Source organism: Boleophthalmus pectinirostris, unplaced genomic scaffold (genome assembly GCF_026225935.1).
Source record: "Boleophthalmus pectinirostris isolate CB_2022bp ecotype Guang Dong unplaced genomic scaffold, ASM2622593v1 HiC_scaffold_14, whole genome shotgun sequence".
Taxonomy (NCBI): domain Eukaryota; kingdom Metazoa; phylum Chordata; class Actinopteri; order Gobiiformes; family Gobiidae; genus Boleophthalmus; species Boleophthalmus pectinirostris.
Genome location: NW_026571047.1, coordinates 30,386,214 through 30,441,213, shown reverse-complemented (window position 1 = coordinate 30,441,213; position 55,000 = coordinate 30,386,214). Strand labels below are relative to the sequence as shown.

General features: G+C 40.7%; 1 protein-coding gene across 1 annotated transcript; it reads left to right on the top strand.

The window, feature by feature from the left end:
• The first annotated feature begins 6,586 nt into the window (after nt 1–6,586).
• On the top strand, nt 6,587–46,885 carry tbata (thymus, brain and testes associated). Its single transcript, XM_055149923.1, has 8 exons — nt 6,587–6,749; nt 23,273–23,431; nt 23,505–23,605; nt 32,748–32,894; nt 36,708–36,789; nt 41,015–41,156; nt 41,256–41,305; nt 46,815–46,885. Exons 1-8 carry the CDS (start codon nt 6,587–6,589, stop codon nt 46,883–46,885), a joined length of 915 nt encoding a protein of 304 aa, XP_055005898.1.
• The last annotated feature ends 8,115 nt before the right edge of the window (nt 46,886–55,000 follow it).

Below are 55,000 nucleotides of genomic sequence, written 5' to 3'. Positions count from 1 at the left end.
TTAATAATATTTATTTATTTAAAGGCAAAAGGACCTGGACACCTGAGGGATTGTGCACACGTCTCTTTTTTAAAGTTAGAATCATATTTATGTAAATAACTTAAGTAAAATGATATTGTCATGATTAAAGTAGGGAGGGCATCTGAGGTAAAACTTTTGCTTACATCATCACACTCTGCTGCTCGTCGACTCAGTTCATGAGAGCATCAGCGTCGATGAACCAGAGCGTCAGATAATGTGAGCGATAAACTCTGATTCTATATTGAACTTTTGAAGGATTTAAAGAGGAAATGACTCCTCCAGACGTGAGTCCACATCAATCATTTTGAGATACGCGTCAAATGGTGGTATTTTCATTTCAGCCTGACATTTTTAATTAAATGTTATCATAAAATCTACTGTACAGTGTGAGTTTAAAGATGGAGGAGGACAGATACGGTGGTTATCCTGGGGAAGGGTCGAGGGAGACGAGCCGCGGATCAGACGTGTTAAAGTGGTTGTTTTAATTGTCGCTTTCTGAGGGTCAGTGGAGATGAAAAAGGTTCATAATGACTCTAACTGTGACCTAAATGTTATTTCAAAGAGACAAGAATAATAATGCGTTGGATTTACTGTATTTAATGCCTTTCATGATCTTACGGTGCATTATTCTTTCACTCAGTGCTAAGTTACCGTAATTTCTAGACTATTGAGTGCACCTGAATATAAGCCACATCAGCTAAACTTTAAAAGAAACAAAAATTGTACATTTATAGGCCGCACTTGTCTATAAGCCGCAGGTCTCGAGGGTTTCAAGAACGTTTTCAAGTTCGGGCCACTGATGCCGAGTTCACTTCCAGCAGCTCGATTTCCTTCTTCGACAGTCTTTGCCATTAATTTAAAAACTGCATCATCTACATTTCTTCATGTTTTCCATGAGGAGGGTGTGTGTATGAAGTGCAAAATAACTCTTCAAATATATATGAAAGGACAATGTGCCAAACAAAGAATCTGTCCATATATTCGCCGCATCATTGTATAAGCCGTAAAGTTCAAAGTGTGAGAAAAAAGTAGCGCCTTACACTTCAGAAATTACGGTACTGTTGTAGCCCTATCTGCCCTGGGAGACTTATCTGCTCCATGGGCCCCTCCCACCTCCACCAACACACCACATTCATACAATGTGGGTGTAGTGTCTTGCCAAAGGACATAACAACCGTTTTGTTTTTTGTTTTTTTTTGCCACTGCTGCCGCACTGTGACCCCTGGTCTGGTCTCCCATCCAAGTCATGGATCTATAATAAAAAAACGGCTCCCAGCTCCAGACGGACTAGTGGCCGCTCCAGGTACTGCAGCTGCTGGAGCTTGGGCTCAGAAAGAAATCTCATATAGAGAGAAATTTTCTTGCAAGAAACCTGGAAGTGCGAGTTTGGACATCAGCCAATCAGTGAAGAGACATAGGCTACGTTCAGACTGCAGGGCTCAACGCTCTATTCCGATTTTTTTGTGAAATCCGATGTTTTTGCGAGGTCGTTCACATTTACAATTAAATGTGACTTGTATTGCGATCCCCTGTGTGAACAGTAAACAGCCCGAAAGTGTCCCACATGTGACACTGGAGACACGACGACGTCAACCGCAGCGAGCGTCTCTGTGTTTACAGAAGTTGTCCAAACATGGACGCAGCATCGAGCACCTGGAGATTTTAAAGTTCCTTACTTACTTGTTTTAAGGAGGAGATTGAGAAGGACGAGGTTTTTGGTCGTGGTGTTTTGTGGGGCAGCGGCAGCGACGTCCGTTGAAAGGAACGTGTGGATGTGGAGACGGAGCCAAGAGTGGTGAGTGGTGATGTGAGTTCATTAACAATTTTCGCCTACTTCAGTGCAGAATAGTGACGTTTGTGTCTTGTTAATAACGTGTAGGTGGATGAATGCACTTTGGCCGTTCACACTGAAGTCACATGTCAAAAGATCAGATATGTATCGGTTTCAGGAGCACATATCCAAGTGTCCTGGGTCGCATTTGAAAAAATCGAATCTGTGTCGTTCAGACTGTCATTAAAAGATCAGATACAGGAACATAGAAGCCCAAAAAATCGGATTTGGGTCACTTCAGGCTGCAGTCTGAACGCAGCCATACATTCTGTGTTGGCGACGATTCCCGATATCGAGGATTTAAAGTCAGAACAAAGAGAATGTTTGGTGAATTTGAACAAGGGGAAAGACGTTATTGTCCTTCTTCCTACAGGATTTGGGAAAAGCTTAATACACCAGTTTGCCCTGTTAACGATGCATTACATACATCATGACTAAATAACAGTGATTTGTTAAATAAAAAAGTACTCACCTACCGTCGAGCGAACGAATCCTAATGCTGCGAGGTCAGACGGTTTCCACGAAGTGAAACTGTCTGATGAATCAGTCTAACCGACAACTTTCAGTAAGGTCGGATTTTGTAGGGATTCTATTCTATTTTTACAGCATAAACTTTTCCAAATTTTTAAATCCTCAAAACGTCTAAAAATTAACTTTGTAAGAGTTAGCCTCACCCCGCGCTAGATCCTCTCGCTCTGAGGCTTCGTTTACATGATGACGGTCTGAACAGAAAACGCAAAAGTGGCGTCGCGTCTTCACTTTTTACTCCGAGTTTAGACGAGTGTTTTTGGAAGGAAATCTGCGTGCATACGGTGACGCAAAAGTGTGTGGAATTCGATTGGGTTTGCATGCCAGGCGACTCGGTGGTGACGAACTGGTGCAAGCAGAATTTGACAGAGTTGATTGCAGATCCTTCTCTGTTCACTAATAGCGTCTCTGCAGATTCTGTACATTTGTTGGGAGCCTCCTGTAAGTTTATTAGAGCTGCCGACGCATGAAAACGATCCAACATGTTTGTTTCTGTGTACTGTATGTTTGTGACGTAAACGTGTACGCGACGTGAGCAGATCTGACCAGAGTTTTGCGTCTTGGGCAGTGTAAACGGAAACGCTACGGCGGAGCGTATTCAACTTTTCAACTCTGGAGGTGGTTTCAGATTTTTGCGTTTTTAAGCCCCAAAAACGCCGTCACCGTGTAAACGAAAGGCACTTCCGATAAAATATTTTGTTGTTTTTTCCCGCAAGCGTTCTCGTGTAAACAGACTCTGATTGGTCCAAACATTACCGACATCACGCGGGTGAGGAAGTAAATGCGGAAGTGACATTTTTTTTTGGGCCCATGCGCCACTGAAAACAACACGGCGCCATCTTGGATTCCAGATTTGATTATAGTTCTTTGACCAGGGCCCGTCCCGCTCCAGCTTCAGGGATTTGACGAAGACGTTGACAAAGACCATAAACGCACAGATCATCTCACCCGTCGAGTTCTTTGAGGTCAGACCGCATTTAAGTGCAGCTCAGGTTACAGCCTCAGTACTCCTCAGCGGGTAAAAGTACACAGTAATGTAAAGCGTCGGTACAGAGCGGGTACACTGCCAGTCCGTGCCATGGGCCTATTGTTCCGTCTCCAGGCAACACAGAAAAAAACACAGACTTTATGTTCACGTAAATGCCACTGGAGCAGCTGTGTGGACTGAGCTCTGCTGTTTCCCTTCGACATTCAAGGTAAACGTACTTATATTTTCTCTCAATTCTCTTTATTTTGCACCAATATTTATGCATTTTGAGTATTAGTATTTTTTTCGTTTAGTATTTTAGTGTCGTTGGTACATTAGACCGGCTTTTCCTTACATCATTGTCTTGCAAAAAATGTTGTTTCTGCTCAAATGTTTGGTATTTTTTGAGGTTTTACTATGTACTGACTGAAAAAAAATGTAATTATGAATAAATGTAGTGTTAATTTACTGTTCAAATGTTCAAAATAACATGATTTAAGTGGAGTAAACAGAACTGCCTGGAAACAAAATTTGTTGTGACCTGTTCAAGGACACGCAGCCACAGGTGGAACACTGGAAAAACTAAAAAAACAAAAACAAAAAAAACTATGTCTATGTAAGTTAAAATGACTTAAATTAATCATATTTTACTTTATTTGAGTCGATTCAACTTGACAAGTAAAATGATCTACCAATGGAATAAGACTTTTTGTACTTAAAATATGAAAATACATCTTACTACACTTAAAATAAAATTAAAATAAAAAAATTTCACAAATATAATCAAATTTTTCTTGAATTAAGAAAAAGACACTTACCCCATTGGTAGATCATTTTACTTGTCAAGTTGTGTGTGTAGTAAGATGTATTTTCATATTTTAAGCACAAAAAGTCCTGTTCCATTGGCAGATCATTTTACTTGTCAAGTGAAATTTATACAAATTTTTATAACATTTTCTTAATTCAAGTCGTCTTAACTTAACTAGATTTTGTTTTTTGCAGTGTTATAGTTCTGATACTTGAAGTAAAAAGTAGCGGCCTGAATAATTACAGTAAAAATTACAGTAAAAGTAAAAAAAAATAAATAAATTGTAAGTTTGGGGAAAATATAAATCTAGGGGCCAGATTTAGAGTTAAGATAATTGGATGGACGTTTGGATGTATTATACAAAATTGGCTTTTTTGAGCTTTCAACCAAAACAACAAAAACAATATCTAGGTAACTTAAAATGACTTAAATTAAGAATATTTTACTGTATTTGAGTAGATTTAACTTGACACATAAAATTATCTGCCAATGGAATAAGTGTGTTTTTCTTAATTCAAGCAACATCCAATTTTGTTCCTTATTTTAAGTGCAAAAAGGTGTTGTTTTTCTTATTTCAAGTGCAGCAAGATGTATTTTCATATTTTAAATACAAAAAGTTTTATTCCACTGGCAGATGATTTTACTTGTCAAGTGAAATTTACTCAAATCGTGATAAAACTTTCTTAATTCAAGTCATCTTAACTTGGCCAATGTTTTTTTTTTTTTTTTTTTTAGTAGTGATACTTTGAAATAGTATTACTCAACTTGAAGTAAAAAGTAGTGACCTGAAGTAAAAAATATTGTAAGTTTGGGGGAAAATATAACTGTAGCAAGGGGCCAAACGTCTGATTTAGAGTTAAAATAATTTTATAGACATATTACACAAAATTGGCTTTTTTGAGCTTTCACCCAAAACAACAAAAACAATATCTAAGTACGTTTAAATTAAGAATATTTTACTTTATTTGAGTTGATTCAACTTGACAAGTAAAATGATCCACCAATGGAATAAGTGTGTTTTTCTTATTTCAAGCAACATTCAATTTTGTTTCATATTTTACGTACAAAAAGTCTCATTCCATTGGCAGATAATTTTATTTGTTAAGTGAAATGATAAAACTTTCTTAATTCAAGTCATCTTAACTCGACTAGATTTAGTTTTTTGCAGTGTTGTTGCGTACTCAAGTAAAAGTACTGATACTTTGAAATAGTTTTACTCAGAGGTGGGACCAAGTTGTCGTTTTGCGAGTCTCAAGTCTTTGACCTCAAGTCCGAGTCAAGTCCCAAGTCAAATACAGTCAAGTCCAAGTCGAGTCTCGAGTCACTGGCCCATAAGTCCAAGTCAAGTCCAAGTCGTCTGCTTTGAGCTTCAAGTCATTTCAAGTCTTTAAACCAAATTTAGCAATATATATGAATTCTAAGATAAATTGTACTTTTAAAAAATCATAGTATATTTATATATGAGAATTTATACAGTTGTAGAAATGTTATTTCTTCCATTTAAATGTCTGACAAGATCTTAAAGTGAATCATTTTGTAAGTAACGATTCGTTTTTTCAGTTTTCGATTTTGTGTTTAAATGAAAAATGGAAAAAACGGATAACAGCCCGTTTCATCAGATTTTGAACCTTACGGACTGAACCAGGACTAAACCAGAACTAAACCAGGTCTAAACTGAATCAGGACTGAACCAGGACTAAACCAGGACTAAACCAGGACTAAACCAGGCCTAAACCAGGACCTAAACCAGGACTAAACCAGGTCTAAAACCAGGACTAAACCAAGACTAAACCAAGACTAAACCAGGAATAAACCAGACCTAAACCAGGACTAAACCAGGACTAAACCAAGACTAAACCAGGAATAAAACCAGGACTAAACCAGGTCCTAACCAAGTCTAAACCAGGTCTAAACCAGCAATAAAACCAGGACTAAACCAGGTCTAAACCAGGACTAAAACAGCAATAAAACCAGGACTAAACCAGGACTAAACCAGGACTAAACCAGGTACTAAACCAGCAATAAAACCAGGACTAAACCAGGTCTAAACCAGGACTAAAACAGCAATAAAACCAGGACTAAACCAGGACTAAACCAGAAATAAAACCAGGACTAAACCAGGATTAAACCAGGTCTAAATATTTCAGGCAAAGCAGTAATTTCTCCACGGATGCAAGCAGACGACCTTCTACCCAAAAAGTTACACAGTTAACACATTTAAATTACGATTACGACCAGTGAAAGAAAACTGACGTGATTTATGTTTTTACCAACACACATTTTAGGACTTTAATTAAACAGTTGTCCTGAAAAACCTTGTGAGTAATCTCTTGTTTTGTTTTTTGTTTTTGTTTTTTTTGTCTGCAGTTTGGCTCCAGACTTTTTCATCTCCACATTTCTGATGCGTCCAAATTGAATTCTCCGCTGGAGCATGTCGTCGTTGCACAGCCCGGACCCCAGGGGGAGCAGTCGAGCGCTGAGCCTGGATCTGCCGCCGCTCGTGTCTCGGAGCAGCGTGCGCTTCGGTGCTCTGAGCCACCACTCCTTCTTCTCCAGACACAACCCCCACCCCAACCGAGTCCGACACATACAAGGTACAGAAATACTTCCACGCTACATAACTTTTTGGTTGGGGGTCCGTCACCTGCTTGTTTCTGTGGACATGTCATTTCTTTGCCTAGAATATTCCACAGTGTGACATTAAACTGCTCTGTTTTACTTTGATACAGGTGGTTTTACAGTTTTACAGCTCAAAAATAAAAGCAAAGAGAAAGAAAAGACAAACTGGCATTCTGACTGAGCGGGGTCGCCTCTCCACAAATCTGACCTGTAATTTGATCTTGTTTGGTCTCCATGAAGACAGAAATGTTTAATGCACAACCAAAGTTCACGTAAAAGAAAATCTAATTAAAATTAATAAATAAATAATTCAAAAATATATATATTAGGGGTGTCAAATTATCGTGTTAATTGTGATTAATTAATTACAGTCATATTTAGCGCGTTATGTTTTTTAATCGCGTTAATCTCATTTTTAATCTCTAACTTTACCGTTTCTGTATGCGAGTTGCTTTATTATAAAACCTGTTTTTATGTGTTGTTGGGACAACAACAACACACACACACAAAACACATTTATAATTTTTTTATTTCGGTAATTCCACTCATTGCCGGAAACCCACACAAAACGCACGCAGTAAGAGCGATGTAAATGTCATGTTTACGTTGGCGGCGTCAGTCGCACAATGGACGAGGTGGAAGAGCCAGTAGAACAGAGCAGCAGTGCACAAGTAAAAACACATTCGTGTCTTGGAAATTCTTCTCCCGACGTGAAATATAAAAGAAAATAACAAATATAAAATCGCCTACAACTTAAATGTCACTGGTGAAAACAACCTGCATAGGCTCATGATGTCTGCACAGTCCTATACACAACACACACAAACACACACAAACACACACACACAAACACAAACAAACACAAACCTTCATCATCGTCATTAACCTGAGAACGCGCGGACCGTAGTTACTGCGTGGACACCGACGTGCTCCCGTGAGCCGCGTGTGGATCGTGTTTTCTCGCGTACGCGGCGTAAACTGCGCTTCCTCCTGTGCGCCTCTAAACCAGAACTAACACCAAGACTAAAACCGGGACTAACCCAGTCCAGGACTAAACCAGGATTAAAACAGGACTAAAACCAGGTCTAAACCAGGACTAAGCCAGGACTAAACCAGAACTAACACCAGGACTAAAACCAGGATTAATCCATTCCAGGACTAAACTAGGACTAAAGTAGGACTAAACCAGGACTAAACCAGGACTAAAACCAGTGATCTCATATATAAAGCATTTCTCTATCAATAATATTTTTAATATGGTTAAGGAAAGACTGGACTTTTTATTGTCTTTAAGTCGACAAAAGTTATTATGTTCAGATTTCCTCGTCTTTGCTACTTTACAGCAAACAGTTTCTTATTCATGGAACTTGGCTCAACAGTCAATTTGGAAGATTTGTTAAACAATAAATGACTTTATAAAGTCACCTATATCAGTCTTTTGATCTGCCACAATAATGTAATAATGAATTTAAATGAAAATACCTCAAATTGAAGGCTTTTCTCAGCAATTTTTAGGTGAGATTAAAATGAGATTAATTAGATTAATTAATTACAGATCATAATTAATTAATCTCTCAATTTTTTTTATCGCATGACAGCACTAATATATATATACATTAAATTATTCAAAAATGTCTCAAAACAGTGAAGTTTGTAGATTTCGTTTTGCTTGTTGGTGATGAGTATCCAGACTGGGGCTTGATGTTTGAATGTTTATACTTTGTTGACCTTGTTAGATGAAGATTTGTTGATGGGGCAGATTTATGAAGACATTTCCACAGATACTTTGCCACAGAAAAGCATTAACCGGGAGTTTTCCCTACATCCCGATGTGAAAAACGTCTGTTCCAGTCGCCTCCATTCACAGAAGGAATGATTGTATGTACATTTTATTTTAATGAATAAATACTTAGATGGGTATGTTTTAAGTTACATCATGGAACATTCTAGACCAGGGGTGGGCAAACTACGGCCCGGGGGCTGTATGCGGCCCTTTAAACCTTTTAGTCCGGCCAGCTGAACTGGAATAAATTACAATAATAAACCTTGTTGATGTTTTATTTGTCATGCCTTTCTGGCGTTTCCCAGTAGATGGCGCACTATACATATACATATATATATATATATATATATATATATACATTGAGGTGCGGCGTGTTATGTTGGCTGCAATGATTTATGGGAAAGTGTTCTTACAGGAGTTATTCAGACAATGAGTGAAGTAGAAGTGTTCAAGATATAAGGCTGCACTTCTTCCATTTTTTTGATAAAAATTCAAACATGGAAAATGTATAGACACTGTGTAGTAATTCTTCATGCATGTAACGTCTTAGAGTCTGGTTTTACTGCCCGTGCAGATGTGTACGTGTGGCGTGAGATCTGTTTTCAAGCTGTTTCTCAGTTAGACTCGGGAATGGTTAGCTCACGATACACATACGCCTGTGGTGTGCAGTGGAACAGATCTATACACTGTAGAACAACTTATTTGTTGTGAATCTTTTGCGGCGATGTTGTAGCGTGTAGTGCGCATCCTACATAAGCGTAAATATAAATGTAATGAAGCCGAGCTGTTAACACGTGATGTCCTGTCTTCTGTCCGGCCCTTCAGTCAAATTTTAGGACCCTATGTGGCCCGCGAGCCAAAAAGTCTGCCCTCCCCTGTTCTAGACAAAGCAACAACATCACCACACAGATCAAAAAGTTAACTGAGCTCAACATGTCCCCTTTAACACAAGTGTAAAATTGTATCTCAAAATCTCGCCTAGTTTCTTTTGCTTTGACAGTTTTGGTGAAGTTCGTGGCAGCAGGTGTGATGCACATACAATAGAAATATTCCATAACTGTTCCCTAGCAACCAACGCTCATCCAATTTACCCCATAGTTATTGATTTATAAATAAAGATTTTGTTAAGTGAATCGTTAAACTGTCAGGATAATGTGTTTCTTGTGTGGAAATGGTCGCTGCATATTGGATATAATTATGTATTGATCAGGCTCTACAGAGAGATCGGCATCGGGACCTGTTGATTATTTGTGTAAACGTGTTGTGAATGCAATTTGAGCACTGTGTTTTAAAGCTGCATTGTGTAACTTTTATGGTGGAGGGTCCATCTAATGCTTTTCTCCATGGAGATGTTAAGATGTTTGGTCACATTTTTATATCGAGCTTTTCCAACTTTAAAGGTTGTATAGAGGATTTTCCAAGGAAGGAGAAATCCAGCGACTGTTTGTCCTTTTTCAAATGTTGCGCATGCGTGAAACCCCCCCCCCCCTCCCCTACAGCTCCTACGTAGAAACACCTCCTCCCTCCTCCTCCTTACGCCAGAAACAGGTTTGTTTACAGCCGGTGCTGCACATGACTTGTAAACAACTAACTACAGTGTTGGTTAGACAAGACGGAGAAGTGAGGAACGGGGGGAGCGGGACGCGGAGATTTGGTGCGCGGACGAGAAGTGAGGAGCAGGGAGAAGAGCGGAACGGGGAGAGGAGAGAGGAGCAGGAAAGGGGTGCAGAGAAGGTTGCGCGGAGATTCAGTGCGAATGAACTAGCTACAACACACAGCAGCAAGCGGACTCTTTCTTTGCCTTGAAAATTACGTTTTCAGACATAGGATATCGCTTTCGTGTCCAGAAAAACGTTTGTCTCGCTCTTGGAAATAAAGTACGTTTTCATAATAAGCAGAAGTTTGCTGTCCAGGAGTAATTTGTGGACCAGTGTGTCAGTCTTTAGACCCTGCGTCTGCTTCAGTCGTGCCATCGCTGGAATGAATCTACAAGAATCACCTTAGTTTGGCTTCGCTGCTTTTCCCCTTGTCTTCTTCTTTCATCGACCTCAAAAACTGACTTTCTTTTGCGGCTAACTGCTCCTGGATTCTTGTCGCCATTGCAACAAACTCTGTGCGAACTGCGAGGAAGATATAGGTCAAAAAAGCCGCTAAGAACTGTTGCGTTGGTGGAGTAAACAGCGTCTTGCGTCTGTGGACTGTGTGACAGTCGTACGTAAACCACGTACCGGCGGCGCGCAGGCAAGTCAGTTACGCTAGAAACGTTCACCGGCTGTAAACAAACCTGTTTCTGATTAGGAGGAGGCCTGTAGGAGGCGTTTCTACAGATAGGAGCTGTAGGGCAGTGTCGTTTCATCTATTTGGACAAAATGCTTTAGCCCCAACCTTTAAAGCCGGAACAAAGAGAATGTTTGGTGAATTTTATCAAGGGGAAAGACGTTATTGTCCTTCTTCCTATGAGATTTGGGAAAAGCGTAATACCGGTTAGTCCTTTTAGCGTCACATTACATATGTCACGACCAAATAGCTGCGATTCGCTAAATAAAATAAGTACCCGCCTACTGTCAAGCGAACGGATTTTAATGCTGCGAGGTCAGACTGTTTCTACAAAGTGAAACCGTCTGATGAATCAGGCTAGAAAACTGGCAGTTCCAGGGCTGAACTTATTCTAATGATTCTCGTGAAGGTGTGTGGAGTATAAAAACACAGTGGAGCACTTCCTGTATCACCACATGACATCACAAGGTGGAACAGAGTGTTTTCAGTTGGAGAGGAGAACTCAGGCTAAATGTGCAGGGTTTTTGTGTTAATAATAATAATAAAAAATGAAATAAAACCGCATCATATTTTCCACATTTGCAGATCCTCGTGTCTTGTATTGTACGAACTCCTCTGCACTTAGTAGTTTTGAGTTGTTGTTGTGCGTTGCCGTGGTAACCAGGTGCCAGTAAAAACACTAAAACAAAGAAAACGGCGAAACGGCTCCCACTCACAGCAACCTACTCACCGCTTTAACGGAGGAGAAATGTTACTTCGAGTTGACTTTAATTTGCCGCGTAGGGGTGAAAGACAGACATCGCTGCTCTCTTTCTCGCTTTTATTGTCTGAAAAACGTGAAAAACAGAACTTTCAAACGGGCTGCAGTGCTCCAGAGTTATTCCTCACTGACTTTATGCGTTCAGAGCAAACAGCAAAAATGAAAAACTAAAAAGTTGAGTTGACTTGAATTCAGAAAGTTTTATCATGATTTGAGTAAATTTCACAGACTTTTTGTACTTAAAATATGAAAAAAAACATCTTGCTACAATTAAAGATTCACTGAGTGTGTTTACATGCACATCAATAACCCAGTTATGATCGGGTTTTTTGAGTATCCCGGTTTCTTCATGGTGCATGTAAACGCAGTATCCCGGTTATGGCAGTATCCCGGTTATTAGAAACCGAGTTACTGTAGCTGGTTTATTCCGATAGTAACCGGGATACTTGTGGCATGTAAACGCAGTATCCCGGTTAGTGCAACATAAAGTTGAGTGCGCGTGCGTCCAAAAGACACTTTCCAGCCTTTCACCACAACAGTCGTGACATAAATAAATTGACCAACATAAATAAAGTGACCAAACGAGTGAAATGACTGTAAAATAAAGAGCTGCGCTAAACCTGCACACGTACAATCTGCACTCGTGTGACCTGCACTCGTGTGACGCTGAAAAGCTAAAACATGAACTCTCCTATACAACACACACACGGAACACACTTACCATCATCAGCACCTCTTCTGTCACAGAAATAACACACATAATCCACAGAGTCGTGTCATTTAGTCCAAAAGAAACTGATCGCATCAGCGGCGCAAGGAGCGAGTTGTTTTTATCGCCGCTAACAGTTTATGCTAATTAGCCTACGGTCTTAAGTTTCGTTTCTGTAAAACGTAAACAAATGTGATCACAGCTGAATTATCTGATCAAACGGGCTGATGTGTCTACAGTGTTTATGGTTTATATGTTGTAAAGTTGAGTTTATTTATGCAGAAGATTTTAATGAAGAATCTGCACAGTGGATTGTGGGAGATCTCGTAGCTCCTTAGCTTCTTATGCTAAAGGAGCTCACGGTTTGTATTTTTCCTGGTTTATGAAATTGATTTAAGTTAATTTTTGCGCCTGCGCATTTGTAAGATTATGTCAAAGAAACCGGGAACTCCATTTGATCATGTATACGCGGATATGAGTGTCCCGGTTTCTCAGTGCGCATGTAAACGCAGTAACCCGAATACTGACATAACCGGGATATGGCTAATAACCGGGTTATTGATGTGCATGTATACCCACTCTGTGTAACTTTTTGGTTGGCAGTCTGTCACCTGGATACATCATTGCTCTGCCTGAAATGTTCCACTGTATGGCATTATTACACACATCTACACGGAGACACGCAGCAGCAGCGACAACACCAACGCAAATTATAAACCAGATCTTTGACGAAACAAACCCATCCTCGTATCCCTCCTCTCATTTTTTTTTTTTCAATTTTTATCAACAAAATCAACCTATAATAGAATAACTGTGGGACATTCAAAGCAACGCAATCACGTCTCCATGGCGATAAGACAAACTCTGTAGTTGACTTTGGCGGGAAAGATAATTCGCTTCGTTTCTTATGTATAGGTTAAATTATAGTTCAACCAAATAGGACCTGTCAATCATTGTATTGTTAATGAAATGGCAATGTTCACACTTTATAATTTCTCTCACAGGACAAAAAAAAGAGTCCATTAAAAAGACACAGTAATTCTTGTCGTTTAATCATAAGTGAAAACGTGCGGAACTGAATGAAAAGGTCCGGTGTCTTTATAGACCCACGTCGCCTTTTCTGAACCCGATTTCAAAAGGTAGAAGTTTGAGAACAACCGAAAATACGAGGACAAAAATAAGATCTCGGTGGATCATTCGTTCATTTGTTTTTCAAAATAAAACCAAAAATAAGAAAATGAAAAAAATATATGTTTTTTTCTTCATTATTTGTCTCCAAAACCAAAATGTAAAAACGGATAAAGATTTGTTTTTTTTTTCAGTTTTGGATTTTGTGTTTGGTCGTCTGGTCCCGGTCTCGGTCTCGTTCCCGGTCTCAGTCCCAGTCTGGTCCCAGACTCGGTCCCGGTCTCCTTCCCGGCCTCAGTCCAGGCTTGGTCCCGGTCTTAGTCCTGGTTTCAGTCCTGGTCTGGTCCCAGTCTGGTCCCGGTCTCGTTCCTGGCCTCAGTCCTGGTCTGGTCCCAGTCTCGGTCCTAGTTTCAGTCCTGGTCTGGTCCCTGTCTTGGTCCCAGTCTGGTTCCCGGCCTCAGTCCTGGTCTGTTCCCGGTCTGGTCCTGGTCTCGGTCTGATCCCGGTCTGGTCCCTGTCTCGGTCCAGTCCTGGTCCTGTTCCCAGCCTCAGTCCTGGTTTCAATCCTGGTCTGGTCCCAGACTCAGTCCTTGTCTGGTCCCGGTCTGGTCCCGGACCTGGTTCAGTTCTGGTTTAGTCCTGGTTTAGTCCGGCATCGCAGTCATGGACGTCACAGGTTTTGTCCATTCTTCATTTAAACACAAAATCAAAAACTGAAAAAACAAATCGTAGCTGTTTTTTCATTTTGGTTTTGGAAACAAATAATAAAAAAAGTATTTGTTGTTTTTTTTCATTTTCTTATCTTTGGTTTTATTTTGAAAAACAAATGGACACAGGGTTTTCCATCTCTCATTATTATTGTACACACAGTGACATTGTCCAGCCCAGGGACACTTGGACCATTAAAAACAAGTCTGGACGTGTTTCTCTGGGACGGATAAACCTGAAATGTGTCCGTCTGAAGAACAGGAACAGACTGTGCGGGCGCTGCTGGCATCTCAACACGGCGAGCGGACACCAGGGAGTCACGGGGCGTCATCTGTCCAAAGAAAACTCCAAAAAGTTGAACAAGTTATTTAAGTAGAGAATGCAGTTATAAGAACTACATTACTGTACTGATTAAAAAGTTTGAATTGTATTTTTTTGGAGGATAAGCCCTTTGAAACGTCTCGCCATCGCGTTTTCGATGGGTCCTGATCGTCACAGCAGAAGACAGATACAGTAGATCAGACAGGACGATAAGTAAATTCAAATAAACACAGAAAATACAAAACTATAGCATCAAAATAGTCCCATAATACACACGCACAATAAAACTTGCATTCGGGTGTATTGGATTATTTCACATTCGCCCACTGATCTGAAGGTTGGCGGTTCAATTCCAGCTCTCGACATAAAAAAAAACATCACAGGTTGAGCGTCAGATCCACTGACCCACAGGTTGGCTGGTGTGATTCCAGCTCCCACAGATGAATGCTGCCGTTGTGTCCTTGGGCAAGACACTTAACCCACCTTGCCCACAGTGTCTGCGTACACTGGTGTGTGACTGGGTGAGTGGTTCCTTGTTGTAAAGTGCTTTGAGCACCTTGAAGGTGGAAAAGCCCTATAGAAAAATGTGACCATTTACCATGTGTAGCTTTTTGCTGTAGTGAGTAACAGTTACAAAGCATTTAACCTGGATTGAAGTGGTGGGTTTTTCATTTTTCTTCACACAATTTCGCTAAAATCACTGCGATATCAGCACATTTTAGAGCACAGGTGTCAAACATGCGGCCCGGGGGCCAGATCCGACCCTCCAAGACCTTTAATCTGGCCCTCGGCTGATTTTCTACTAAAATATTTTTATTCCATTTTTTTATTAAAATATTAATTTTCTGTGGTGTTTATCACAGCAGCGTCTCCAGTGTCTCTGTACGTGGCCCCTCCCACCAGAGCAGCACAAATGAAGACTTGTCTCTTTCCAAACGCTCTTAAAGGACGATCGTTTTGACTGTTGACCGTGACACCCTCATCAGAAAAATGTCCAACATGAGAAAAGTGGAGCCGAGTGCAGGATTTTCCAAGAAAAATTTACTTATTTCTATTTATACAAGTTAATGTTAAACAAGTTCATGTTAAAACATTGTATTGAAATTACATTTTTCTTAAAGTTTCAGGTTGTTCATAATATTATAATATTTTGTAAAAGAAAGAGTTCATCAATTAAAAAAAAGATTTCTGTAATAGATTTGTGTTTCTCTGCACAAATATTTGAACTTGTTATTTTTGGGGTTTATATGACATGAGTTTTCTGATCCGGCCCCTTTGGGATCAAAGTAGGTTGGATACGACCCCTGGACCAAAATGAGTTTGACACCCCTGTTTTAGAGTAACAAAACTTAAAACCACATTTGCATAAACTATAAATAAAAACAACTCGCTCCTTGTGCGCTGATGCGGGTCGGCTTCTGTAGGACTAAAGGACACGACTCAGGCCCCGTCCACACTAGTGCGTATTCGAATTGTTTTTGTTGTGGATACAGTGTTCGTTCACACTAATCCTACTGAACACGGCTCCAGAGACGGAACGATCTGGTGCCGTCAGCTCCCACGAATTCATCTGAGTACAGATCTGATCCGGCACCGTGTGGACGCCTGAAAACACTGATACTCTGATGTAGGTCTGTGCGCCGCGAAGTAATTCACCGCCAAAACGCTAAGAGGCTAGAATATTCAGATTCAGAAAACTTTATTGATCCCATAAGGCAATTCATTTGCAGCATCTCCGAGCAAACACAAACACACAGTGTGTCAGTCCAATTGTCGTCCACCAGTGGAACTCAAAATAAGTAACAAATTGCAGTGTAAAACTTTCATAAAACTGTACCCTTAGAATTTAATCATTTAATAGCACAGGGCACGAAAGAATTAGAAAACCGGTTGGAATATTTGTCCATTCATATAAACATGTGTGAGTGTGTATACATGCACATCAATAACCCGGTTATGATCGGGTTTTTTGAGTATCCAGGTTTCTTCATGGTGCATGTAAACACAGTAACCCGGTTTCAGTAACCCGGTTATGGCAGTATCCCGGTTATTAGAAACCGGGTTACTGTAGCTGGTTTATTCCGATAGTAACCGGGTTACTTGTGGCATGTAAACGCAGTATCCCGATTACTGCAACATAAAGTTGAGTGCACATGTGTCCAAAAGACACTTTCCAGCCTTTCACCACAACAGTAGTGACATAAATAAATTGACCAACATAAATAAAGTGACCAAACGAGTGAAATGACTGTAAAATAAAGAGCTGCGCTAAACCTGCACACGTACAATCTGCACTCGTACGACCTGCACTCGTGTGACGCTGAAAAACTAAAACATGAACTATCTCCTATACAACACACACACAGAACACACTTACCATCATTAACACCTCTTCTGTCACAGAAATAACACACATAATCCACAGAGTCGTGTCATTTAGTCCAAAAGAAACTGATCGCATCAGCGGCACAAGGAGCGAGTTGTTTTTATCGCCGCTAACAGTTTATGCTAATTAGCCAATCGGTCTTAAGTTTCGTTTCTGTAAAACGTAAACAAATGTGATCAGAGCTGAATTATCTGATCAAACGGGCTGATGTGTCTATAGTGTTTATGGTTTATATGTTGTAAAGTTGAGTTTATTTATGCAGAAGATTTTAATGAAGAATCTGCACAGTGGATTGTGGGAGATCTCGTAGCTCCTTAGCTTCTTATGCTAAAGGAGCTCACGGTTTGTATTTTTCCTGGTTTATGAAATTGATTTAAGTTAATTTTTGCGCCTGCGCATTTGTAAGATTATGTCAAGAAACCGGGATACTCCATTTGATCATGTATACGTGGATATGAGTGTCCCGGTTTCTCAGTGCGCATGTAAACGCAGTAACCCGAATACTGACATAACCGGGATATGGCTAATAACCGGGTTATTGATGTACATGTATACGCACTCTGTGTGTACGACCTGCAGATGTATAATCTCTGAAAAGTTTAACATGAACCATCTCCAACACGACAGAAACACAGAACAGACTCACCATCAGCAGAACACCCCTCTGTCACAGAAACAACACTCATATTCCACTGAGTCGTGTCCTTTAGTCCGACAAAATCTGAACCGCATCAGAGCACAATAACGAGCTGTTTTTTGAGCGCTCAGTTTATGCAAATGAGCCATGCAGTTTTAAGTTTTGTTTCTGTAAAACGTCAACAAATATGCTCAAAGCTGTGTGGGTAGGGAAGACTTGCAGACACAGAAACGACGTGTCTGGACGCAGATCGTTTCCGATACGGTGATACACGGATTCGTTCCAGTGTAAACGGGGTCTCAGTGGAATATGAGACAGAGTATGGAATTTAGTCACAAAATACAACAAAATGATCAAAAACAATGACACGAGTTTTGTAAATACTGAACCAGAGTATTTTTAAATGAAGGGACAGAATCAATCAGAGGGAGATTTATATTTAAATGAGTGTTTTCCTGTTTGTTTTTTGTCTCTTGGGACAACAAAAAATATCTGATGTGCGTGACGTGAACTGTAAGAGGATCTGAATGGAATGAAATACAGTTTGAGATATTCAGGATAAGTGAGATGAAGCATTTAAAGGTGAATAATAAGCAGTGAAGTTGACGTGGGGAGGACAGAGTGAGCAGGACAGACAGAGGAGAATAAATCTGCACACACTGTTCCAGATAAAACTGAGCGGCTGGAGGACAGAATGATACAGTTTTCTAAAATGGGAAGAATTAATTGTGAGATCATCTTTTTCCTGACAGAAAAGTCAAAACAACTGATGGTAATAAAGTAATTTATTATATAAATACAAACAAAAGAAAAACAAAGAAAAACAAAACAAAAAACAAAAATAAAACCAAAAAAAAGCAAATAAAAACAGAAAACAAAAAAAAACTAAAAACAAAAACAAAAAAACAAAAATAAACCAAAGACAAACAAACAAAAAACAAGAAAAAACAAAGAAACAAACCAAAAAGAAACAAAAAACAAAAAGAAATCAAAAACAAAAAACAAACCAAAAATAAATAAAAATGAAAAACAAAAATAAACCAAAAAAAAAAAAAAAAACAAGCCAAAAAACAAAAAACTATTAACAAAATAAAAAAAAAAACAAAACAAAAACAACCTAAATAAAAATAAAAATAAAAAACACCAAAAACAAATAAACAAAAAACAAACCAAAGACAAACAAACAAACAAAAAACCTAAAACAAAGAAAAAACAAAAAGAAACAAAAAAACAAGAAATCAAAACAAAAAACAAACCAAAAACAAATTAAAATGAAAACAAACAAAAAATAAACCAAAAAAAAAAAAGCCAAAAAACAAACAAAAATAAAAACTAAAACTAAAAACTAAAAACAAACCAAAAACAAACAAAAAACTATTAAAAAAGAACAAAATAAAAACAAAAACAAAAAAAACAAAAAACAACCTAAAAAAATAAAAAATAAATAAAAACAAACACACCAAAAACAAATAAACAAAAAACAAACAAACCAAAGACAAACAAACAAAAAACAAATAAAACCAAAAACTAAACTAAAACAAACAAATAAAACAAATAAGCAAAAAAACTAATTAAATTAAATTTCATTTCATTTCATTTCATTAGTGATGTAAATTTCCCAGGTCTTTTCACTTGCCTCCAGCTCAGGCTTCAAAGCAAAACGTTAAGATTTACAGTTTAAAAACAGAGCGGGGAAAAACAGGGATATTTATTATTTTCTTTCTTTCTCTCATTAAGACTCTTTCTTCACATTCTTAAGAGACCAGAGACAATAAAAAACAATTTGGGAGATAAAGCGTCTCCCTCGGGTGCTCACGGGCGCCCTCCTCTTATCTGCCCCGTCCCTAATGACTCTGGGTCCACCGGGCTCTAAATGTCTCCTCTCCTCTCCCAGAATAAAAGCACCCGAGGGAGACGACAGGTTCAGGACACCGTGGGAAATTTCGCTTTTGGCAAAACTGTCAGATTTAATTGACAGCTGGAGTCTGGAGTCTGCAGACGCCAGAGATTTAAAGTTATGAACAAGTTATGCACGCTTTTATTTCATCACGCCTGGACGACTGTAATGCGCTTTATTCCGGCATTTCGCAAAACGCACTTTACCGACTACAGTTAATCCAAAACTCTGCAGCGCGACTTTTAACAGGAACAAAAAGGAGAGAAGAGCATATAACTCCAATCCTTGCATCTTTGCACTGGCTCCCTGTTAATTTAGAATTGATTTTAAGATTTTATTGTTTGTTTTTAAAGCTTTGAATGGACCAGCTCCACAGTACATCTCAGACCTCATCCAAATTTATACCCCTGCACACGCTCTGAGGTCCAGGTCCAGCTCAGGGCCTAAGACGAGACTTAAAACCAGGAGGACAGGAGCTTCTCTGTGGTCGGGCCTAAACTCTGGAACGATCTGCCGCTTCACGTTCGAGCAGCTCCACAGTGCAGAGTTTTAAATCTCGTCTGAAGACCCACTTTTATCCTCTGGCTTTTAACACCGTGTGAGTTCGTGTGCTCCTCTGTGTCTTTTATTTATTTTTATGTGTTTTTATTGGTTTTACTGATCTAATTTATTTATTGGTTTATTTATTTCTATTCTATGATATAGTTTTATTTTTATTTTACTGGTTTTATATTATTTTACTAGTTTTATTACTCTAAGACTAGTATTATTTTAGTACACAGGTGTCAAACATAAGGCCCGGGGGCCAGATCCGGCCCACCAAGACCTTTAATGTGGCCCTTGGGTGATTTTCTACTAAAATATTTTAATTATATTTTCTATTAAAATCTTGTTAATTTTCTGTGGTGTTATCACAGCAGCGTCTCCAGCGTCTCTGTACGTGGCCCCTCCCACCAGAGCAGCACAAATGAAGACTTGTCTCTTTCCAAACGCTCTTAAAGGACGATCGTTTTGACTGTTGACCGTGACACCCTCATCAGAAAAATGTCCAACATGAGAAAAGTGGAGCCGAGTGCAGGATTTTCCAAGAAAAATTGACTTATTCCTATTTGCAGACAAGTTAATGTTAAAACATTGTGTTGAAATTGAATTTTTCTTAAAGTTTCAGGTTGTTCATAATATTATAATATTTTAATAAGAAAGAGTTCATCAATTAAAAAAGATTTCTGTAATAGATTTGTGTTTCTCTGCACAAATATTTGAACTTATTGTTATTTTTGGGGTTTATATGACATGAGTTTTCTGATCCGGCCCCTTTGGGATCAAAGTAGGTTGGATACGACCCCCGGACCAAAATGAGTTTGACACCCCTGGTTTTAGTAATTCACTTTATCATCTTATTGTTGTTATTTTTTATGTATTTGTGCAGCACTTTGGAAACAGTTTGTTTGTGAAATGTGCTATAGAAATAAAGTGGATTGGATTAAAGGTGCATTGTGTAACTTTTCTGGCGGAGGTTTTTTGAGAGACTCTTGTTTAAACTAAAGGTGCATTGTGTAACGTTTTCTTTTTTTTTTTTTTTTTTTTTTTTTTTTTGAGGGTCCATCAACTGCTTTTCTCCATGGACATGTTAGTGCTTTGTCGGGAATGTTTCACAGTGTGGCTTTAAACCTTTCTGTCTTCATGGAGACCAAACCAGACCAAATTACAGGTCAGATCTGTGGAGAGGCGACCCCGCTCACTCAGAATGTTGTTTTTCTAGATATTTTTGAGCTTTAAACCCACCTGTAATTAAATAAATGTAATGGTCACAGTCCTGCTGAGAGTCCGGTCCCGGTCTCAGTCGCGGACTCAGTCTCGGTCTGGTTCTGGTCTCAGTTCTGGTCCTGGTCTCAGTCCCAGTTTCAGTCTTGGTCTCAGTCCCGGTCTCAGTCCCGGTCTCAGTCCTGGTCCTGGTCCCGGTCGTAGTCCTGGTCTCAGTCTCGGTCTGGTTCTGGTCTCAGTTCTGGTCCTGGTCTCTGTCTCGGTTTCAGTCCTGGTCTCAGTCCCGATCTCAGTCCTGGTCCTGGTCCCGGTCTTAGTCCTGGTCTCAGTCTCGGTCTGGTCACAGTTTCAGTCCCGGTCTCAATCCCGGTCTCAGTCCTGGTCCTGGTCTCCGTCCCGGTTTCAGTCCTGGTCTCAGTATCGGTCTCAATCCCGGTCTCAGTCTCGATCTCAGTTCTGGTCTGGTCCTGGTCTCAGTCCCGGTCTCAGTCCTGGTCCTGGTCCCGGTCTGGTCCCGGTCTGGCCCCAGTCTTGCTCCAGTCTCAGTCCCAGTTTCAGTCCTGGTCATGGTCTGTTCCCGGTCTGGTCCTGGCCTGGTCCCGGTCTGGTCCTAGTCTCAGTCCTGGTCTAAATTTTGGTCTGGTCCTAGTCTCAGTCCCGGTCTCAGTCCTGGTCTCATTCCTGGTCTGGTTCTGGTCTCAGTCTTGGTCTGGTCTCGGTCTGGTCATGGTTTCAGTCTCGGTCTCAGTCCTGGTCCCAGTCTTGGTCCTGGTCTCAGTCCCAGTTTCAGTCTTGGTCTCAGTCCCGGTCTCAGTCCCGATCTCAGTCCTGGTCCTGGTCCCGGTCTTAGTCCTGGTCTCAGTCTCGGTCTGGTCACAGTTTCAGTCCCGGTCTCAGTCCTGGTCCTGGTCTCCGTCCCGGTTTCAGTCCTGGTCTCAGTATCGGTCTCAGTCCCGGTCTCAGTCTCGATCTCAGTTCTGGTCTGGTCCTGGTCTCAGTCCCGGTCTCAGTCCTGGTCCTGGTCCCGGTCTGGTCCTGGTCTGGCCCCAGTCTTGCTCCAGTCTCAGTCCCAGTTTCAGTCCTGGTCATGGTCTGTTCCCGGTCTGGTCCTGGTCTGGTCCTGGTCTCATTCCTGGTCCCGATCCTGGTCCCGGTCTCAGTCCTGGTCCTAGTCTCAGTTCTAGTTTAGTCCCTGTCTCAGTCCCAGTTTCAGTCCCGGTCTCAGTCCCGGTCTCAGTCTCGATCTCAGTCCTGGTCCTGGTCCCGGTCTTAGTCCTGGTCTCAGTCTCGGTCTGGTCACAGTTTCAGTCCCGGTCTCAATCCCGGTCTCAGTCCTGGTCCTGGTCTCCGTCCCGGTTTCAGTCCTGGTCTCAGTCCCGGTCTCAGTCTCGATCTCAGTTCTGGTCTGGTCCCGGTCTCAGTCCTGGTCCTAGTCTCAGTTCTAGTTTAGTCCCTGTCTCAGTTCCGGTTTCAGTCCTGGTCTGGTCCCAGTCTGGTTCCTGTATCAGTTCCGGTTTCAGTCCTGGTCTGTTCCCGGTCTGGTCCTGGTCTGGTCCTGGTCTCATTCCTGGTCCCGGTCTGGTCCTAGTCTCAGTCCTGGTCTAAATTTTGGTCTGGTCCTAGTCTCAGTCCCGGTCTCAGTCCTAGTCCTGGTCTCAGTCCGGTCTCAGTCCTGGTCTCATTCCTGGTCTGGTTCTGGTCTCAGTCTTTGTCTGGTCCCGGTCTGGTTATGGTTTCAGTCTCGGTCTCAGTCCTGGTCCCAGTCTTGGTCCTGGTCTCAGTCCTGATCACTCGACAGTTTACGCAGGCTCACCTCCGACACTCAGTCCTGGTTTAGACCTGGTTCAGTCCTAGTTTAGACCTGGTTTAGACCTAGTTTAGTCCTAGTTTAGACCTGGTTCAGTCCTGGTTCAGACCGGCATCACCATTATTTATTTAAACAAAATCGAAAATCGAAAAGATAAATCATTTTCTGTTTTTCATTTTGATTTTGGAGACAAATAATGAAGAAAATCGTTGTTTTTCGTTTTCTTATTTTTGGTTTTATTTTGAAAAACAAATGAACGAATGACACGCAGATTCTTTAATATCCCCAAGAACTCACCTCCTTTTTGTTTTTCGTTTCCAGGTCTGAACGGTCGTCCGGTTTGTTCAGTTCGAGACGACTGGTTCGGGGCGTCTCCTTTATTCCCTCATCCGCTTCTCAAAGGAAACATGTTGAGGAAAGGTCCAGATCCGTCTCTGTCTCACACTGTGTACGGGGCGAGCGCGAACAAAACCAAAGCCAGTGAGTTTCTTCAGATTAAAAAAAAACGCAACCCGGAAATAAAACGGTGTCATAAAGTTTATTTTCTGTGAAGATCTGCTGTCGGAGAAGTGGAGAGACGAGCTGAAGGAGCTGACCACGAGGATCTCCACGTCCCCCCAGACACAGAGAGAAAAGAAAGAAGTAAGACCAAAAGTTTGTACTAAAGCAGGAGACAACAAACAGACCTCAAAGTCCAAGATTAGACCTGGTTTAGATCTAGTTTTGTCCTGGTTTAGTCCTGTTTTATAGGTGGTTTAGTCCTGGTTTAGACCTGGTTTAGGGCTTGTTTAGTCTTGGTTTAGTCCTGGATTAGAGCTAGTTTGGTCCTGGTTTAGACTAATTTAGTCCTGGTTCAGTCCTGTTTTAGTCCCACTTCAGTCCTGGGTTTGTCCTCCTGTTTTAGTCCTGATTTAGTCCTGGTTTAGACCTGATTTAGTCCTGATTTAGTCCTAGTTTAGTCCTGGTTTAGTCCTGATTCTGTCCTGTTTTAGTCCTGGTTTAGAACTAGTTTATAGCTAGTTTTGTCCTGTTTAGTCCTGTTTTACAGGTGGTTTAGTCCTGGTTTAGTCCTGGTTTAGACCTGGTTTAGAGCTAGTTTAGTCTTGGTGTAGTCCTGGTTCAGTCCTGGGTTTGTCCCCCTGGTTTAGACCTGGTTTAGTCCTGGTTCAGTCCTGTTTTAGTCCTAGTTTAGTCCTGGTTTAGTCTTAGTTTAGTCCTGATTTAGTTCTCGTTTAGACCTGATTTAGTACTGGTTTAGTCCCGCTTCAGTCCTGGGTTTGTCCCCCTGGTTTAGACCTGGTTTAGACCTGGTTTAGTCCTGGTTTAGTCCTGGTTCAGTCCTGGTTCTGTCCTGGTTTAGTCCTGTACCAGTCGACACCAAAACTAGAATCGATACTACGTAGATCCTCATTTGCGCAGGTATCGATACTAAAAAAAGTCATATTTACAGGACAAACATGAACCTTTCCTGAATCACTTTGGATTGTTAATTGTGTGAATCACTACGCACCAACAGATCCTCTTTTTGTTACGCTAAAAGACAGAATTTCGAGGTGGATGTCGGTTTTCCCAGAATCCCGAGCGCAATAAAACGCAGCATTACAGAGCTTCAAACAGAGCAGTGCCTTCGGTTAGCGCCACATCACCAGAGAACGTTCATGAAATCAACTGCAATAATCAGGGAAAATGTAATGCATTGGTTTAGTCCTGGTTTAGTCCTGGTTTAGTCCTGATTTAGTCCTGGTTTAGTCCTGGTTTAGACCTGGTTTAGCCCTGGTTTAGTCCTGGTTTAGTCCTGGTTTAGTCCTGGTTTAGTCCTGTTTAGTCCTGGTTTGTTAGTCCTTAGTCCTAGTTTAGACCTGGTTTAGTCCTGGTTTAGTCCTGGTTTAGTCCTGGTTTAGTCCTAGTTTAGTCCTGTTTAGTCCTGGTTTAGTCCTGGTTTAGACCTGGTTTAGACCTGGTTTAGTCCTGTTGTAGTCCTAGTTTAGTCCTTGTTTAGTCCTGGTTTAGTCCTGGTTTAGTCCTGGTTTAGACCTGGTTTAGTCCTGGTTTAGTCCTGGTTTAGTCTGTTTTAGTCCTAGTTTAGTCCTGATTTAGTCCTGGTTTAGTCCTGGTTTAGTCCTGGTTTAGACCTGGTTAGTCCTGGTTTAGTCCTGTTTAGTCCTGTTTAGTCCTGGTTTAGTCCTGGTTTAGTCCTGGTTCCTGGTTTAGTCCTAGTTTAGTCCTTTTAGTCCTGGTTTAGTCCTGTTTAGTCCTGGTTAAGTCTGTTTAGTCCTGGTTTAGTCTGGTTTAGTCCTGTTTAGTCCTTTAGTTAGTCCTGGTTTAGTCCTAATTTAGTCCTGGTTTAGGTCTAGTTTAGTCTTGGTTTGGTCCTGTTTTTGTCCTGGTTTAGTTCTGGTTTAGTCTTGTTTTAGTCCTAGTTTATTCTTGATTTAGTCCTGGTTTAGACCTGGTTTAGTTCTGCTTTAGTCCTGGCTGAGTCCTGTTTTAGTCCTAGTTTAGTCCCGATTTAGTCCTGGTTCAGTTTTCCCAAAAAGGGAAAATTGTAATGAAAAAATCCTCCTTCAGACTCGAGGTTTTCCGGTGAACTCGTGCTACATCAGGTGAATTAAACTTCACGCAAAACCAAATTGGTAAAGAAAGTTTTTGGAAGTTTTATTCATCGCTGAAACCGTCTCTTACTATTTGAGAAGGTTTTAAATTGATCATAAAAACCGATACACGAGCGACACAAAGAGCCGCACTTCAGCCTTCAGTCTCTAAATAAATACAATAAATAAATAAACGTTGAGGATGCACAGCAGAGGTTGGCAATGAGCTCAAAACGTTCAGCATTTCAGATTTATAAAGTTTGTTTTTCAGGCGCTTGTTTTTATCTGTTCTTTTGAGCACAAGTTTGATATTTCAGGTTAATGACTTAAAGATGCAGTGTGGAACTTTTCATTTTGCCTCCATGGAGATGTTCATGCTTTGGGTGGAAAATTAGTGTCAAATGTTCAGTCCTGGTTTAGACCTGGTTTAGTCCTGGTTTAGTCCTGGTTTAGTCCTGTTTTAAACCTAGTTTAGACCTGGTTTAGTTTTAGTCCTGGTTTAGACCTTTAGTCCTGGTCCTGGTTTAGTCCTGTTTTAGACCTGGTTTAGTCCTGGTTTAGTTTAATCCTGGTTTAGTCACAATTTAGTCCTGTTTTAGTCTTGGTTTAGTCCTGGTTTAGACCTGGTTTAGACCTGGTTTAGACCTGATTTAGTCCTGGTTTACTCCTGGTTTAGTCCTGGTTCAGTCCTGTTTTAGTCCTGGTTTAGTCTTGGTTCAGTCTTGTTTTAGTCCTGTCTTAGTTCTGGTTTAGTCCTGGATTAGTCCTGTTTTTTTCCTGGATTAGTCCTGGTTTAGTCTTGGTTTAATCCTGGTTTAGCGCTAGTTTAGTCCTGGTTTAGCACTAGTTTAATCCTGGTTTAGTCCACGGTTTAGTCCTGTTTTAGTCACGAGTTTAGTCCTGTTTCAGTCCTGGTTTAGCACTAGTTTAATCCTGGTTTAGTCACGATTTAGTCCTATTTTAGTCCTGGTTTAGTCCTGGTTTAGTCCTGGTTCAAAGTTAGTTTAGGTACTGATACTTATAAAGTCACATGGACAAAAATGAACATTTCCAGAATCACTTTGGATTGTTAAGTCTGTGAATCACTACGAACCAACAAATCCTCTTTTTGTGAACCTAAAAGACAGAATTTTGAATCAGGGCAGTTCTGTGTGATGTCATGTAGCACTTGAACTTGCAGCAGCCACTGAAAGGAGCACATGCAGTTTGGACTATTTTTTTGAACCCAAAACAACTCATTTTCTTAAGTTTTTTACATTAAAATTGCCAAAATAAAGTAGGAGCAGTATGATTAAAATTTGACGGTGTAACTGTGAGATTGGACTTGGAAATGGTTGAAATTAAACTCTGAAAACATCTTCTTTAACTCTCTGAAACTTTGGGCACATTTTGGCTTTGGCAGGTCTCAGACTTGACTTAGTTTTCAGTCGGTTCAGTGTGTTTTTCTACATGAGGCAGCTGCAGGTTTGGCCTGATTTCCCACAGAGTCTGAGTCTGGGGCTGGTGAGCTTCTGTCTGTGTAACCTTCACTCTGTCACCTGTTTTAATAAGACTCACCGCTCTGCTCTGGCAACAAGTCTGCAGAAAAAAAAAACATCAGCTGGACAGGATTGGTTGTTATGGCGACAGAGCGTGATTTAATTAAATACTTGAATTGAAAAACGTGATTTGATGAAGTGTTCAGACTGAAATCGCTTTTTGTCTCACATCTGAATCATTTTGCTGGTGATTTTGATGAGTTTCAAAACAATGTCTCTTCTCTCAAGCAAAATTCTCTACAGTAAGAAAACTATTTGAAATCAGAATCATCATAATCAAGTCATTAAGGCCCCGTCCACACTGGTCCGTATTCGGATAGTTTTCGTTGCAGATGCAGTGTTCGTTCACACTAATCCAAATGAAAACGGCTCCAGAGACGGTGCGATCTGGTGCCTCCAGTTCCCACAAATTCATCAGAGTACAGATCTGATCCGGCACCATGTGGACGCCTGAAAACACTGATACACTGATGTAAGTGTATGCAAAGTAGGCAAATTCACCGCCAAAACACTAAGGCTACGTTCAGACTGCAGGGCTGAACGCTCAATTCCTATTTTTTTGTGAAATCCGATGTTTTTGCGAGGTCGTTCACACTTACAATTAAATGTGACTTGTATTCGATCCCCTGTGTGAACATTAAACGGCCCGAAAGTGTCCCACATGTGCACTGGAGACACGATGACGTCAACCGCAGTGAGCGTCTCTGTGTTTACGGAAGTTGTCCAAACATGGACGCAGCATCGAGCACCTGGAGATTTTAAAGTTCCTCTTGTACCGGAGCCAGAACATGAACAACTTACTTGTTTTAAGGAGGAGATTGAGAAGGAGAAGGACGAGGTTTTTGGTCGTGGTGTTTTGTGGGACAGCGGCAGCGACGTCCGTTTAAAGGAACGTGTGGATGTGGAGACGGAGCCAAGAGTGGTGAGTGGTGATGTGCTTCACTTCAGTGACACGGAGTTCATTAACAATTTTCGCCTACTTCAGTGCAGAATAGTGACGTTTGTGTCTTGTTGATAACGTGTAGGTGGATGAATGCACTTTGACCGTTCACACTGAAGTCACATGTCAAAAGATCAGATATGTATCAGTTTCAGGAGCACATATCCAAGTGTCCTGGGTCACATTTGAGAAAAATCTGATCTGTGTCGTTCAGACTGTCATTAAAAGATCAGATACAGGAACATAGAAGCCAAAAAATCAGATTTGGGTCACTTCAGGCTGCAGTGTGAACGCAGCCTAGAGGCTGGAATATATGTCCATTCATATAAACGGTCTGTGTGTACGACCTGCAGACGTATAAGTAAGTAAGTAAATCTTTATTTATATAGCACCTTTCACAGATTAAAAAAAAAAATCACAAAGTGCTTTACAGAGCAAAAAACAACATAAAAACAACATAAACAAGAACACATTAATTACAGACGCAGTCAACTAAAAGCTTGTCTAAAGAGCAGCGTCTTGAGCTGCTTTTTAAAAGAGTCTGTAGAGTCTGCCTCACGTAGGGGCAGGGCTAGGGTATAATCTCTGAAAAGTTTAACATGAACCATCTCCAACGACAGAAACACAGAACAGACTCACCATCAGCAGAACCCCCCTCTGTCACAGAAAGAACACTCATATTCCACTGAGTCGAGTCCTTCAGTCCAACACAATAGTGAACTGGGTTTTTTGAGAGCTCAGTTTACGCAAATGAGCCATGTGGTTTTAAGTTTCGTTTCTGTAAAATGTAAACAAATATGCTCAAAGCTGTGTGGATGAGGAAGGCTTACGGACACAGAAACGAGTCAGTCGACACGTTGATCCACAAAAAGACTGTTTTTACACTTGCCATCTCCCTCAGCTCAAATCAGCTGCTGCAACTTCAGACTTCCTTGTTTTTACCGCTTACGTGACATCGGGACGTGGTGACACCAGCCGATCACGTGACGAGCGTTTCAGGCGGGTTTGCGTGACCGTGTGGACAGGGAAGGCTTTGATTACGGATACAGAAACGACATGTGTGAATGCAGATAGTTTCCAGTGCGCTGATACGGCGATGTGCGGATCCGTTTTAGTATAAACGGGCTCTAAAGGTCTCGTATTACATAAACTGACTCTTTTGAGCTTTTGGACATATTAGAATGTTTTGCGTCCTTCAAACAGACATGGAGTTGGGCCACAACTGCAATATTTGGGATATTGTTATAATCTGTAAACTCCCATAAGAAATATAAAAAAAATATAATCACCTTTGTCACACTCCTGGCTTGAAGAATAATATTGCTTAAGTGGAAAAACAAACAACCTCAAACCTTTAGATCGTGACTTGTTGATTTTATACCCCATCTAACATTAGAGAAACTCAAACTTTCTACAAGAGGCTGTGCTGATAAGTTTTACAACCTGTTTTGAGTCTGATTAAAGATGTTGATGTTTTTTCACTGAGTAATGTTTCATTTCAGTTAGTAAAGTTATTCGTACATGTGTGTATGTGTGTGTATATATGTATACTTTTGGGATGTAACAATAACCGAAATATCGTGATATCGTATCGTCAAAGTTCTCACAATAATATAGTCGACCATCACAATATATCGAATTACAAGTCTCTTTGCTTAAAGGTTGTATGGAGGATTTTTTTTTGTTTCAAATTGTCAATGATAGATTATAGATGCAGTAGCCTTGTAATTATGATGACCAAAAAAAAGAGAATAAAAATTCATCAACTCTGGACGTGGTGGGGCCAGATAAACATTTGCCAATAGATAACGACACTGCCTCGTTATCTGTGAGCTGACAGGCTGTCAATCAATCTCCCTACGTTTCTAGCGTAACTGACTTGCCTGCGCCGCCGGTACGTGGTTTACGTACGACTGTCACGCAGTCCACAGACGCAAGACGCACAGACGCTGTTTACTCCACCAACGCAACGGTTCTTAGCGGCTTTTTTGACCTATATCTTCCTCGCAGTTCGCACAAAGTTTGTTGCAATGGCGACAAGAATCCAGGAGCAGTTAGCCGCAAAAGAAAGTCCGTTTTTGAGGTCGCTGAAAGAAGAAGACAAGGGGAAAAGCAGCGAAGCCAAACTAAGGTGATTCTTGTAGATTCATTCCAGCGATGGCGCGACTGAAGCAGACAAAGGGTCTAAAGACTGACGCACTGGTCCACAAATTACTCCTGGACAGGAAACTTCTGCTTATTATGAAAACGTACTTTATTTCCAAGAGCTACACAAAAGTTTTTCTGGACACGAATGCGATATCCTATGTCTGAAAACGTAATTTTCAAGGCAAAGAAAGAGTCCGCTTGCTGCTGCGTGTTGTAGTTGTAGCACCCTTCTCTGCACCCCTTCCTGCTCCTCTCCTCTCTCCCCGCTCCGCTCTTCTCCCTGCTCCTCACTTCTTTTCCACACACAAAATATCCGCGCACCCCCTCCCCCGCTCCTCACTTCTCCGTCTTGCCTAACCAACACTGTAGTTAGTTGTTTACAAGTCATGCGGCTGTAAACAAACCTGTTTGTGGCGTAAGGAGGAGGAGGGAGGAGGCGTTTCTACGTAGGAGCTGTGTGGGTTTCACGCATGCGCAACATTTGAAAAAGGACAAACAGTCACTCGTTCCATGGAAAATCCTCTATACAACCTTTAAATGAAGAGTTATGGTGCGGCAACAGCTAAAACAAAAGACAGAGAACTACATAGACCATGATCCTTTGCTCCATTTCAGTGCAGACGACAAGAAGAAATAACAGTTCTAAACACTTTTAAGTCTTAGTTCTTTGGATTAAGTCTTGTCAAGGTGTTTTAAGAGGAAAAAAAAGAATATTAACAGTTTTGTTAAATATCATATCGTGAGATGTTTATTGTGAAAATATCGTACAGAGAGATTTGGATATTGTTACATTGCCACCATATCGTGAACTTTCCCACGATATCGCAATAAATATCGTACCGTAAGGTTCATACCGTGACGATATCGTTACAACATTAATGATTACTCTGTTTTGTGGTTTTGAAAGTTCATAATTTTGAAACAAACCTGGTTGAGTTGACTGGGCCAGTAGGATAAAGTAGAATAAAAACTGGTGCTTAGTCCGTGTTGGAAAGTTCACGTCTTTCCTCCAGACTCATTAGCGCCGTAAAAAGGTCATTTAAATCTCTGGACAGTGGCTGATTTAAACGACTGAACTTGACTTAATTAAACTCACTGTTGTGGTTTTCTGATGGTTTAAATATCAGTGTTTCTCAAACTGTGGTGTGAGGACTAAAAACCAAGTCTATACCAGGTCTAGACCAGGACTAAACCAGAACTAAATGAGGACTAAACCAGGACAAAACCAGGACTAAACCAGGACTAAACCAGGACTAAACCAGGACTAAACCAGGACTAACCAGGACTAAACCAGAAACTAAACCAGGTCTAGACCAGGACTAAACCAGATCTATACCAGGTCTAGACCAGGACTAAACCAGAACTAAATGAGGACTAAACCAGGACAAAACCAGGACTAAACCAGGACTAAACCAGGACAAAACCAGGACTAAACCCAGACTAAACCAGGACTAAACCAGGACAAAACCAGGACTAAACCAGGACTAAACCAGGACTAAACCAGGACTAAAATCAGAACTAAAATCAAGTTCAAACCAGTCCTAAACCAGGACTAAAACCAGGTCTAAACCAGGTCTAAATCCAGATTAAAATCAGGACTAAAACCAAGTCTAAACCAGGATTTAAACCAGGACTAAACCAGGTCTAAACCCAGATTAAAATCAGGACTAAAACCAAGTCTAAACCAGGATTTAACCAGGACTAAACCAAAACTAAAACCAAGACTAAAACCAAGTCTAAACCAGGTCTAAACCAGGACTAAAATCAGGACTAAACCAGGTCTAAACCAGGACTAAAACCAAATTAAAATCAGGACTAAAACCAAGTCTAATCCAGGATTTAACCAGGACTAAACCAGGTCTAAACCAGGTCTAAACCCAGATTAAAATCAGGACTAAAACCAAGTCTAAACCAGGTTTAAACCAGGACTAAAATCAGGACTAAACCAGGTCTAAACCAGGACTAAAACCAGATTAAAATCAGGACTAAAACCAAGTCTAATCCAGGATTTAACCAGGACTAATCCAAAACTAAACTAAACTAAACCAGGACTAAAACCAGATCTAAACCAGAACTACAATCAGCACTATACCAGGACAAAACCAGGTCTAAACCCAGATTAAAGTCAGGACTAAAACCAAGTTTAATCCAGGATTTAACCAGGACTAAACAGGATTTAACCAGGACTAAACTAAAACTAAAACCAGGACCAAAATCAGGCCTAAACAAGTCACATTTAATTGGAAATGTGAACGACCTCGCAAAAAAAATCAGATTTCACAAAAAAAATCCAAATTGAGATTAAGCCCTGCAACTTGAACGTAGCCCAAAGTTTATTTCTGTCTCTAAAACACAAGTCCAGGTCAGATTTTGTGGAGGTAACAGTGATATAACCCGACCTGAACCTCTCAAGAGTCAGTTTCCCTCTCGCAGCTTCGTTCAGACTCGACTGCGTCATCTCCCGTCGCAGGATTTCAACGCCTCATTCAAAAAACATCACAGTAGAATCCATGTCTTCAATAATAAATCCACTTCTTTCTCTGTTCTGTTCGTAGCGCCGCCCCGAGGAGGACGAGGAGGAGGAGCCGGTCCGGAGACAGACCCAGTACTCGGCTCAGACCGGGCGCCTCATCCCCCCGTCCTCCAAGTCCACCCAGCGCAGGTCCTACACCCGCTCCCAGCACAAAGCCAGCCCCCACGGACTACTGCAGGACCAGGAGCTCATGGTACAGAGCGTATAGAGTCCCGTCATGGGCTGTACGAAGAACTGACTAGCATGCTAACTGCACTTCCTGACTCTCTGACAATAAAACTAAAACTAAAATTGAGTGCGTATACATGCACATCAGTAACCCGGTTATTAGCCATATCCCAGTTATGTCAGTATTCGTGTTACTGCGTTTACATGCGCACTGAGAAACCGGGACACTCATATCCGCGTATACATGATCAAATGGAGTATCCCGGTTTCTTGACATAATCTTACAAATGCGCAGGCGCAAAAATTAACTTAAATCAATTTCATAAACCAGGAAAAATACAAACCGTGAGCTCCTTTAGCATAAGAAGCTAAGGAGCTACGAGATCTCCCACAATCCACTGTGCAGATTCTTCATTAAAATCTTCTGCATAAATAAACTCAACTTTACAACATATAAACCATAAACACTATAGACACATCAGCCCGTTTGATCAGATAATTCAGCTCTGATCACATTTGTTTACGTTTTACAGAAACGAAACTTAAGACCGTTTGGCTAATTAGCATAAACTGTTAGCGGCGATAAAAAACAACTCGCTCCTTGTGCCGCTGATGTGATCAGTTTCTTTTGTACTAAATGACACGACTCTGTGGATTATGTGTGTTATTTCTGTGACAGAAGAGGTGTTAATGATGGTAAGTGTGTTCTGTGCGTGTGTTGTATAGGAGATAGTTCATGTTTTAGCTTTTCAGCGTCACACGAGTGCAGGTCGTACGAGTGCAGATTGTACATGTGCAGGTTTAGTGCAGCTCTTTATTTTACAGTCATTTCACTCGTTTGGTCACTTTATTTATGTTGGTCAATTTATTTATGTCGCTACTGTTGTGGTGAAAGACTGGAAAGTGTCTTTTGGACACATGCGCACTCAACTTTATGTTGCAGTAACCGGGATACTGCGTTTACATGCCACAAGTAACCCGGTTACTATCGGAATAAACCAGCTACAGTAACCCGGTTTCTAATAACCGGGATACTGCCATAACCGGGTTACTGAAACCGGGTTACTGCGTTTACATGCACCATGAAGAAACCGGGATACTCAAAAAACCCGATCATAACCGGGTTATTGATGTGCATGTAAACACACTCAATGATTAAACATGATAAAAGTAAGAGACTATAGACTGTTTAAAGAGGTGGACTAAAGGAGTTTGACGTCACCACAGCGTTCGGGTCCAGTCAAATGAAGCTCATCGAGGCTGTTACAGGAATTTCAAGGAATAGGAATTCATTTACGGACAGAAAATAGTGAAATAGAAAGTCCAGGGTCATATAGAGCGGGTTAATACGAACATTTTAAGACCAAAATTACGAGTCTGACAGCAGCAGTTACAGATACAGGTGTGATAATTATTTCAATACAAAGTGATTTGGAGCCAGAGTCGATGGAGCCAGAAGCACGTCCATGCTCACTTCCTTTTCAGAATGCGGAGGACAGTATGTTAGCCATTTTCATTTATATATACAGTCTATACTCTGGTTCCATTAACTCTGGCTCTAATTCAGTTAATTTCAGGGTTTCCACAGTCATGGAAATCCTGGAAAAGTCATGGGATTTTGTAAATTCAATGAAAGTTTTGGAAAAGTCATGGAATTTTAGTATCTCTTTCACGCAACTACAGCGTTCTGTTAAGTTCTCTGCGCCTTTTGTTTAAGAGACGACAATAAATGCACTGACAGGATTTTGAATGTTAAAAAACTACAATCCCAAACCATAAGGTGAGTGGAAAGTTTTAACATTTCACATTTAACCCTAAAAGTCTGATCAATTCTACACATGTAGGTGCTGTAAAGTCATGGAAAATTCACTTTAGGTCATGAAAAAGTCATGGAAAATTCATTTTAGTCATGAAAAAGTCATATAAAATGTTGAAATTTTCTAAAAACTCTGTAATATTGAAAAACTGTGACCCTTCTCTCTGTAATTCCTCATTATTTTGGTCTTAAAATGTTGGTATTAACCCGACCTACATGATCTTGGTGTTTTTATGTCACTATTTTAGCCAAAAATCAAGATATGAACTTGAATAACTTGAATAACTTGAATAACTTTTGATTTCGTTTGATTGACAGCGTTGTTAAGAGCTCCTAAACCAGCGGCGTGGACGGTACCGGACGCTACCTTGAACTGCGTCGCTCCAGACTGACTCTTTGGTTGCTATGAAACTGGCGGTCGGAATTCCAAATATGGAACTTGGCTCTAAATCCGCTCCAATAACCCGCAGCCTCGATGAGCTTCATTTGACTGGAGCTGAACACTGTGGCTGATGCTATACTCCAATTCTTCACTTCTTTTTTTTATCCGGTTTAGTCAGTAAGGTGTTACATTTTAGTTTCTGTTTTATCGTCAGAGAATCAGGAAGTGCGCAGTCAGCATGCCAGTTGAGAAAAGCGCTTATAAACTCGTGAGTAATTAGGAAAACCGGAACGCACGAGTGAGGAATAACCGCTGCAAAAGTTTGAAAATGAACTAGTTTTGTTTTTTCACGTTTTTAAGACGGTAAAACATTCTGAAACAAAAAGTAATAATTCAAAGTGAAGCTCCTTTTTACTTCTAGTAGTTGTAGATTCCTGATTTTCTGCAGTAACGCCTCAGATATATCCAGTGTTGGGGAGTAACAGATTACATGTACCAGAGTTATGTAATCAGAGTACAAATGATGAGTAACTGTATTCAGTTACAGTTACTGTTTCAGTGAGTGGTAATTGGATTACAGTTACTTTGTTGAAATAAATGGATTACACAGAGGTATTGTCCTGTTTTCACATTTTGGGCTAAATCCCTTCTTTTTTTTTTTTTTAGTAATTCTACTCACTGCCGGACACTAAACCAGGACTAAAACCAAGACTAAAACCAAGTCTAAACTAGATCTAAACCAGGACTAAACCAGGTCTAAACCAGGTCTAAACCAGGTCTAAACCAGGACTAAACCAGGTCTAAACCAGGTAAACCAGGTCTAAACCAGGTCTAAACCAGGACTAAACCAGGTCTAAACCAGGTCTAAAACCAGGTCTAAACCAGGTCTAAACCAGGAAACTAAAACAGGTCTAAACCAGGACTAAAACAGGGCTAAAACAGGGCTAAAACCAGGTCTAAACCAGGACTAAACCAGGTCTAAAACCAGGACTAAACCAGGTCTAAACAGGTCTAAACCAGGTCTAAAACAGGTCTAAAACAGGGCTAAAACCAGGTCTAAACTAGATCTAAACCAGGTCTAAAACAGGTCTAAAACAGGTCTTAAAACAGGGCTAAAACCAGGTCTAAACTAGATCTAAAACCAGATCTAAACTAGATCTAAACCAGACTTAAACTAGATCTAAACTAGGACTAAAACAGGATTTAACAGGACGAAACCATTCTATCAATAATATTTTTAATACGGTTAAGGAAAAGTCGGGGCTTTTTATTTTCTTTTAGCAGACAAAACATCTTATGTGAAGATATTCGAGTCTTTGCTTCTCTACAGCAAATCAAGTAATCAAAGTACTCAGATTACATGACTCACTTTAAGTAATTTAATGGATTACTACATTTTGTTGTATGTAATCTGTAATCTGTAGGGGAATACATTTTAAAAGTCACCTTCCCAACACTGGATATATCTCTACGTCTGAACGTGAGGGGACATGTGATGTTCGAGGAGCCCAGCAGGGGGCCGAGAGTAGCGCAGTTTAACACAGGGACGCGGGAGACGGGGAGCTTTGAAAAACAAAAGAAGCGGAGCGTGAGGCTGCGTGTGCTGGTGCTGATAATCCGGTATGTTTCTGTGCGCTCAGGTGCTGGAGCTGCTCTGTCAGATCCTTCAGACGGACTCGCTCTCCACTGTGCAGCAGTGGCTCCTCCTGGCCGGGCAAAGAGGTGAGACTCGGGGCACGTTCGATAGACACAAGAAGACGCCCATCAGACGCAGACCTACACAAAAACTACACGCTACCGGTCAAAAGTTTTAGAAAGGCCCTAATTTTTCCAGTTATTTATTGCAGTACAAGTCGTGAAAGTCCAGTGAAGAGTTTGAAATGGTACAAAGGTAAGAACTGAACAGACAGAGGTTAAAAAAAAAAGATAAAAGATACAAAACACAAGTCCAAGCTCTGACAAAACTACCTCAGGAAAAAAGAACAAGATGGTAAAGCTTGAAAACCTGGAGTGTCCAGCAGCAGCACAGTGTCCAGACTTAAACCTCATCGAGCTGGTTTGGGATGAACTGGACAGAAGAGTGAAGCGACCGACAAGTGCCACACATTTATGGAAACTTCTGCAACAGACTTGGGAAGAACTTTCTGAACAATATTTGATTTTTATTGTAAAAAGAACGAGCCACGAGTGAGTTCAGCTGTTCTATCTGCCGAAGGTGGACACATTCATCAATCAAAGGGTTAGAATGTTTTTGTCAACAGTAACACAGGTATAAAACTAAAAAAATTGAGGTGTTCTAAAACTTTTGACCGGTCGTGTATGTCAGTCGTTTGTGCTGTTTTGTGCTGCTTTAGTTTTTGAGATATTAACGATTCTTTTATAAGTCAAATTGGGGTCAGTCAGCCCCCAGGAAACTTCAAAATGCTCTAAAACTCCCAAAATGGTTTCAGTCGTTGGTGCTTCATTTGTGTGATTATGGTTCTTAAGATATTAGCAGTTTTAGTTTTCGGCCGATGACGTCATCCAGACCCTCAAAATGTTAAATAGCCTCAAAACAGGCAGAAAATTATATGAAACGCTTGAGTTTCGTTTGTGCTGTTTTGTGGCTGTGTTCCAGAGTATGAACCTGTGTGTCCAGATTGACATGTGTACCCCTCTGAACAGAGCTGGTCTGGCATAACACCTATCTGTCTCCATGGAAACAACCAGGTTCATCACCAGACCAAATATGGAGTTTAATTCCTGTAACTAACTGAGTGAACAAGACCCCGAGCTCTCGATTTATTGTCAAGCTACGTTCCACCTCTGTGGTCATGAGCTTTGGGTAATGACCGAAAGGAGAAGATCACGGATACAAGTGACCGAAATGAGATCGGGTGAGGAGCTCAGTCACATGGAAAGAGCTCGGAGTAGAGCCGCTGCTCCTCCACGTCGAGAGGAGCCAGTTGAGGTGGCTCAAGGGAGGTGTTCCAGCCTTGACCCACTGGGAGGAGGCACCGGGGAAGACCAAGGACACGCTGGAGGGACGATGTCTCTGGACTGACCTGGGAATGCAAGTGGTCCCCCAGAGGAGCTGGAGGAAGTGTCTGGGGTGGGGGAAGTCTGGGAGTCCCTGCTTAGGCTACGTTTATATGATGACGGTCTGAACAAAAGATGCAAAAGTGGATGTTGCATCTTCACTTTTTACTCTGCGTTTAGACGAGCGTTTTCAGGAGGAAATCTGAGTGCAAACGGTGACGCAAAAGTGTGTGGAATTCGATTGGGTTTGCATGTCCACGCGGCTCCGTGGATCTGACCAGAGTTTTGCGTCTTGGACAGTGTAGATGGAAACACTACGGCAGGAAGCGTGTTCAAAACTTTTCCACTCTGGAGGCTGTTTTCAGATTTTTGCATTTTTAAGCCCCAAAAACACCATCACCGTCTAAACAAAAGGCACTTCTGATCAAATATTTTGTCGTTTTTACCTGCAAACGTTCTCATGTAAACAGACCCTCAGACCGCTGCCCCCATGGCCCGGCCCTGGATGAGCAGAAGAAAACGGAAGGATGGACTAACTGAGTAAATACAACATCAAAATAGTAATACTGTACTGTGGAACATTTCTGGCAAAACATTAACATCTCCAGGTGGCAGATCCTCCACCAGAAAAATTAGTTTTATTTTCATTTCGTTATAGCCACGTTTCCACCCAAAGAACTGAAACATGTTTGTATCTCAGAATATTTTCTATTAACTAAGTGTATTCAGTGTATTTGTTATTGAACGACTGGAGACTAGAGGCTTTTTTTTTTCACATTCTTTCTATTTTTTTCTCAATACATCGTGACATTTACATCAGATTGCAGACGATTGTGAAAGAGTTCAAATACTATGGGCGACTTTTCAATCACAGGTCACAGAACCCATAGAACCCACACAGTATATATATTTAAGTAGTACATATATTAACAAAGGGCCACTCGTTTAGCTTTTTTTTCTCCTTTTTGACCTTTTCGAGCACCAGTGGCTCTGCTCTCTAGAGAAAATTGTGAATAGCAGATCTGTCAGTCTGCCGCCGACGAGAACGTTAATTGAAAAAGGGACACTCAAGTATAAAAGCAGCTGTTGAATTTGTCAGATTTTTTTTTTTTAAGGACATTTCCATCTCCAAACTTCAGCCCCAGAAGCACGAGTCGTCCTTCTTATTTATCTTCTCGTCTCTTTCCTGTTTATAATTTGCTTGTCAGACTCGTTTTGTTGTATTTGTTCGAGAATTTTACAGACAAAATCCTGAATCGTCGCTGGAAAAGTTTTAGAATTTTCATCAAAATTAGGGATGGAAAAATTAACAGATTATCACAACAAACGAAATGAAAATATAAATAAATAAAGATACTGGGAAGGATTTTCTGAAAAAGTGAGCATCAAACCTCCATGTTTGTTTTCCCGGTGGGATGCGTCTGTTGTTAAAGTCGATCTTTTCTAGTCTTTTGAAACATATCACTTTTGTTTCTGGTTCTGATATTGTCATATTTTAGTTTTGGGATTCAGACATCATAATTATGTGGTTGTTGGGTCCTAACAGAGGAAAACTGCTCGAGAAACGGGCTTAATTTAAATAAGTACAATGAGAAGCCTTAGTTAGATTTAAATGCAGTTGGCTTAGTAAATAAATTAAATTTAAGTTCTTAAATGTTAAATAAAGCTAAATTAAATAATTAAATTATTTGAATGATAACTGGCATTTGAATGTTTAAATATAATCTGATTTAATGTGGATGATGTAAAATGTACTGTAAGTAACACAAATAAAAAAAAAAAATAAATATATATATATATATATATATATATATATATATATATATATATAATTTAGCAATTAAAAACTATTTATTAATTAATAAAAAATTGTAAAAATAATAAAATATTACATTTATTTCATATAGTCATTTAAAATGGTATAAAAATAAGTTATTCTAACAGCGGAAAACGACTCAAGAAATTGGTTTGTGAACTCCATAGATGCAAAAGGGAATCAGATGTGTGTGACTGCAAACCTCTGTTTCAAACTGTTTCCCTTCCCATCGGAATAAAAAATAGTGAAAGGCGAAGGCGATGGGCAGGATTGATGGGAAGGATGAAAAAGGTGATGTTTGACTGCCTAAATCATCCAGAGTTTGCAGCGAACATTTTGTATGTGGAGTTCCATCAAAGCAAAACCCCAAAACCCCTCACTCAGTCTCGGTTATGAATTTAAAAAGTCAACGCCAAAGCGAGAGGCACTGTTCACCAAGAAACACCTTCCACTGCAAAGAGACCAAGACGTGATGTTGCTGTAAAACCACAAGAACAAGAAAGTGCAGCTCAGTCTGTTTGTCTTCTGCACCTCTCGATTAACAAACAGGATCCCGCTTTCATGGAGCTCCAAATACAAAATGTTCACTGTAAACTCGGGATGATTTAGGCAGCCAAAGGTTTCCTTTTTCATCTTCCTGTGGATCAATACTACCCATCGCTTTCGCCTTTCACCATTTTTCAGTTCCGTTGGGAAGGGCAACAGTTTGAACGGAGGTTTGCAGTCACACACATCTGATTCCCTTTTGTATTTATGGAGTTCGCAAACAAATTTCTCGAGTCGTTTTCCGCTGTTAGGATCCAACAACCACACAATTAACGATGTCCGAATCCCAAAACTAAAATATAACAATATCAGAAACAGAAACAAAAGTGATATGGTTCAAAAGACTTAAAAGATCGACTTTGTCAATAGACACAACCCAATGAGAAATCAAACATGGTGGTTTGATGCTCACTTTTTGCAGAAAATCCTTCCCAGTATGGATTGCGCAGTGATCGGAAGTCTGAGATTCTTGCTGCGTCTATTAAAGCTTTGACATACACCACCACTAAACACTAAAAACTTCCGTGTTATAATTTTTGCATTAAACTTGTCACTTTTCTTCCTCAGAGAAAGACTTGGTGATGGGGATGATTAAACAGGCTCTAGAGGGGACGGACCTCCAGAACCCGGACCTCCGGCTGTACCCGCACCTCCCTCCGCAGTACAACCCCTCCACAGACCCGACGTGGAGACTGCAGCACGGACTCAGGTTTAAACTCTTTCACTTTCAAAAGTCCTGCGTGAATTATACTAAATTCAAATATTTATTCGATTCCAAACTTGTCTGACCCTCTTCACCTCTGCGCAGCCCCGAGAGAAAACTGCAAAAAAACTCCACTCCAGCGCACGAAAAACCCGGTAAGAGCCGATATTTCTGATGTTACGGAGTCTGGAGTCTGGTCTAATTATAAAGCTGCACTGTGGAACTTAATAACGTCTCCATGGAAACGAGGAGGAGACGGCTACACAAGAAGGAAAAGCTGTTACAATAAAAAATAGGTCTGGGCCAGAACTAAACCTAACAGAGCCTCATGGGATTAAACTAAGAAAGAAACTAAACCAGGACTAAACAAGGACTAAACCACATCTAAACCAGGACTAAACAAGGACTAAACCACATCTAAACCAGGACTAAACAAGGACTAAACCACATCTAAACCAGGACTAAACAAGATCTGAACCAGGACTGAACCAGGATTAAACCAGGACTAACCCACATCTAAACAAAATCTAAATCAGGACTAAATCAGAATTAAACCTAGACTAAACCAGGACTAAACCAGATCTAAACCAGGACTAAACCAGGACTGAACCAGAACTAAAATGGGACTAAACTAGGAATTGAATGGGCTAAACCAGGACTAAACCTGGACTAAAGCAGACTAAACCAGAACTAAACCAAGTCTAATTTAAGGACTAAACACAGACTAAAGCAGGATTAAACCAGAAATGAACCAGGACTAAACCAAGACAAAACCAGGACTAAAACAGATCTAAACCAGGACTGAACCAGGACTAAACCAGGACAAAACCAGGACTAAACCACATCTAAACCAGGACTAAACAAGATCTGAACCAGGACTGAACCAGGATTAAACCAGGACTAACCCAGAAGCAATCCAGGATTAAACCAAGACTGAACCAAGGCTAAACCAGACTAAACCAGGACTAAACCAGGACTAAACCATATCTAAACAAAATCTAAATCAGGACTAAATCAGAATTAAACCTAGACTAAACCAGGACTAAACCAGGACTGAACCAGGATTGAACTAAAAACTAAACCAGGACTAAACCTGGACTGAACCAGAACTAAAATGGGACTAAAATGGGACTAAACTAGGAATTGAATGGGCTAAACCAGGACTAAATCTGGACTAAGGCAGAACTAAACCAGAACTAAACCAAGTCTAAATTAAGGACTAAACACGGACTAAAGCAGGATTAAACCAGAATTAAACTAGGACTAAACCAAGACAAAACCAGGACTAAAACAGATAAACCAGGACTGAACCAGGACTAAACCAGGACAAAACCAGGACTAAACTAGGACTAAATCAGATCTAAACCAGGATTAAACCAGGTCTAAACCAATACAAAACCAGGACTAAACCAGAATTAAACAGGACTAAAACAGAACAAACTCGGACTAAACCAGGACTAAACCAGAACTAAACCAGAACTGACCCACATCTAAACCAGGTCTAAACCAGGACTGAACCAGAGCTAAAATGGGATTAAACTAGGAATTGAGTGGGCTAAACCAGGTCTAATCCAGGACTGAACAAGGATTAAACCAGATCTAAACCAATACAAAACCAGGACTAAACCAGAATTAAACTAGGATTAAACTCGGACTAAACCAGGAATAAACAAGGACTAAACAACAACTAAACCAGGACTTAATCAGGACTGAACCAAGCCTAAACCAGATCTAAACCAGGACTAAACAAGATCTGAACCTAGACTAAACCAGGACTAAACCAGGTCTAAACCAGGACTGAACAAGGATTAAACCAGATCTAAACCAATACAAAACCAGAACTAAACCAGAACTAAACTCGGACTAAACCAGGACTAAACCAGGTCTAAACCAGGACTAAACCAGGACTAAACCAGGTCTAAACCAGGACTGAACAAGGATTAAACCAGATCTAAACCAATACAAAACCAGGACTAAACCAGAATTAAACTAGGACTAAACCAGGACTAAACAAGGTCTAAACAACAACTAAACCAGGACTTAATCAGGACTGAACCAGGCCTAAACCAGATCTAAACCAGGACTAAACAAGATCTGAACCAGGACTGAACAAGGATTAAACCAGATCTAAACCAATACAAAACCAGGACTAAACTCAGACTAAACCAGGACTAAACTCAGACTAAACCAGGACTTTGTGCTTTTATAGAAATGCCTTGACTTAATATTCTTACAATAAAAGTTATTCTACTCATATTCTACACTAATGTCACCTTTTCCTGCTTAAACTCCGTGTGTAACTGTAAATCCGTCCTTTTCGCACAAAAATAGTAGAATCTCTGCTAATGGAGGCAAAAACTTCTGTGTCGGCGACGGAAAATCCCGAGACCAAATAAAGGTCAATTAGTCTCTATTCACAGAGAGACATGTTCACATAATGGTCCAAACGAGCTCTTATCTTCTAAGAGAACAGGAAATTGGAGCGCGAAGTGTGACCAGAAATAGGAACATTAACGGTGAGAACAAATTATTACACAATCCTTGGCAAGCGGGGTGAAGTGTCTTGCTTAAGGACACAACAACGGAACAATCAGACCAAGGGGTGAATAGAAAAACGTACGCACTTTTGTTGTTTCCTCGTCACAAACAGACCCGGAGTTGTGTTTTGTTTTTGTTTAACACGCAAACTGAAACTGAAAATGCGCCGTTGCACCTCGTGATGTCATGTGGTAGTACAGGAAGTGCTCCACTGTGTTTTTAAACTTCATACACCTTCACCAGAAACCACAATTTCAGATCTGGAATTGTCGATCTCCACTGAACTGAAGGTAAAAGGAGCAGTTCACTTGAAAACTACCGCTTCATGACATCACAAGGTGGAACAGAGCATTTTGAGATGTAGACGGATGAACAGACGTGTAACGGTTCACAAAAATCATGGTTCAGTTTTAAGGTTATGGTTTGGTTCATTTTCGGTACAGTTTGGAAACAAAATGCAAAACCATTTCAATTTTTATTAAACCAAAAATTTGTTTTAACATTATACAAATGGGAAAATAAAATAAATGCAAAGTGCTGCTTGGAAATACTAATAAGTTAAATAAAATATCCTCAAATAAGCAACAAAAGTATGAAATATTATTTTAAAAAATTAATAAATTCCTTGTAAACAGTAAACAAAACTTTTCAAAAAGTAAAGAGCAGCACTAACAGTTCCAGCATCAAGTTTTACTCAATCTTCAGATTTTTGGCCAGAAAAAACAACTTGTCCAGATTGTCTGTAAAGTGTAAGTGCAGATCTGCTGCAGTTACACTGTCTCCAGCGACTGAAAATACACTTTTGTGGAGATTCCGTGCCGGCGAAAGTGAGGACCCGGGTGCAACATCTGTAGTTTTGTGACGATTCACGTGGTTCAGAGGGACGTAGTCAAGTCGGGGGGCAATTCTTGTGAAGGTGGCTGCTCTAACTATAAAGCGCTGCGGGAAACACTGACACCACAATCACGGACGAGTTTCCTTGTGAATATTAAAGAGCCGAGTCTCTGTGTAGCTGCACATGTAGTGGTGGAATGTAAACTCACACAAATTGCGCAAACTCACTCGTGCACCTGCACTGAACCAAACATCTCGTACTGAAACTGTTCAGCACGAACACCGTATTTTCCGTACTATAGGCCGCGCTCTTAAGCCTCCAACCCCATCAAAAAACGAGAGCGCGCCACAAGCCAGAGCGCCCCATACACGAATCCACTCGGTGTCCCAGCACAACTTCAGTAAACTACAAAGCCGCACCACCCGCAGAACACACACAAACACACAGGGAGCAGACAGCGACCGCACAGAGAAACACACCCACAGACACACTCATCACTCCACGCCGACGAGGAACGGAACGGAGGAACGAACCGAAAAAGCGAGCGCAATGTGCCGCTTCTAGACACGACTGAACAACTGAGTCACTGAGTTCGAAAACACACCATTTAAAGGTTGTATGGAGGATTTTTTTTAGTTTCAAACTGTCAGTGAAAGATTAAAATACCATTACAGAGACGCAGCAGCTTTGTAATTATGATGACAAAAAAAAAAGAACAAAAATCTATCAACTGTGGACGTGTTGAGGCCAGATAAACATCAGCCAATAGAAAACGAGGCTCCCTCATTTTCTATTGGCTGTTAGGTTGTCAATCAAACTCCCTAGTATAACTGACTCGTCGGAGCGTCGGGGATTTCGTGGTTTACGCAGCGGTTCTTAGAGGCTTTTTCGAACTGTCGCTTCCTCGCATTTCGCACAAAGTTTGTCGCGACGGCGGACGAGAATCCACGACCGGTTCGCCGCAAAAGAAAGTCAGTTTTTGAGGTCGCTGAAAGAAGAAGAGAAGAGGAAAAGGAGCAAAGCCAAACTGAGGTGATTCTTGGAGATCTCGTCCAGCGATGGCGCGACCGAAGAAGACGAAGGGTCTAAAAACTGACGCGTCGGTCGCTGAATTACTTCTAGACAGGAAACTTCAACAGTAATTCTGAATGCGCACAAGGACTGTCGCTGTATTTCTCTTCCCTTAAAAAAAACCCTCTATACAACCTTTAATGACAGTGCATCTTATAATCCAGAGCACCAAATAGCCCGGAAAATACGGTATTTGTACCATTACACCACTACAGACGAATAATAAAGAGACACTCAAACATGTGTGAATGAAACAAAACACAACTCCAGGTCTGTTTTTGAGGTAACAACATAATAACAGGACTTAAAGATCAAAAGAGTCACTTTTACGTAATATTGGAGCTTTAAAACTACAGCAGGTTTAACAGTAGTGGTGTAAAGGATGCGTCAAAAATACATAAGTCAATTTTGCTTACAAGAACAATTAAATTCAAAATATTACTTAAAGGTTTTATATTACTCAGTGCTGTAAGTCTGTGAAATTAATCTATTTTTGATTGTGATTTCGATTTGCATGTCAAACAATCTCTAAACTCATATAATCGAGTTGAAATCGAGTTTTTAAAAATAGAGATTGTCGAACAGCGGATATTTAGTTTATTTTGGATACACTTATGTTTTTCTTTGCCTTATTTCATGTTCATAAGTATATTTTATTCATTTTATGTCTTATACATTGCAAAACTGCTCAAAGGTTCATATTTGTAGCCTAAATTTATTTTCAGTTTAAAGTTTGGCGTAAATTATCAATAACAAAGTGTTTTTTTGAGAGAGAAATGCTGAATAAATGCGTCGTGTAACTAAAAAAATAATCGTTTGAATAATTGTGATTTCAATATTGATCAAAATAATCGTGATAATGATTTTTTCCATAATCGAGCAGCTCTAAAATGTTCTTATCTTCTCTTTAACACACCTGGAGTTGTGTTTTCGGTTGTTTTTAATTTAACAGCTCCTTTTACCTTTAGTTCAGTGGAGATTGACACTTCCAGGACTGAAAATATCCAAATGATTCTAGTGAAAATGCCTGGAATTTAAAACCATTTTGTGTTAAACATGTGCGAATGAAACAAAACACAACTCCAGGTCTGTTTGTGACGAGGAAACTACATTATAAATAACACAAATCAGAAAATAGCGTGACACGGGCCCTTTAAGAACGCGAAAGTTGTGTTTATTTTTACCTACGACTTACGTAATTTTTCCATTTTTTCCCGCAGATAAAATTGGAGAGGCGGAGGTCCTTCAAATCCACGACGCAGAGGAAGCAACACCTGAACCGTTGCCATAATCAAAAGCGTTTCTAACCCTTCTGTTCATTAACGTACACACACGTCCGCTCGTTCTCAGCTTTAATCGTGTTTAATTGTTCATTACGATGCACAGGACATAAGGTTACGTAATGTTTGTAATTTACTGAACGCATCTCAGAGCATTTGTTTATTTACCGCAGCACTCAGGAACATGTTGTACCTGCGAGGACGTTTTTAAAAAGCTCTGGTACATGTGGTTTGATTTGTTTATGTACGTGAGGAAAACGTAAATAAACAAATGTGTAAATTAAAGCTGCAGTGTGCGACTTTCTGAAGGTGGATTTGCAGGATTACATGGAAAGAAAAAGCGAAAGTAAAGTCAAAGTAAAGGTAAAATAAATGTCAAATAAAAGCAAAGTAAAAGTTAAGTGAAGAAAAAGTAAAGGTGAAGTAAAAGTAAAATTAAATTAAAGTTAAAATTAAAGTAAACGTAAAGTAAATGTAAAGTAAAAGCAAAGATTTTAGAATTTTATGATGTCGAATGAACAAAACCAACTGGTAAAAATAAAGTTAATGTAAAGTTTAGTGAAGTTTAAGTAAAGTAAAGATTTTAGAATTTTGTGATGTCGAATGAACAAAACCAACTGGTAAAAGTAACAGTAAAAGTAAAATTAAAAGTAAAGTTAAGTTAAGTAAAGTTAAGATTTTAGAATTTTGTGATGTCGAATGAACAAAACCAATGAGTAAAAGTAAAGGTAAAGTAAAGTTAAAGGGCCCATCTCATGCAAAATCAAATTTTCAGAGCTTTCTAACTTCTAAGAGTGATGTGTGGGCCTTGTATTTGTCGCCGAAGTGTTTTTTTAGATTGATTCTGTGTTTTTTAAACAAATTGCAGCGTATTTCTGCCACCCTCCCATGTGACAACGACCTAAAGCTGCTACAACGATGACGCAGCAGATACACCTATGACGCGTTTGACGTAGCAGACAGCGCTTCACACCCGCCACCCTCCTCCGCTCCACCGCCTCCACCCCGCATTGACTGACAATTCCCACATGAACACCTAAAAAAAAGCGACAGCATAAGCTCATTGTTCTACTCTGCAGTGAACACGATATAATAAGTTTATCTACTAGAGTTTATTAAAACTTTACCAATCAGTAATGTTCATCTGATGTGGACGCGGTGCTTGAGCTTCGTGCTCCTCAAAGTCCTCGTCCGATTCTGGGTCCAACACATGCGGCTGAATAACATGATGAATAAAAGTTTATTCCTGCCACTATCAGGGTCACGTCTGTCTCCCCCTCCCTCCCTGAGATGGCGGAGGAAGGGCGGCTCACTCAGAGCCTACGTCACGTTTGGAGGGCGGAGCCTGTGCTTTCTCAGGACGGGCGGGGGATGAGCAATAGTCGGTCTTTCACAGTTCCTGGTCTGTGACTGTCTCCAAGAAATCAGTAAGATTTCATAACTATTGTGTAATGGATGTTCCAAAACCCAAATTGTGCTTGTTTATGTGCAGAAGATACAATGTGAAAAGAGTTATTTTGCATGAGATGGGCCCTTTAAGTTAAGTTCAGTTAAGTTACGTAAAGTTAAGTTAAGATTTTAGAATTTTGTGATGTCAACTGAACAACACCAATTGGAACAAAACTGTAACTAAACCCAGAACTAAACCTGGACTAGACCAAGACTCAACCAGGACTGGAGCAGGACCAAACCAAGTCTATATGAGGACTTCTACAGATTCAGGAAAGGTTCATTTCTGTCCTGCGAATGGGACTTTTTTAGTATCAATACCTGCGAAAAATGAGTTTCAGAGTCGATTAGTATCTGATTTTTTAAACTTTTGACAACATATATACAAGAACTAAACCAGGATCAAGTCGGGACGAGCGTGAACACAGACTGAAAAGCTAAACAGAACCCTTCATGTCTTTTTGTCTGAGTTTGGAGCTTACATAATTCTACTTGAAAGGGGAATATTGCGCTGCCCAGAATAAACACGGGGCTGTTTCCTCCATCAGACGCTTCAAGAGTCTGACATAAAGAAGTCTGGCTGCGTCTCATTACTGGAGTCCGACCAGAACACTCTATTTTTATCTTAACAGCGTCCTTAACAATGCACATTTGTCTCGATGTGAAAGAAGCTGACAGGAACATAAACCGGGCTTGTCACCGAGGAGATGTTGTCGCTTTGTCTGGAGTGTTCCACAGTATGGCATTAAATCTGTCAGTCTCCTCTCAGACAGACGGGGAGGTCGGGATGTGGCGTCGCATCTCTATGGATTTTCACAGAGTCTAATGTTAAATCAAAGGGGGACTATTGAGCGCTCCTGTCGTTATAAAAGTAACGACCATTACTTTTTGCTGAACCAGTAATGTAAGGCATTACAGGGAAAAATAGTAATATTTACTCGGTACAAATGTTAACGCGCATTACAGTGTTTTTTAACCTGGATTGAAGAGGTGGGTTTTTCTTCATACAAATTCGCTAAAATCACCTCGATATCAGCAGCGGTGAAACGCCGGAGATGCGCCCTGACCTTCAGTTAACCGCGGGCGAAAGGACTGACAAAGAACTCCACGCTGTTTAGACCTGGTTTGACCTGGGTCAGTTTCTGGTTTAGACCTGTTTACACTCGTCCCTCCTCTATCGCAGTTCATTTTTCGCTGTCTCGCAGATTTTTATTTTTTTGCAATTTTGCATGCCCTGTTTTTTTTTTTTTTACATTGTTATGAACGTATTGCGTTCCTCCCTCTGCGTCCTGACTGGCCAAGGGACTCCTGTCTCCTGTACAGTACAGGAATGTGTTCAGCTGCCAAATTTAAATACATGTTCAATCTCTAGCAGTGTGATTTCTGAAGTGCTGCATGTTTGCAAGTTTTCTACCCAACGAAAACCCACAACGTCGACGAAACGTTCTGCACCGACAAAGGCTCCTGTACTCGCACCCAAAAGACAGAGGACAATGAACCATCACACAAAAAGTTGGACTTCTGGACACGATGAAGGAAGGTAGAAGTTACGTGCTGTAGCAGAGTTTTGCACCGGGTTTTGTACCCGCAAATAGTTGCTGAAATCAGGGCCGCGACCCGAGCAGCAGGGTCCATAAAGAGCGATCAGATAACAGCCGCTCTTACCTCCGTGAGGTGCGGAGGCAGAGCCGCTCCTTTCTCCTGCGGTCACTTCGAGCCGTCTGACAGTGAGTCCTGTTTTGTCTAGTTCGTTTCTAGTTTAGTCCTAGTTCACTTCTGGTTTAGTCCTGGTTCAGCTCTGGTTTAGTCCATATACAGCGCAAAAGTTATTTTGGTGAGACTAACTTAAAGTAATGCAATAGTAATGTAATGCCTTACATTTTAAATGCAGTAATATTGTAATGTAATGAATTACTTTGAAATGACAGTAATAGGTAATAAATAACACATTACAGTTTCAAAGTAACTTGCCCAACAGTGAATATAAGCCACAGGTGTCCACGTCTTTAAGAACGTTTTCAGTTTGGGCCGTCTGCTTTTATCGCCTCTGAAAGTTTTTGTCATCTTTTTGCATTGAGTCAGTTCTTCACGCTGCCGTCGTCCAAAATCTCACCATCGACTCATTAATGTTGATTTCACGTGCAGCAGATCTGTTTCCTTCTTCAACAGTCACATCAGTCGCCTTTAACTTGAAAGCTGCATCATCTGTATTTCTTCGTGTGTTTTCCATGAGGAGGGTGTGTGTATGAAGCGCAAAATAACTGTTCAAAACACAATCACAAACGAGCGTCTTCCTCGACGCATCACCCCGTCTCTCCCCGCGCTCTACTGCACATGTCTCCTGCAGAAAGAGTCTCTGTTCTGTCTGTATCATGTCAGTGTCTTGGAGGATTTCAGCAGATTTCAGACTCTTTCGGGGGCGGGGCTAGGTCTGTCAGTCAGGTATGAGTGGACGTTCAGCTACTGAAGTTTGAGACATTTATTTATTTATTTGATTGGGACAGAGCATGTTAATGGACAAACATGACAACATGAATCTAAACACACCGGATTGTAGTCTAAGGCTGATTTCCATCCGTTGTCCCAAGGGCTGGGGTCTAGGGCGGATGACGTGACGAAAAATTATATTTTAATTACATTCGGGCGGGTGGCGGTTTAACTACAAAAAAAAAAACAAAAACAAAAAAAAAAAAGTTATTGTTAGTATTGTTACCTACATCTGAAAAGACGAGTCTCTGTCTATGCTTGTAGTATGAAGTGTACGTCATGTCCTTAATTAGCCCATTTGACCTCGTTTTTATGTTCTGAAGGTTCAGGTTGTGTCGGGTTATTGATGCCTAAGGTTTACGAGGCACATATTATATGCAGTTTATTTTATTATTTCTAATTTATTTCAGCTGTTTGCCAACACATAAGTGGCTATAGGGCCGTATTTATTTAGTTATGCATATTTTTTCTTGCCTATTTCAGTTGGAATATAAAGAGGGCATTGCCTGATTTCAATAAAGGTTCATCTGGATGAGATGATCTGTCTATTTTGTTTCGATATCAGATATATTTTACAACACGCAGACATTATAGCGTAAACTGCCACTCGGGGGATTTAAAACTTAAAGAAAGACCGATGGAGTGAGGCTATGACTTTGAAATAACATCGGGCAATGGCAGAATGTTCAGAAGGTAACAACATCCAACACGAAGGCAAGAAGGTTCAAAAATAACCTAGTCGGAAAACGTTGTCAATTAATCAGCTGCGCAAGAAAACCAGGTAAGTTTGGGGTTGTTGCGGACAATTAAGAATGCGAACATACATGCTGAGCCAATTTTGGAATGAATGAGCTATAGAGTTTGCATTTTTATCGAGGCTCCTTAGTTTGTTTGCTATTTGATTGTTCTAAAATCTAAAATCAATCGGCGGATGGCGGGCGGGTGCGGTTTTGAAAACCTTCGGTGCAAAATGGACAGCGGGCGGATGATGAGTTTTGTGTCGCGGTTGCGGATGAAAAAATGGCCCATCCGCGCATCTCTACTGGGGTCACAGGGGCCAGACACTAAAATATTGCACACTCCACTCATTACATAGTTCCATCATTGCACAGTTCCCATAGAAAACCAATTAAAATCACAATGCAGCTATAAATGAGTACATGTTTGGTTTGACCATAACCGATTTGTCATATGAGATTTAAAAGAGCTGTACGTGGGGCATTCTGTCAGGGTTAGTGGTTCCACAGATTTCCACCTTGGACAGATAAAACATTCTGACCAAAGGTGGTTTCTTCTCGTCATTTACACACACGACGTAGACGTAAGACGTATCCCCCTCACTAATGTTCATTCACCATCAGAACTTATTTGATCACACGGTGATAAACTATTTGAGTGAGCTGATAACACTGCAGTCTAATGCTGCAACTTCATGTGAACCCTAGATCCATGTGTAACCGCACACACAGCGGCGCTTTCTGCTCTCAGGCTGCGCGCACCCGCTGTGATGCCAAACAAATATAATCCATCCATATATTCGCTGCATCATTGTTTAAGACGCAGGGTTCAAAATGTGAGAAAAAAGGAGCGGCGTATAGTTCGGAAATTATTAGGTACATACAGTGTATGGTTTGCACCACTGGCACAGATATGGCAGATTTCCACGGCTGAACTTTATGGAGCTCCACAGTGACCGCCCACGTTACATTACAATATTACTACAATTAAAATGTAAAACATGGCATTACTGTTGCAGCACTTTTAATTTACTCTCACCAAAATAACTGCGAAGATGCTGAACTTTTGCACCGTATATGGACTGAACCAGGACTGAACCAGGACTAAACCAGGACTAATCTTGGACTAGGACTTGGAATCTAGGACTGCCCCTGAGAGAAGCCTGCGACCGTGGAACAGGGAGTCTGCAAGGCACGATCGGGCGTCAGCTGCGGTTTGCCCTGTGGAGCGCGGAGTTCTACACCAGTCCTTTCGCCCACAGTCACCCGACGGTCTACACGGGCACACCTCTGGCGTTTCACCGCTGCTGATATCGCGATGATTTTAGCGAATTTGTATGAAAAAAAACCCCACCACATGTTACTGACATTTGTACCCAGTAAAATATTGAATTTTTTGCCCCCTGTAATGCCATAACATTACGGCATTACAGCAAAAAGCAATGCATTACAGTAATTTGTTACTTTTATAACATGTTACTCCCAACACTGTTAGTCACTCTCATATTTGTTGAAAATCAAACTCCTAAACAGGTCCATGAACGCTCGTATTGATCTCGAGAAAAAGTTCTGTCTGAATCCATTTTCTGTGTTTTTTCTTGACTTTTCAGATGATCTTAAAACTTTTTTGACTAACCCGTGCATTGTGTGCTCACGGTAAAACCTGTCCTAAACATTCCACCCTTAGAGACGCATGTACAACACCCCCAACCTGATGTCCCTGCAAAGAATCAAGGGAATGTTCAGTGTTGTGATCTGAAATCCAGCAACACGTCACAGTGTCAAGACTTTTCTTTCAACTCTCGGACAAATACAATTCATAATACAACAATGAGGATGTTTTTTTTTCTCTCTCTCTAGTGAAACTTCCAGGAAATACTTCTTTTTCGCTTTTTCGCTCTTTGTTCTTTCGCTGTATAGTTGAAAGCTCAGGGCTGTATAGACAAAAACACGAGCTTTGAAAGAGGAGGTCAGAAACTCTCTCGTCTCTGCCCCTCGCGCTCTCGGGGTCCGTCAGAGTCTCTTCTCTTTCAGCTTTTTCCGGTCGTTCCTCATCCTCTTACTATGAATCGCTGCAAATCTGTAGCGATTTTCTCCGCACATTTACAAAAGAAGCAAATCTTAAAGTGAATATCAGAGGTTTTCATGTATCACTGATGATTTGACTCTGGGATATTCAGAAAACTCTTACGTAACACAGTCGTTTAGTTATTTTCTGTGTATTTGAGGAAAGATCTTGAGGTCAAAATAAGTCTGCTGTGCGCTGTCTGTATCTAAGCATTTTATAGTCCCCAAATCCTGAAGTTTGCGGTTAGATTGCTAGTTATTCTTTGCTTTACCATGACAGGAAACTTAACTCTGGCCTCTAAAAGTTGCGGAAAGTGCTCATAAACTCGTCAAGGTGAATAATTACGATGCTTGGAATGTAAAAGTAAAGTAAAGTAAGTGAGGAATAGGATTTTAAATGAGATATTTTTGTTTTGTCACGTTTTTTAAAACTGTAAAAATCAGGTACAGTGATTTTAAAGGTCCAATATTACACCAAATGTAACTTTTTGTGGGCTTTAAGTCGTGTTATAATGTTGTTTCCTCATCAAAAACAGACGTGGAGTTGTGAGGAGAGAGGGGGAAAGAGTGAGAGAATGAGAGAGAGAGAGAGAGAAGAGAGAGTGAAGGTAAAGAGAGAGAGGGGAGAGAGGAGAAAGAGAGAGGAGAGAAGAGAGGAAGGGGAATTATCTGGACGGGGGTGGTAAGAAAGATGGAGAGGAAGAAGAGAGAAAGTGACAGAAAAGTGATGGAAAAGAGAGGAAGCGGGGAGAGAGGGATAGAAGAGAAGAAGGCAGCCGCTCCACAAACACACAAACAGCGTCAGAGGGAATAAGACGAGAAAGAAATCCAATTTTCCCGTTTGCATTTCATTTGAATCACTTCATCTGTCACTGGAAACAACAACGACAGGAGAGAAAACAGACAGAACTGACGGAGGAGAGAGAGAGAGAGAGAGAAGGAGAAGAGGAGAGGAACGGGGAAGAGAGAGAGAGAAGAAAAAAGGAGATGACAGGGAGTGTGACAAGAAAGAAATTACAGAAAACTACTGGAGGGAGAATGGAGAGAGAGAGAGAGAGAGGAGATGAATGAAAGAGAGGGAGCAGAGGAAAAAAGGAGGAGATAGAGAGGCAGTAATGAAAGGAAAGAGAGAAAAAGAAAGAGAAAAAAAGAATAGAGTGCAAGGTGGGTGAGAAAGAGAGAGAGAAGGGGGGTGGGGAGAGAGACAGAGAAAGAGAAGAAAGAATGAGGAGAGAGAGAGAAAGAAGGAAAGAGAGAGCGAGGTGAGGAAAGGAAGGATAGAGAGAGAGGAAGAAGGGTGATATGAAGGGAGAGAGAGAGAGAGGAGGAAAGAGAATGAGAAAACACAGGAAGAGAGAGCGAGGTGAGAAAGGGAGAAACAGAGAG

What these genes read in the sequence shown, in the direction of transcription:
- tbata (XM_055149923.1), top strand. Translation starts at nt 6,587, where the DNA reads ATGTCGTCGTTGCACAGCCCGGACCCCAGGGGGAGCAGTCGAGCGCTG. An exon ending in AGAAAGAAGTAAGACCAAAA is followed by an intron (nt 23,606 to 32,747) that starts GTTTGTACTAAA and finishes GAGGACGAGGAG; the next exon opens with GAGGAGCCGGTCCGGAGACA. An exon ending in CCTCCTGGCCGGGCAAAGAG is followed by an intron (nt 36,790 to 41,014) that starts GTGAGACTCGGG and finishes TTTCTTCCTCAG; the next exon opens with AGAAAGACTTGGTGATGGGG.